General features: G+C 47.0%; 2 protein-coding genes across 4 annotated transcripts; both read right to left on the reverse strand.

Annotated features, from left to right (window-relative positions):
- Positions 1-9,952: 9,952 nt before the first annotated feature.
- Positions 9,953-36,320, reverse strand: IGSF5 (immunoglobulin superfamily member 5). 2 transcript variants are annotated; one of them, XM_050332860.1, is made up of 9 exons: positions 36,073-36,320; positions 33,735-33,922; positions 27,842-28,162; positions 26,822-27,130; positions 23,736-23,861; positions 23,186-23,210; positions 20,939-21,051; positions 19,744-19,820; positions 9,953-11,009 (listed from the first exon to the last, which is right to left on the reverse strand). In XM_050332860.1, the coding sequence occupies exons 2-9, from the start codon at positions 33,790-33,792 to the stop codon at positions 10,941-10,943; spliced, it is 1,098 nt and encodes a 365-aa protein (XP_050188817.1). In that variant the 5' UTR covers positions 33,793-33,922; positions 36,073-36,320; the 3' UTR covers positions 9,953-10,940. The 2 variants fall into 2 exon arrangements, with proteins under 2 accessions (XP_050188817.1, XP_050188818.1); XM_050332861.1 differs by having other exon boundaries at positions 36,234-36,318.
- An 8,675-nt stretch (positions 36,321-44,995) lies between these two features.
- Positions 44,996-59,351, reverse strand: B3GALT5 (beta-1,3-galactosyltransferase 5). Of its 2 annotated transcripts, none has more exons than XM_050332869.1 (3): positions 59,198-59,351; positions 49,601-49,778; positions 44,996-49,165 (listed from the first exon to the last, which is right to left on the reverse strand). In XM_050332869.1, the coding sequence occupies exons 2-3, from the start codon at positions 49,679-49,681 to the stop codon at positions 48,212-48,214; spliced, it is 1,035 nt and encodes a 344-aa protein (XP_050188826.1). In that variant the 5' UTR covers positions 49,682-49,778; positions 59,198-59,351; the 3' UTR covers positions 44,996-48,211. The 2 variants fall into 2 exon arrangements, with proteins under 2 accessions (XP_050188826.1, XP_050188827.1); XM_050332870.1 differs by lacking the exon at positions 59,198-59,351 and adding an exon at positions 58,696-59,084.
- Between the last annotated feature and the right edge of the window lie 3,702 nt (positions 59,352-63,053).

Below are 63,053 nucleotides of genomic sequence, written 5' to 3' on the forward strand. Positions count from 1 at the left end.
TGCCTCAAAACAACGGAATTCAAAATAATTCTCCGAATCAAAGAATAATTTAGGTTAAAAGGGATCTCTGGAGGCTGTCAGGTTCCCCTGCTCAGTGGAACAACCACAAAATACTGAATACAAGTAAGGAAACATAGTTCACTATAAATTTCTGGACACCATGTGCAAGGGATTCTGTCCTAGAGCCTGGAATTTTTTTGTTTGTCTGTGTGCATTAGCTTTGTCAACAACTCATTGTTATGCTGCCAGCTGGAGTGGAATTAGATGTGTGAATGTATTTTTATACAAATTTCAGGTGGGTAAAGAAGGTGTGAACTCGCTGTAGTTCCAACCTCCAGCACATTTTCTGTATTTTCAGGAATATCTCAGCATTCCTAACACACACTCTAAGGATTCCTGCTGCCATCTGGTCACGAGCTGGCCCTTAGGGGGAGAACCAGCCCATGGAGTCGGTTGTGGAGTTACATCAGGGGGAGATTGGCACACTCTCCCCTTCATGTGCCTCTTAGTGATGCATCTCCATCAGCCACGGCACTTCCCGAGCTTTGAAGCATTCCCAAGTTTTCTGGGAGGCAGAAAACCTTTGAACACAGAGCCTGAGGGAAAGGGCTGCCTGATGTTGGACCTCTCTTATCCTGGGGTGGGAGGAAAACTCTACTAATCCTGCAGCAGTCTGTGCTGGTGACTCAGGATCTGTAATGAATTCTGGAGCTTTACTTCCCAATGGGATTTGGTGCTGTTTGTTCTGGAGAGCTGGGTGTGATGAGCCCTGCCCGGGGCACACAGTGAGGAGCAGGTGAAAACACACTGTACACAACTCTTGGATGAGGCTCACCAACACCTCATTAGGCAGGATGGTTAATTACACTCTCAGCACCGCATCTATAAACAGTTTGTTACTTATCTGCTCGGGCCACATTTAAATTCGGTGTGGAAAAGCAGTGACAAACATTATCACCACCCTGTGTGCCAGAATATCAGCGGGATGGGGGATTCAGTGGGCAAAGCTTTGATGATCAGTGTAAAATTGGGTGATTGACTCTCAGGAGAGCTGCTACAGAGCAGGCCAGGATCCTGTCTCAGTCTCTCAACAGGACCTTCAGGGTGGTGTCTGTCAACAAAACAGTTTCAAATGAACGAGGTTTGGTTTACAACAGCAGAGCTGACATGAGGCTCAGCTTCTTCCTGCTGCTGAAATGTGTCTTTCACTCCCTGTCCCTGTTCTCTTTCCTCCCTCACTGCTGCAAGAAACATCCCCACTCCAGTCCATTTCCATGTTAGATGTTTCTTCCCCCTGTTCCATTGCACACATTTCTAATTCAAAGGAGGACATGACTGATGCCTAAAGAATGAAGTGACCATTTTGTCCTTTTGAGGCTCTGTGTTAGAAACTATCTTAGCCGTAAAGTGCATTAAAAATTTGCTGTTCCAGTAACTGAAGGGAGCTGACAAAGATGGAGAGAGACTATTTACAAGAGCCTGGAGTGACAGGGCAAAGGGGAAAGGCTTCAAACTGACAGAGAATAGGGTTAGATTAGATATTAGGAAGCAATTCTTGGCTGTGAGGGTGGGGAGGCCCTGGCACAGGTTGCCCAGAGAAGCTGTGGCTGCTCCTGGATCCCTGGAAGTGTCCAAGGCCAGGCTGGATGGAGCTCTGGTCTAGTGGAAGGTGTCCCTGCCCATGGCAGGGGGTTGGAACTGGATGATCTTTAATGTCCCTTCCAACCCAAAGCATCCTGTGATTCTATGGAGAATCACCACGCCCTGCACCCTGAAATGCCCATCCTAACCCAGGGGATGGAATCACTAATTGGCTAATGGAATTGAAATCATGATAATAGATTTATTACTTAAGTTGTTGATTATGCCAATTGACCGTTTGTTTAGACCTTTAAGCCTTCATAAAGTCCTTTTGCTCCCTGACAGGAAAAAAACCAAACCCAACTAACAACCCTGTGCTAGCAATTAAATTCATTTGACAACTGTGTTTGAGAAGCAGCAAACACAGCAAATGGAGCAAACTGAGTTCAGTGAACTCTTACCTATGAAAACTCCAGCATAACCATGTACCTGTAGCAGGAAAAACAGTCCCAACCTGGCATTTCCACGGAAATCACCACAATTATGGGCTATTTAGTTGACATTTGGAGCTGCCTAGTGGCTGACCCACGAGTGTGTGTCTGCAGGCAGAGCTTCCCTGGAAGCTCCCACAGAAAACCAGAGTGGCCTGCCCTGTCACTCACGTGCCCAGGGTGAACTTCTGTCATTAAAGCAGCCCCAAAGGGCACAGGGGACAAAGGGGCCTGCCTGGAAAATCTTGCTCAGTGGCAAAATGAACCAATGCAAGCAAAGGACTGATTTAAGTGTTGTTACGTGGGTAACCATAGCTGGTGGCTCTGCTTACAGTTTCCATTTCAAAGCACCACCAGCGCCTTCATAATCCTCCGACATTAATTGCAGCTACCTCTGTCCCACCAAAAGGGATTAGCACTTGAAATTAAGGAAACCAAGGCTTTGTAACTCATTAGCCACGAGCTGCTGAGTGTAGCAATAGAGCAAGAGGAAAGAAAAGAAAAGCTCCCTGTTTTGGTGGCTGATCTTCCCAATATGCATTAGGAATGTCCTCGTTAATTATTTCTGATGGGGTTCATTGAAATAATTGAATTGCGTCTGCAATGCAGGGCAAAACTTGTCAGCAGCCTGGCCAGAGAGGGAAAAGGGATATGGATTTCTCCTTCCTTCTTTCTGCAGTGCCTGTGCCTGCTCACAGAGCTTGACAGGCAGCTGAGGACTCAAGGCACCTGCTCTGAGGCATTTGGGTTCCTGATTAAACAAGGAAGGCTGTGAGACTGGACAACAAATTGAGGGCAGAGGGGGAGAAAAGAAGCATCTGCAAAGAAGGGTGAGAAAGAAAACTTTTCTGGAGGGAAAGAGGAAATAAAACATTATTGGCTGCAGTGCTGCATAGTTCAGCAGTGAGTTTATTGCAGCAACTCAGCAGGAAAGGACTTGCACTGAGAAGGTTTCTGAACACAGAAGGAATTTTCTTTAGGCACCTGCTTAGGGGCAGAACAGGGCTGAGTGACTCAGGGGGGCATTCACTTCCCTGGGCAGCCCATTCCAGTGCCTGACCAGCCCTTTCCATGAGGAAATTCTTCCTGATGTCCAACCTGAACCTCCCCTGGTGCAGTTTGAGGCTGTTTCTTCTTGTCCTGTCGCTGTTGACCGGGAGAAGAGACCAACCCCCTCCTGGCCACATCCTCCTTCCAGGGAGTTGTGGTGAGTGATGCTGTGCCTCCCTGCCTGCTGGTGGGACTGCACTTAAACCTGGAAGTAACTCTACTTTCCAGCCCTTGCACCTCCCAGTGTTCCAGCCTCTTTAGTCCATGCATCTTGTAAACACACACATCACACACTCAGCTCATCCTTAAATGTTGTGAGAAAAGTAAAATACGGAAGCCTTGGAAGGAATAAGTTGATGTATAAGTTGATACTCTGGATGGTCCTACTGAATAATAGAGTATGACAGAATCCACACATAATTCTAGGGGAAAATGGTTAATTTTGTTTTAATCTGTGTTGCAGCCACAGCTGTTCTCCAAAGCACATCGCTCCAGTCCACCCAGCACGCCGTGCCTGAGCACTCCTGGTGATCAGCAATCCCATCCCAGTCCCTGCTGCGTGTTTGTCTCCTGCTCTGGCAATGGATGAAAGGAGTAGGGGAAAGCAACTGTTCCTCTGCCAGCTCAGATGCCTCTCCAAAGAATTTTGGTGGCTCTGCACGGGCTCTGCTTCCCTCTTTGCTCTCTTTTCAGCTTTCGTTTCACAAATGGAGGCGATGAAGCAGAGGGCAGATTTAAAGTGTTTGCTGAGCTCAGGCTCACAGGCAGCATCAAAGGGCTTGCCTGATAACATCAGATCTTCAGAAAAATGCCTTTAGAGGATCAGGGACCAGCCTTGCAATCTTCCAAGATGAAGATCTCCACAAAATGGTTGCTAAATTTGCTTACATTTTGACAGAACTCTCTCTGTTTTAGAATCATGGGATCATGGAATGGTTTTGGGTTGGAAGGGACCTGGAAGATCATTTGGTTCCAAACCCCCTGCCATGGGCAGGGACACCTTCCACTAGCCCAGGTTGCTCAGAGCTCCATCCAGCCTGGCCTTGGACACTCCCAGGGATGAGGAGCTTCTCTGTTCCAGGGTTTTGCATGGCTGGAGTGTGTCTATCTGCTCTATTCCAAGGAAACACAACATAAGGCTGATTTTCAAGCAGGAATTGCTCTTCCCCAACACAATTCTGGTGTGGACCAGCAATGGTCAGGAAGATTCCTGGCTTCTGCATAGGTGCTGCAACAGGGAAAGGGAGGGGGATTCACTGTAGGGTGACATCCAAATGAAACCCAGTGCCATGGGACACCTGGGACTGCCCCAGCACCCGCCACCTCCCCTGGGAAAGAAAAATACAGCCTGTCACCACCTCTGAAAGACTCTCAGCTGTGGGGCAGAAGGTCTGAGCCACAGATCTCCCTTTGTCCTCCCACAGCAGGGCTAAAATGGGCGGTGGCAACGCTGGTGTTTGCAGCAGGGAGAGCCAGGTGAGCAGACTGAGACCACAACATCGAGTGTCTGATGGGAAGGTCACTGGGATTGAGGGAATCAACAGCCCAGATGAGCTGATCCAATGTCAGAGCAGCCCCTGGGCCTTCTGTGATGGGAGGTTAATGAGCTGGAGGAGAGCTGAGATGGATCTGGTTGACTTCTCTAACAAAAACATCTCCGTGCTGTTTTCCCTTGATTTTGGCATTCTTCCCCCAAAACAAAAACAAACAGAGTGTTTTGCTGGAACATGATTTAAAAAAACAACAACAGCAAAACAAAACAAACCCACTTAGTGTAAGGCTCATTTGAGGGAGTGATCATAGCACAGGAGAAAATAAACAATATAAATAACATCTGTGTGACACGAGCTCTGCTCTGAGAGCAAATGCCAAGTGATGCTGGGAGCTCCCAGACATCAGTTCTCTGAGCTGGAAAGGAATAGCCTATTGCAATGTTGCTCTGAGGCTGCAAATATCCCTGTTCATTTAAATAATTGTCTGTGCTAATCTAGCATAAATAATCCATGATTTCCAAGCTAATGTAAAGGAGTTGTTATCAACTTGCACTTCCCAAAGAACAGAGAGAAGGGTGAGGAATAAGGAAGAGAAAACTGGATTTAGTGGAAGTTCCTGCCCACAGCACAGGGGTTGGAACTGGATAATCTTTAACATCCCTTCCAACCCAAACTACTCTATGATTCTGCCACCTGGTCTATGAATTTCCCAGGGCAGAAGGGCAGGGATCTCACACAGGATCTCACCCGGAGCCAGGCAGGACATTCCCGTCCAATCCCACCTTCACAACACCACGGCAGAACTTTTCCACTGGCTGAGGGGGGTTTGGAGCAGACATTTAGCGCAAACCCAGTTTGGCTTCTCTTTTTTTTTCCTCCAGTTTTTCCCAACAGCAGCTCAGGAAGGTCAGCTGAGATGTTCACAGCGTCCTGCTGTAACCCCTGTGGGTGGGATGATGGGAATACACAGCCATCAGGGGGGTGTGTTATTGGATCAGCTGGTACTGCTGCAAATACCAGCTAAACTCTCAGGTATGCAAGCCCTTACTCAGGGCTGAAATAGAAGCAGCGATTTTCAGAGCTAAATACAAGCTGAGAACAAATTAATTAGGCTTGTATCAATTAGGCTTTTGTTTAAAGAAAGTGTGTTTGGGAGCTGTGGAGAAGAAAAGGGTGGGAAAGAGGGCGGAAAGTGAGAGACGGAGAAAGTTAAAGTTAAATGAAGCTGCTTGTCACCTGGGGGGGGAGGAAGAGGCAGGTAGTTTATAGCCTGGGGAACAGGAGTCAATTGTGGTGAGTGGGAGGAGAGTAATCATAAAAGTCACACTTGCTGAGAGTGTCTTCCTCCGTAGCAAGTGGCTTCATGAATTTCAATGCTCAACCTCATCTTTGGAAAAGGCTTTTGGAGGCTGTTTGGAACAAAAGTCCCCAAGATGCCACAGGTGGCTTTGGGAGCAGTGTTCTCCTGTTGGAAGCTGGGGTTCTTTGTTTTGGGATTTTTTTTTAATTATAGCTTGAAAACATGAGGCCATTTTGGCATATCCTAAATGCTTAGTTTTACTCACACAGTTACCACGAGGCCACTGGATGAATTCTGTGGCATTGCTGGGAAAGTGGGAGTGAGATTTAGGGAAATTCAGAGGGGGACAGTTGGGGGTGGGCCTCATGTCCCCATTTTAGATGGGTAAGATCTATTTGGGTGGAGAGGGAAGATGAGTTATCTGCAACACTTTGAGGAGACCATTCCCTGGTTTTCCATGAGCTCTCTGCTGGGGAAGTTTGTGGGAAGCTGTGTTTTTCCTGCCTCGTGCAGGATCCTTTTGAGGAAAGAGAGAGTGAGCCCAGCAACCAGAGAGTTGTTCCCATCTGTGTCACTGGGAGGCCCAAAACCTCAAGAATGGTGTTTTTTGGGTGAGCAGCACCACATTTTGTATATTCTACCAAATAAACCCTGAAAACTGGAGCTGTGTCCAACCAGATCAGTAAGAAACCAAATGTTTGGTCAATATTGTGAGCCTTCCTCAGTGAGAGTTCATCTGTTGATTCCACTCAGCCCACACAAACCTGAGGTGCCTTTTGTTGTAACAAGAAACCTCCACATGAAGCCAACGTTATTTTTAAGTGGCTTTGTGCTAAAGTTTTCTATGAAACATAAAACTGGTGAGAGGACCTCAGGAAACATAACTGTAGCGTGATACTGTTTATCTCCAGTGCATTTTTTTCCCCCACCTCTACAAGCGAGGAATTCAAATCAGAACATTTTGTAAAGAAGCATAGGAGGGTTTTGTGCTGTCAAACTGTGCACAGTCTGTGAGCAGTAAAAACCTGGATACTTCTAGATTACCGAAACATCCCTTAAGTCATAATTATAAATCAATATGCATGTGTACAAAAGATTGGTGTCTTCATAAAGTGCCCGAAATTCAATATTTTCAGCCTACTCTGCCTTCTGAAAGTGCCTGCATATTTTATATTCCCCGGGTGCTGCAAATCATCCTCTGTATTTTATGTATTGTTATTTGTGGAGCTCTGTTTGCAAACATAAGTAACAGCCAGTCCTGCAGATGATATACAGGCTGTACAACATGCCTGAGGAAAACAAATCTGGAAGGATATAAATGCCCCCCAGCCATAAATTTCAAGGACACCACAAGAATTTTGAACCTCATGCTAATGCCGTCAGGAGTGTTCCATAGCTGTGTGGGATGCACTCTCCTGGAGCTGGCAGGAAGGAAAATAAATCCAGACTCTGCTTAATGTGAACATTTCCATGGCTGTGGTACCTGTTTGTGCAAAAAAAAAGAAAGCTCTGTTTGTTCAGTCAGTGAGATGTTCAGTCAGTGAATGTGTAATTCCTCCTGCTGCTCTGGGAGGGCCACTGGCAGGTGGTCCCTGAGGTGAATGTGGAATGTTGGAGCACTTCCCAGCTCCCAGGCAGGATGCAGAGGGGCAGGGGGACCTGTCTGCACACCCCTGATGTCTGACTGGGATACCCTGGAGCTGCCAGCAGGGGAGGGGCTCCCACAGGGTCCCCAGATTAGGGGTCTCACACAGAATCACAGAATCACAGAATGGTTTGGGTTGGAAGGGATGCTCAAGATCATCTCATTCCAACCCCTTTCCATGGGCAGGGTCACCTTCCACTAGTCCAGGTTGCTCAGAGCCACATCAACCTGGCCTTGAACACTTCCAGGGATGGAGAATCCATTAATTTCTCTGGGCAACCTGTGCCAGGGCCTCACCACCCTCACAGGGAAGAATTGCTTCCAAATATCCAACCTAAATTCTCTTCCAGTTTGAACCCATCCCCCCTGTCCTGTCACTCCAGTTCCTGATGAAAAGTCCTTCTCCAGACTCCTTGTAGCCCCTCTTGAGACCCTGGGAAGTTTCTAGAAGACCTCCAACCATCTCTTCTCAGCTTGTCCACTCAACAGGAGTGCCAGGAGGTTCCCGTGGCATCAACACAGAAATGTTTTTGATTCATGTGGAAGGACATAGATTAAGTGGAGGAAAGGTTTTCTTCAGTTCTATTTGGCTGCTTTACTATGACACCAAATAATATCAAAGCTAAGCTTGAAATCAAGGGCTTGGAGATAACACAGTGTAGTTTGATGCCTTTGCAAAATAAATTGTAATGAATCGCCATTTTCTGCTGGGAAATTCCTGTGTCCATGCAGGTTTCAGAATTCTCTGACAAACAGCAGGTGTTGTTAATAATGGATGTGCACAGAAAGCCAGAATTCAGTGGTTTTTATCCCTGAGTCACAAGCTGGTGTTGCCCTGGGCCCATCTCTTTTTCATGCTACAGACATTCCTCTAATAAATTGGTTTTCAGTTTGTGTTTTGGTTGCATGAAGCTACAGTGGTAACTAGATGGCATATAGGAACACTTGTGTCACAGTGGGGTAGATCATAAAACCATAGAATCATGGAATCACAGGATCACAGAGTCAACCATGTTGGAAGAGACCTCCGAGATCACCAAGTCCAACCCTTGATCCAACCCTGCTGTGGTTCCCAGACCACGGCACTGGTGCCACATCCAGTGTCACCTTAAACACCTCCAGGGATGGAGAATCCACCCCCTCCCTGGGCAGCCCATTCCAATGCCTGATTACCCTCTCTGTAAAGAATTTTTTCCTAATATCCAACCTAAACCTCCCGGTAGAGCTTAAGCCCATGCCTTCTTGTCTTACTGCTGATTGCCTGGGAGAAGAGACCAAACCCAACCTGGCTCCCCCCTCCTGTCAGGGAGTTGTAGAGAGTGATGAGGTCACCCCTGAGCCTCCTCTTCTCCAGACTAAACAACCCCAGCTCCCTCAGCCTCTCCTCACAGCACTTGTGTTTGGGTCCCTTCACCAGCCTGGTTGCTCTTCTCTGGACCCGCTCCAGCACCTCCATGTCCTTCCTGAACTGAGGGGCCCAGAACTGAACACAAAACTCAAGGTGTGGCCTCCCCAGCACTGAGTACAGGGGAAGGATCACTGCCCTGCTCCTGCTGCCACACTGTTCCTGAGCCAGGCCAGGATCCCTTGGCCCTCTTGGCCCCCTGGGCACACTCTGGCTCATGTTCAGCCTCCTGTCCCTCCAAACTCCCAGCTCCCTTCCTGCCTGGCTGCTCTCCAGCCACTCTGTCCCAGCCTGTGGGGCTGCAGGGGTTGTTGTGGCCAAAGTGCAGGACCCGGCACTTGGCCTGGTTGAACCTCATCCCCTTGGAATCAGCCCATGGATCCAGCTTGTCCGGTTCCCTTCTCTCTCCACGGAGATTCTTCTCTCCATGCGTGTCCTCTTCAAGGAAAACAAGGATATTTTCAAGCAAAATGTCAACCTAAACTGCTCCTATTTTTCTCTGCATGACACAGAAATCATTCCAAAGCTCCTCCTTGGCCAAGCAAGACGTGGCAGGTCAGAATTCCCCACAGCTCTGTGTCCAGCAGCACAGGGCAGACCCTGCTCTTGCCCTGGAAATGCCACCGGCAACGCCAAATCTGCCGCGACCTCACGAGACGCCAAATGCTAAACGTGCAAAAACGGCTTCCTCTTGCCGGGATCAGGCCTGGGATTTGTCGGTGTTGCTGCACAGATTGTCCCTGGAAGTGGATCTGAGCAGTGGCTTCTCTCAGCACTCACAGAGCACCTGCATCGGGCGGTGCTGAAAACCGACACGAGACACGCTGAATAATTCAGAGTTCTTTGAGTGGGTAGGAAGACGAGCACACCGAAAATAACTTGTTTTTCTGGGAGAAGTTTGTTCTTTTCATTAAAAAAAAAAAAAAAAAATCAAGCTTGAACTTTTTATTATGAAATACAAAATTTCAGGAGAAACATTTCTGCTAGAAATCACAATTTTTTTTTTTTAATTTTTTTTTTTTTTACTTTACAAAGTCCATGGGCTGGATCCGCTCTGCTGACAAGTTGCCTTGATAAAGTGCATTTCCCGTGGTCCTTATCCACTCTATCCCTGAGGAAAAAACACTGTTCAACACGAATACCACCACTGCTGTGGCACAAGTCATTTGGTGCAAACTCAGCCCACAAGTAGAACAGAGACATAAAACATTCAAACAACAACTCTTCAGAGTCAAGAGTTTCAAATCTACATTTTCCAGCTCGAGATATTTCAATTTCAATTTAAAAAAGGATTTTTTTTTTTTTTTCGCACGTGGGTGATTGGGTTTTATTTCAGAATGGAACATTGGATTTAAGGCAAATACCTTTTAGAAAGTAACTTATTGAAAGGGAACAAATTAATTTATGAGCCTAAGATGGTTTTGTTAGAAATTCTGAAACAGTGCTCACCAAAACTCCCCTTGATTTTATTACAGAACAGGAATTGAAAAATGTTGTTGATCCATAAGATGCTCAAGCTGTACATAGAACACATTAAAAAGCAGTTGATATTGTATTAACCATTATTATTATTATTATTATTAACCAGTTCTTCTGAACTCATAAATGTCCTACAGTTCCAGTCCTTGATCTTGCTGTAACATCAGATTTTTGTCTGACAGGAGTTTTGCTGGTTTCCTTGGGACCCAAAGCACAGACTCCTCCTTTTGTCCAGTCCCATCACATTCCTTGTCTCTGTACTTCAGGCTGTCCACTTATGTCATTTATGTCCATTTATGTCATTTATGTCCATTATTTTGCTGAGATATAATGTGCTACTTTATAAAGGTTGCAATTTTATTTCATTACATGAGGCCAAAAAAAAAAAAAAAAGAAAAATAACTTATAGCTTAAACTGAGAGAAGTGCTTTTAACCTTTCTCTGTTGCAGAAATACAAAAAAAAAAAAAAAGGAAAATATCCTGGAAAAGTCCATCCTACACCAGGGTCACATTCCTGATTTTCTTGGGGCTGAGCAGGTAATCAGGACGTCTTTGGGGTCGCACCTATGGGAGAGCAAAAGCAGTTAGAGAACTCAAAGCAATCCTAGAAAAGCTGTCCCACCAGGGTTCTCAGGAGGTTCCCTGCCAAAGCCTCACCCCAAAATGAAATTTTCATCAGCAACCCACTCAGAACCTAAACACAGAGGGAGAGGATGAGCAGCAGAACGAAACAAAAGCTTCACGAGGCAGTTCTGGGAATTCATTAACTGATCTGGTGCCACCTGAGAACTTCTTGTGGCCTCTGAAGTCTGGATTCTTTAAAGGAAAACATGATTTTGGGTGTTTCTCCTTTGGCTTTCTTAAGGAAAATACCTGTTTCAAAGGAAAACCTGAAGGTTGCTTCCCAAATCCATCAGGACCTGCAGCAATGAGCCCACCAGCTTCTCACGTGCCCCAAAAATCCCTCCCCACATCTCAGTGTTTGTTCAAGGCAGGCTTTTTTTTTTAAACTTCCCACGACTGGCAGGATTGTGCTTTCCCTGACAGCAGCCTGTTTCCAGGCTGACCCCCCTTCAGCAGCTTTGCAAAGCCTGTCCTCATTTCCAGCCCTAATTACTCCTAATTTACTGCCAAAATACCGTGGCAGAGAGGAAGGACAAGGCAAAACTCATTCTCAGGTGCACCCAAGTAACACACACTCTGGGTATTTAAATGTAGCAGTGAGACCTCACATAGATAATTATGAAGCAGCTCTGAGGGATGAAAATTTATTCCAGAATTATAAAATTCCAAAATTATAAAATGGTTCCCTAAACGAACCACTGCAGCTGAATGGTTTGCTCTGTCCAGCCCTGGTGTTGGTTTAATCTGCCTCCAAGCAGGTGCTGCCTTCTGGCTGCCCTTCCCTGCAATTCCTCACCTGGTCTCAAGCCCCTTGGAAATTAATGGGAATTCCACTGTTTCCCCCAGTTTTTTATCGAGCCAAAAGTGGTTCATTAAGTACTGACCAATCTTCTTGTGGCTTTTTTTTTTTTTTTCTTTTTTTCTGGAGCATTAATCCTGTGCAGCCTGCATTGCCTTGGTATTCTTCCAGTATTAGTGTATCTTCAATAATGCATTTGGTACATATACATTATTGAAGAGGCCATGCAGGGAAAAATGTTGGATAACAAATGTGGACAACATGTCTCTGGTATTTCATGAGTCCCAGCACCTCAAGGAAAACCGTGGGATAAATATAACTATCCTAGAAACATTTCACAAGACAGCTGCCTTCTGTTTAGAACACAACTCTCTTCCTCCTCCCTCCCCATCCCTTTTGTCGCTAGAACAGGCTGCTGTTTTCTAAATTTACCCTTCTTTACTGTTTATTTTTGCAGAGAGAGCAGAGGTGCTCTGGGAAGTAACAGGACTGCCTGGCTCTGCTCAGGAGACCTTTCCCAAGATCTCTCTGCTGCTCTTGATTTCTTGCAGCTGAGCCCGGGCTGGTGCTGAGCAGAGACATCACTCTCTCATTTCCAGAGCACAGCAGAACCTCCCCGTGGTCCGGGTTACCCCTCAGGTTAATGTGTGATGAGATTTGCTCCATTTCTGGCAGAACAGGCATTTCCTGATTGTTCCACTACAGGTCTTTTTGTGACAGAGCTTTCTCACCAGGACAGAGGTTTGGAGAGAAGCTCTCTACCACTGCTCTCCCCACAAATAACAAATTTACAAATAGAATGGGGGGGGGGGAAGTCTAGAAAAAAAAAAAAAAGCTGAAGGCAAGTGTTATGTTTATAGGCAGCAAATATTCCCAGATATTGTGAACTGTGGGTATAAAGGATACTGAACCAGCAGTGTACTGAGCAACCAGAAAGTTTCAGAGGGGGACCAAGAGCAAACTGTGTCTAAAACTGCCTGAAATGGGTCATTCTTTCAATCCCATGTTTAGTAAATTAGTGGGGTGGGAATATTGCCCAGAACCTGTTGCACAAAAATACTGTATTGCACCCATATTTACTACAGGAAAAGAAGACATTAATCAGAAAGCTCCCCAAGCAGTGCTGTGGAAAGGGGAAGGAGATTTAGGGAGAGGATTCTGCCCCTCTGCCCCCTCAGGTGAGACCCCCCTGCAGAGCTGCTCCAGCCCTGGGAACAGCACAGGGAGCACAGGGAGCTGCTGGAGAGAGTCCAGAGGAGGCACCAAGAGGATCCCAGGGCTGGAGCAGCTCTGCTGGGAGGAAAGGCTGGCACAGCTGGGATTGTTCAGCTGCAGAAGAGAAGCTTTGGGGGGACCTGAGTGTGGCCTTGCAGGGCCTGAAGGGGCTCCAGGAAAGATGGAGAGAGACTATTTCCAAGGGCTGGAGGGACAGGACAAGGGGGAATGGCTTCAAAGTGACAGAAAGCAGGGTTAGATGGGATATTGGGAAGAAATTGTTGGCTATGAGGGTGGCATTGGCACTGGCACAGGTTGCCCAGAGAAGCTGTGGCTGCCCCTGGATCCCTGGAAGTGTCCAAGGCCAGGCTGGAGGGGGCTTGGAGCAACCTGGTCTAGTGGAAGGTGTCCCTGCCCATGGCAGGGGGTTGGAAGGAGATGATCTTTAATCCCTTCAAACCCAAACCATTCTGTGATTCTCTGATTTCTATTTCCATAAGATTCTGAATAGCAGAGCCAGAGGATGTTCACCAGCTGGATCTCGGCTGCTCTGTGACATCACTGGCAAAAATATAACCCCAATATGCCTCTTTTGCTTTAAAAATCTCTTTAGCAACAACGAACCTTCCAGCCCCTGCCTTGTCCTGCCACTTCTCCTCCCCAGCAGAGGGGGAACCAAGCAGTGACTTTGCTCCCGGGGTGGGGACGGTGCCTGTGACGTTTCACCTCTGCCCTGCTGCATCTTTCACAGTTATTTCCTTCAGAGCAGATGCCCTGGCTTACTTCTACTTCACTCTTACCGTGCTCTGATATCAATTAATGAATAATTTCATGAATTTCAATCGGCCCATGCTGTGTGCTGGCCCATTTTCTGCAGAGCTGTCTCTGAAGCAGCTCGCTGGATGTAACTCCCCTGAAATGGAGGCTGCTGGGCAGTGACCTAAAACTCATTTCCTGGTGCTGGGGAAGATCTCACACAACCCATTACAAATACATAAGGCAGAGGAGTAGGACCACAAACAACCCTTTCATATTTATACCCTGATCTGCTGCAGCCGCTTCAGCCTCTGCTTGGTTTCGGTTTCAACGTCTTTTCTTCTTTAGGTTAATTCCACTAGTCCTGTCAACCCCAGACTGAGAAAAAATGGCTTCATAATTCATTATATCCTAGAGATTGAAGGGAGAAAAAGCATCTCCAGTGGTTCCCTGCACAGCCCAATGTTCCAGGAGCCTCTGAGGTGTTCCCCTCTCTCAGGAAGGATGCAGCAACATCAGAATTTCTTTCACACCGTTTTAAATCTCTCTGCTCTGTCAGCCTGGCACCTGTTTAACCGTGGATATTTGACAGGCACGTGCTTCAGAGCCTGCCCTGGATGCCTTTTGATAGGGATTACTACAGAGGGATAATTATTCTGGGAAAAGCTTTGCACAGTTTGTTGGTTTGGCTGGGGAAACAGATGCCCAAATCTTTTCATCTCTTCCAGCTCTCGAGCCGGACTAAAAGAGAACCAACAACACGAGGATGAATCAGAAGGCAAACTGAGCGTGTATCAGCTGGTTTCAGGGCTGAATCCTTCAGTGATGTTTGGAACACTGCTCTCCAGCCAATGAAAGCAGGATTTCTGCTCTCACAAGCACGTTGCAGTCACTTCTGCAGCCCATGTGACACTGGTGATACGAATGATGAACACACATCTGGCACTACGGAACAGGACTCTGATCTTGACATTCATTTGGCAGATGGCAGCTCCTCACACGCTGTGAAAGTGTGTGATAAACTGAGATCTTGGTAGTAGCCATCCAAAAAAAGTCCAAGTTTAACTGCATTAGGACAAATTGCTGAAATTAATGTGGTGGGAGTATTTGCAAGTGTTCCAAAGGCATCACATGCTTGGCTGACTGCGAGAACAAAAAAATCAGGGAGGCACAGCTTTCTGTGCCCAAGGTTATTTTCCCCCTCTGCCCTCAGTTTTTAATTCCAAATTCACTTCATTTCCAGGAAAACACCCACCCAAAAGTTCTGGATACCCTTGAAATAGTTTGGATACACTATTACTTCAAACAGAAAACCAGTTACGTCCTGCCAGCTTTTGGTACACTCAGCACATTTCCCCGTCCATCAGTGGACAAACAGCCTGGAAATTCCTTCTTGTTTCTTCATGGCTTAATCCCACCCACATAACTTCACTCCTTCCCTTCTTCCACAGACATCTGGAAAAATTACACTGTAAACTGCACCTGCCATTTCTGGACCTGTGTGTCATCAATATTTATTACTCTCTTAATCAAGATCTGCTAACCAGTGGATATCACAACATGACATGTGCTCTGTAGTACATTGCATCAGTAAGGGAAAAATTATTTGCTTTCTTTGGTTTATATTTCTATTTATTGACCTTTTAATTCAATTTTGATAGCTTAATTTTTCTTTTCAAACCATCCTCGGAGTCGGAGCAGTTCTACACGGCGCAATAAATGGAGCTCCAATTCATCATTCACTTCCTTCCCAGTATAAAACCACAACCACAACTAAATAATATTTCCAGTTTATAGAGTGTCACTTGGAGTAGTTAAGAAGAAAAATGGATCCTTCCCCATTAACAGAGCCATGATTCACCCTGGACTGGAGAGGGGGAGCGTGGCTGTGGTGGGAAGTGGGAGCCTCTGAAGTCAGGGTTACACCAGGGATGGATCTGGCCCACTATAAATGAGCACTCGCTGCCTCTTACAGAATGGTCTCCTGATTCATCACTGAGACATTTATGGCAGATTAAATGGACTAATTATGAAGCTTTTCTAGGAGATTTGTCCAATCCTGCAAGTCGCTGAGTCCTTTCAGCTCCTTCCCTGGGAGCCTGAAACACGGAGCTCCTCGGAGGTGGCGCTCAGGACCTGGCAGAACTTGGCCCCTGTTGGGGCTCAGCTGTCTGTGGGACTACCCCAAAATCTGCTAAAACCGAGGCAAGGGATCCCCCTCGTTGCACTTGAGTTTTGGAAGGGGCACTGTGCAGTGGGAATGAGGGCATTGCATCCTTTGGATGGGATCTTTGGCCCTAACACCACTTGGCCTGCAGCTCAGCCCCAGTGCTGGGAGCAAGGGTCACTCAACTTGGAGAAGAGAAGGCTTAAGGATCACCTGACTGTGGCTTTCCAGTACCTGAGGGGACGCTACAGGAAAGAAAATAACAAGAACATGCAATAACAGGACAAGGGGAGTGGTTTTGAACCGAAAAATGTAGCTTGAAGTGGATGTTAGGAATAAATTCTTCCCTGTGAGGGCGGGGAGGCCTCAGCACAGGTTGCCCAGAGAGGTTGGTAATCCCCATCCCTGGAAGTGCTGAAAGCCAGGCTGGATGGAGCTCTGAGCAGCCTGGGCTAGTGGAAGGTGCCCCTGCCCGTGGCAGGGGGTTGGAACTGGATGATCTTTAAGGTCCCTTCCAACCCAAACCATTCTGTGATCTCTGACAGTACCTACATTTGCAATCAAACAGGAGCCTGCAACTCTACTCTCGATTTGACCTTTTCTCAGCTAATGTAAGCAGAGTGAAGACTTTCCAGCACCCTTGACTGATGCTCCTTGGCCTCCTCTTCCAGTGCCTGGTCATTTTTTCCCTCAGCTCAATAATCTGCTTCATTATTCATCATTTTTTAAACAACTCCTTCACCTTCTCTTTCGCTCGCTTCTTCTTTGCTGAGGTATCACTTTTCCCTAAGAGGATTTGCCAAATCTCTTGTTCATGTTGGGAATTGATCAGTGCAATTACTGGGCAACATTTATCTTCTGTGTGGACATTTTGCATTAGTTTCTGATTCAGAGGCTTTGAATGGCCAAGAGCTGACCTAAGTGATTTTCTGTTGCCACCCTTTACAGTGACACACACCGGCTATTTCAGGCTTTGTACCAGATTGGATCCACGAGAAAGGACTCCTGAGGAAAAAAACCTGTGATTTGAAGCCTCCTTTAATCTCCCAAATGGTTTAAAACTGTAATTTTTTTTACACATGGAGCATAAGGGATCAAACTGGAAGCAAATACACTCACAGAGGCAGGAACAGATAAGACTTTAGGTGTTCAGCCTGTGTGGCTCCTTCCATCAGTAGACGGACTCCCTGCTCCTCAGGGAGGACTTGGACTCTCTCTCCTTCTTCCTGACCTCCACAGAATCACTGCAAGGACATTTGCTCATTTTTCTTGATTATCCAGGGAGAGAGAAGCAATTTATTGGAGTCCACCCCTTCATGACCTCCTTCACTACGAAAAAATTCTCAGGGTAACCTCTCTCCCTCCTGTTTTTTACCCCCTATTTCTCACTAAAAACTCCTGAAGAATAAGGATGAAAAATCTTTGGGAATGTTTCCAGTGCTTAGGCAGGGATAAGCCAGCTGAGAACCACAACTTCCAGGGCTTTTAGAAGATGCAGAGGCAGGAAGGCAGGTGGTTTCTGAAGAGATTGTTTGATTCACCACTGACAGCAAACAGCTAAACGAGTTGCCACCTGATTTCTCCTGCTTGACAAGAAATATAATAAAAGAGCACTTCAATGTTTAGTAGGCAATATATTGCCATCAGTGGTGATTGAACTTTATTAGAATACACCCAGTAGCACTTTTTTTTCTTGTCAGAAAACCTCATTATGCATTTAACATGAATGTCAAAACCCCCCTGCTTTTTGTCTGGGAAATGTTTTACCATGTTTTTTTTCATTTAATGCCATAAATTTCAATCACGGCCTGCAAATCCACAATTTAAGGCAAATCTCCACCAGCTTTTCTCAGCTTCTGAGTATACAAGATGGGGCCATCACAATATACTGAGGAGCCCTGTTCAAACTCACCAATAGTTTTGTTTTCAGCAAGCCATTTTTAGATTCTAAATATTCCCTTGACATATGGGAAATGGTTATAAATAATTTTTCACCTCTAGATTGTCTCTTGGAGTTTTTCAAAACCATGTGGGCAGTTCCTGATGCAGGTGGAAGACACTGTAACAGACTTTTTACACTGCCCAGGGACAATACAGATATAATCCTGTTCACAAGCCTTTCAACCACTGTCAGAAACTGCTGCTCAGGGTTATAGATCCCCACCCAGAACCCTCAGCTGTTCTGCACGTGCTTTTCAGCTTTGCTTGGGCAATATTTTATTTGACAAGCAGTTAATGTCAAACCTCATAACTCCCAGGCACAAATACATCAGTATCAGTGCTATTTTGCTATTTTTTTTTTTTACTGTTATTATTTTGATTGTTGTTTTAATCTTTGATTGAGGACTTCCTAAACTCCTCTGTGTGCCAGAAGAACCAGACACGCTCTGCTGTGATTTATATGTGATGTCATCCCACGGCAGATTCCTGCACTGGGCATGTTGGAGCAGCTCTTCAAAAATAAATGAGCTCTCCCTGCGTTGAGGAGTGAACTCGGTACCACATCACTGCCACCTTCCCAAGAGAATATTGATATAAACCACCGTGGAGGTGCTAAAAGTATTTTAAAAATGTGTGGCATAAATCAAGATCCACATTAACACTGTGCCAGAAGGGAGCAGAGGCCTCTGAGAGTGGAACAAGGAGAGGAATAAACCCTGAGCTCAACTTTTTACATGTTAGTCATGTGGAAAAGGGGAGAAGCTCTAAGGTGGGTGTTAACTGGGTGCTTTCCTGCCCTGAGATACCAAAAATCTCCAAGATCAGTGCAAAGTTCCTGGTTGAATTGGAAAATACAGTCGAGAAATGCTCATTTATTTATTTTATCACACTGGATTTTGCTTGCAAAGGAACCTCCAACCTCACCTTCAACAGCACCCCCATGTTATATCCACATCTCCTCTATCTGTCCAGAATTACTACCAGCCCAGAGCAAAGCAAACCTCCACATTATGTTAATCATTTAATTGTTTAAGGTCACATCATAATTGTTTCAGGTATAATACACCCAGAGGTGAACTCTCAAAAGCCAAGCTGGAGTTATTCTGCCTGGAGAGGCCGAAAGAATGAATTAATTTATTAATGGCAATAAGTGGGTTTGTGGAGAGAGAGGAGGAGACCTTCTAATCCCAGGGATGACAATCAGACAACTGGCTTTACCCACGGGGAGTCTGTCCCAGCAGGAAGGCCTGGCTGGCATTTGGAGCAGGAAAAACGACGGGAAGGGAAGAGCTGACACTGCCTGAACTCTCAAGGAGAGCCTGGGGGATGGTTTTAGACACGTGGTTCGGTTTTAGGGAGGATCAGGGACTTCCAGTCAGTGACACTTACTGGCCCCTTCCAACCTGAGATATTTTTGGAGGGGAGGTCTGTGACTTCCTAACTTTAGGCAGGAAGGTGGGGTGGAAGGTGTAGCTGAGGAGAACAGATGTGGCAAAAGCTTTATTAGACATTTCTTCCAAAATCTCCTCCTCACAAGAGGCTGTTTCTCCCTCACTTCACTCCCCCCTCCCCATTCCCTGTCCCCCAAATTCAATCTAAATCTGAGGCCAACCCAGGGCACTTATCCTTATAAATCAAACATTCAGGAATGCTGAAGGGACATTCCACCTACCCAATTACAGCTGCAGTTGACTTCTAGTTGTCTCCCTCCACCCAAAATCCCTGTTTGCTTACAGCACAATACACACAGTGGGGAAAAAGAAAGAAGATATTCAAGGTATCAGCATTTCAATTACCTTTGGCACAGATCTGATGTACAAATTGTCCTCAGGGCCAGTGGACTTGGAAGACACTGAGGGAAGAGAGGCAATTCCTGTAAGGAGAATATCCAAGATCAGTGTTATTCAGGAGAGGAGCCCATGCAGGAGATTTATCTGGCAGGACCTGTGACTCTCCACAGGGCTGCCATGCTGGAACATTCCATTTCTTTACCATGGAAAAAGACCATTAATTTGCAATAAATTAAATTAATCCTCCGAAAACAGAGTCTTCTTTGCCTGTGACAGTAATTAGTGAGGGATCTCCCCCTCCTCACCTTCACCCACGAGCTTTTCCATCTTATTTTCTTCCCCTGTCCTGTTGAGAAGAGGGAGTGATAAAGCAAATTTGGTGGCCAGCCAGGGTCAACCCAGCTCCCAAATAAATATGAAAGAAGCCTATACAAGGCCTCAGTGGAATCAATTTGTCCAGGTTCACTTAGTTCCCCTTTTATTCTTTGTAACTACATTTTACAATATACCACAAGCTCTGGAAACCTTTCCACTGTACTTATTTCTTTGCCATGTATTTGTTAGAGAGAACAGGACGTGTGCCTGGCTTTCAGGCTCTGCACAATAATTTTATGTCATTAAGTGTTTGATTAAATGTTTTGACAACAATGTGGCTATAAATGTGAGTGGTGGGTGAAGATTTGGTGGAGATTTACATTTGCTTTTGAAGAGTCTTTGTGCTTAAGGACAAGAATTTATAATGCCCTAGTCATTTATCAGTAAAATAATAGTTCACCAACTGCCTTTTTTCTTGCCTTCTCTTATTTTTTTATTTTTTTGGTGGTGGTGGCAGTGGTGGATTTTCCTTTGTTTTCACAGACCAACTGCAAAATATTGCCCAAATTAATGGCTGCATGGAAATCCAGCCCTCTCACATCTGGCCCCAGAGGACATTTGGAAGAAAAAAAGGCATTTAACATACCAAACCCAGGATTAAATGCAAATATCCACTGCAAAGAACTTTATGTTTTCTCAGTAATTCTGCAGGACCTGACTCTAGAACGCCCAGGATGTTCTGAAGAGGTTCAGGGCAAACACAGATCCCTCACTGAGGATTGTGAAATGTGTGTGAAATCTCATAATTTAATTGCTCGACACGTTGTCCAAAAGGCCCACGTTGAGAAGCACTTTGACAACATGTGATTCACCAGCTCACACTCACCTGGGCTTTGATCCGTGTTCCACAGTTCCTCTGGAAGGTATCCTGGATTTTCACTGCCGTTCCTTTGCCTGCTTTCCAAATCTCCATCTTTTTTCTTCTTGGCTGAAACTTTCCTAGAAAACAAACAAACAATAAAAGGTGTGTAATGAGAAATTCAATATGATAGGAGAATTCTTGGGTGGCAGAGTGCAGGGGGAAAAAAGCCTTGCTTCCCAAAAAACAGGTGCAAAACATAATCTGGGACTTCCAAGCCGGATAATGCCCATGGAATTCTGTTTGGGAAGTTCCCACCAGCTGCTGTATCAGAAAGCAGGAAAACAACTGAGCAACCTTCAGACTCTGCACCAAATCACAGGTTTTGTAGGCAACGAATTTTGATCTTTAGCTGTGAATTGCAGGATATTCAGTGTCCCAGTAAATGGTCACTCAGCACAGCTCATCGTTTTGCTGATCTGAGCCCGTCCCCAGTTGAAAAAATGAAGAGTGTTATCTGAAATCCCCACAGTGAGCTCCCAAGTGATTCATCTCTACACTCCAAAGTTAAACTTTCACTTTGAAATTCACTTTACCGGGGAAAGGAATTCCCTTGGTTAAATTTACACATCTCTGAACGTGCAGAACGGTGACCTGCAGAGCTGCACAGTGAGACAACGCTGCTTTTTTTTTTTACCCCAAACTCTTCCTCTAGAAGAAAGGCCACTATTGATCTGCTCCTACCGTGGACCCCTCTCCAGGATAGTCCCAGGTCCACCTTTGCCAAGGTTTTCAGGTGTGGCAAGCACAGATCCACTATGAAAACTCTTGGAGCCCAACAAACTCAGTGTAGCAACCAAATAAAAAAGCAGCTACCAAAAAAAAAAAAAAAGTGTGGGAGGTATGGGAAGGTATCCAGGCAAGTTAAAAATAAATGTGGAAAATAAACCAATATATGTTTAGTCTTACCACTTCTTTGCTACTATAATGGACCAAATCTGGACAATCATCATTCTTTTTACTGCAGGTTAAAAAAACCCAACCACTGGACCTACAAAATCTGTAAGTGGCTGTTAATAATCCTGATTTCAGCGTCACTGTTTACACATGGTCAAACTTTGCAGAGCAATGTTCATGCAGAGCCTCCCAGTCCAAGCTGAGCCTCAGAAAGCCTGAATTCATCCCAGTTTTCTCAGCTTCCAAAGTGCAAGCTGCACTTGGCAAAATGGTCAATTCAGCCCCACAAACCCGTGGAAGTTTACATGGCATAATAAGCATCATTTCCTCGGGGGAAAACAGGGGGTATCTCCTTTCCTTTTTGTTCCATATTAATAAAATGCTCCATAAATGGAAATCTGTCGACAGACCTTCACAAAATTTCCCCCCCAGGAGGCTGTTAATGAAACTGGGCATTACTGATGTGCCACGCTTTGGAAACTCAGGAAGGGACAGGGGTTAAAAGCCCCCCAAATGTGGGCAGGGTATGAATTTACAGCGCTGCCTGGATATAAATAATAACACAAATAATATAAATAACCCCACTGCCACTGCTGTCACAGCCACACTGGGCCAATAAAAAGGATCTTAATGCTGAGAGCCACCAGCTACTGACTGCTAAAATTTTCCAGCTCAGTGCAATAATTTACCAGCAGCTTTGTGCCCAAGCGTGTCTGGCAACCACTTGGTGAGGGGTTGATGCCCATTATTGGGGCAGCTTTATTAATTCTTTATAGAATCATAGAATGGTTTGGGTTGGAAGGGACCTTAAAGATCATCCAGTTCCACCCCCTGCCATGGGCAGGGACACCTCCCACTATCCCAGGCTGCTCCAAGCCCCGTCCAACCCGGCCTTGGATGAGGGATGAGGAGTCCAAAACCTCTCTGGACAACCCGTGCCAGGGTCTCAATATCAATAATTTGATATTATTTCCTAATATCAAATCTAAACCTACCTTCTACACCCTCTCTTTTGCCAGCTCACCCACCCTTGAAAGAGCCGGGTAGACGGTGCGATTTCCCTGCCCATCCATCCATCCATCCATCCATCATCCCAAGCAGCTCCTCCTCTGCCGTCCCCACGCGAGTATTTGGGCAGGCAGTGACATCCTGTGGCGGCGGCGGAAAATATCGCCCGCCGGGCTCTGCTGGCCAGCCCGGAGCACCCGGAGATCCTGCCCTGCCTTCCCCGGGGGGCACAGCCAGCTCCCAGGAATTCGCTCTGCCCAGAGTCCAGTTAAAAATCTCCCCCCCCCCCCCCCCATTCATCTGACTTACCTGATTTCACTTTGATATGTAGATGCTGAGAAAGAAAATAAATAAATAAATAAATTAGGGAACGTTTTTAAAATGCCAGAAATTAAAACGTAAACTGTAAGTTCTCTTAGAGCATTCCCTGCGTTCCAGCTACCGCAGGAGCATCTCTCTCCCCCCCTGTTTACCAAATTTACAGCCCTGTAGAACAGCTTACACAGAAACTGGAATTAGGCACACAGCACTGAAGATAATCAACAAAGAACCTCAGCACAGGAACTGCAAACCTTTCAAAGTTAATGTGCTCCCAAAAAACAAACCCTCTTGTAGCTAACCTGAAGGGATGATGCTGATCGCTGTGGAGTCAGTTTAGGAGAGGAAAAGGAAAGTGAAATTAAGGAGCATCTTAAGGTCAATTTTAGGAGCGTTTTAAGTGCGTTTTAAGCAGGTCAAGGTTAAGAGCAGGGTCTGCCTGCTCACCCCTCTGCTGACAGGACTTTGCACAGCACACAACGTGGGGTTTATATCTGACCAAAGATCCTTTTTAGTGGACAGACTGGGAAGCTGCACTCACCTCTCCTCTTCAGGCAGCAGCGAACAACCACCACAATGACAGTGGTCAGGAGGACAACACCAAGAAATGAAAGCACAACTGCAAGCACAATAACCCAGGAGTTTCTGTTGTCTTCAATGTAATTTTCTGTCAAATTAAATGGAGAAACGTTGTCTAATCAGAGCCTCAAAGCACCCTTTTCAGAATATTTACCTTTTCTCTGAGATGCTTGTTGATTATTAACAGGGAGCCTGTGTTTTCCAAATGACAGACAAATGACAAATTTATGGGTGCTGCCCAAGAATTTAAAATATTTCCAAATTCGAATTCTTTAGTGCAGCTGTAACTTTTCCCACTGCTGCTTCTCCTGTAATCTTCCAACCTAACTTTATTTCTGGGTCTCCCAGCATCCTTTGGAGACATTTGGGGTTGGGAAGAGGGGTTCAGATTCAATTTAGATGTCTGTACTGCAGATATTAAACGTCTTTGCCCTGCTGCTCTGGTCAGTGGAGAGAAAATAGATATTTTGGGTTGCAATTTATTTGAGTAAATGTATGTATGTCCCTTTTGATATGCTGAACTGCTCTGATTGTCACACCCAAACTTGGCACAGCCCATTCTGTCCCACGTGTTTATGGTTGTGTTTTCCTCATTAGAGGTCCCAATTAATGATTCCAAGGCCACCCTCAGCTGACAACCTCTGGAAAAGGCACCACGGCTAGGAAGGTGACCACGAGCTTCAGTCAGGGCTATGCCATGTGGGAACAAGCTTTACCTATGGCAGGGAATAAACTAAATCCTTTCTATCCACATATTTGCCTGGGTGCGTGTTTGGAGTCTGGAGGTTTCAGACTTCAGAAATACAGGACCAGAACCTCCTGCAAAGCTTGAACCTCTGCTAGGAGTCTGCATTCTCCACAGCTCAGGTCATTGTGATCAAGCAATTTGCTCCAGTCTTCCCTAATCCTAATGCAAGGGAGGGGCACTGAGGGATTAAAGCCCCTTGAGCCCATGAGTAAATCCACAGCAGGTTACACGAGGTGTTTAGTGTGGACAAAACCACTGCCCCATTCCACAGGACCCATCCAGACCTCTGGCTCCTCCCAAAGCTGTCCAAACTTTTACCTGGACGAAGTAACTGCAGAAAAGGGGTTTTTCCCTCTCACATGTGACCAAGGAGAAAGGAGAGACTGGAAAACCCCCCCCCAAGTGGCTTCCTGGACACTTTGGAGCTTTCTGGGGAGCTTAAAAACCAAAGGAATTCCAGGCTCATGGCAGATTCTCCATCCTAATCTTCTGCAGGTTGAAGGCCACACGAATTCAACACTGAGGCCAAGGAGAGCTTGGGCCCAGCTAAGGGACAGCCATGGATCCCATTTCCCAGTAACAGCTCTGTGAATGCATCTCCTGGGATAACTCTGTGGGATTTCCCAAATTTGGGGCTCAGCCAAACCCCACAAAGTAACTCTGGAGGAGGAATGACTGACATAAAAATGCATCACCTTGTAGGGCAAGACTGACCTGGAGGTGAAGGAAGGTGGGACATTCCCTGCCCAGGAACTGTCTGGCTGAAGAGGGCTCAGATTTTTTTGGTATTTCTTGTATTGCTTGGGAGGAACATGGAGGAATTCAATCCCTCAGGCTTTTAAGTGAAGGGGGAAATCGATATTGCAGTAGTTTTTGGAAGGATTTCTTAGGTGTTTGAAGTTTTCCCAGCAACAGGTAGCTTAGGCTGAGCCTGTATATGAAAAGCCAGACAAGCTCTGAGATTTTAAGTGTGATATATATATATACATATATATATACACACATTATATATCTTTCTCTGTCATAAATGCCATGCTTTTATTTCATTCTAATCATTTAAAGGCTTCCTATTCTCCTCCCCTCACAAATGCTGAGTGGCTGCTGCTGCACAGTGGCACTTCCAAAGAGAAATGAATGATGGTCCTAGAGAGTCACAAATAATACACTGATAGGGCTCCATGACATCTGTTTTTCTCTTCTTCTGACCTACAGTGAGTAGCTATGGAAACTACTGAGGGTGGAGCCCTCACTACTTCACAAATCAGCAGGCAGGGGGATTTATTCATTTCCTCAGGATGCTCCTGTTCTGCTCAGTCAGTAATTAAGATCAATGCAACTACAAAAATTCCTATAAAGAAGGTGTAAAAATGACCTTTTCCAGCTGCATTTCCAAGCAAATTCTCCTGAAAAAGATAACAGTGACTCGCAGTGGAAATGAAAGGCACAGTCACTCAGCCTCCTCGGGTGTTTATGTGCCAGAATGTCCACACCAGCCCCCCCGTGGATCCACTGGGGGTGTGGATGTGCCACGTTCACCCCCTGCAGAAGCAGCAGCAGTTCCTCAAGGGAAGCTGTCAGCACGACTGCACCCTCAGCAAAAATGATTGGAGTTATCAAAGGTCTTGCTGAGATTTGCATGACATCCAACCTTAAATCTCCTTCAGCAATTTAATGCACTGCCCAAAAAATTCCCACATGTTGCTGCAGGACATTTTTTTTACCTTTCTCTGCGATTTGGAAGAGGCCATGCCAGGAAGAGGAAAAGCAGATCCGGCGGTTCTTTGATCTAAGGAGTCTTTGGGATAAGGTCCATGGATATTCCCCATCCCTGGGAGTGTCCAAGGCCAGGTTGGATGGGGCTCTGAGCAACCTGCTCTAGTGGAAGGTGTCCCTGTCCATGGCAGGGGGTTGGGATGAGATAATCTCTGGGCACTGCTCCTGTGTTTTCCCTTTTCCCCTGAAGTACAAGTAAAGAACTATTTAAGATCTAAATTCATTAGATGTTTTCCTGGTCAAGGAGCAAAGTCTGGTTTTCCAGTGAATCCATGGGAACCGGTGGCAGATGCTCAGCTTTGTTCACCTTGCTCAGTCCTGCTTTGTGGTTCATTACACTTGTACCAGTGTATTTAACCCTCCCTGCCCATCAGATTTTGACTACTGGCTCTTAATTCCACCCCCTCTGCACATCCCATTTTGCAAATAAGAGAACCTTTTTACAAGATTAAACAAAGCAGAACAAAACACCCAGCTCTGAGTACGGGCAGCGCAGCACAGGCAAAGTACAACAAACACTGGCTTACCTGCAGTGGAGCTGTCAAAAATAAGAGTCACAGTTGCATTCTGAGGTTCAGGGAGTGCTTCTATGTCAGCTAAACAAGTCAGAACCTCAGTGGCTGTTGGAGTCACAGTCAGGGTGCTCAGGACATTGTGGAGGCCATCAGATCCTTGGCTTTGCTGGTTAACGTAACTCGACTTGTCAATGAAAGAGTCATTTGTCATCCAGGTAATGTCTGGAGCTGGAGCCCATCCTAAGGCCTCACAAACAATTTCAACTGTTTTGTTCTCTTTTACTGTCAAGGTGCTATTTTTGATGAGTAAAGATCCATTAACTGTGGGGGAGGGAAAAGATGTTTTGTTGCTTCAGAATGTTTTGCTGCATTGCTCTCCTGCTGGAAGCTTTAAATCTTATCTTGCTACCCAGAAATAGCTATGCCTTGAGATATGGAGTGGAAACCAATCACTGTTACCACAGATATACCATATTCATGGTAGAAACATGCAGATACTGTGGACATATTGTTCATTATATCTAAAGAACAAGCCTCAGCTTTCAGTACCTTTCCAATAAAAAGCAGGAAATTGCACTTTTTAGCCACCCTGACTTGCTTCCAGCTGAAAGACAACCCAATGAAATAACAGTGTTTCCCTCTGAAGTTTTAAATATGCTCAGGTCACATCAGGAAAGGTTTATGGGTGGGTTGATGGGATGTTATCACTGCACCAAGCACCTCTTTCACAAACAGGCAGTGCCTGGTGGTCAAATCCTGCTTTCCTGGCTGAGGTCTGACAAGGAATAAGAGATGTAACAGGGAATAAGAGATGTAACAGGGAAAAACAGGGGCAGTTATCACCTTTGTCACTGGTGGTCTGAATGTGACTCTCAAAACTGCTTTGTGCCAAATGAAAGTGAGAGGGACAGGAGGCAAAAGGGTGGGAAGTGAGGACACGGACTCCTTCCCAGGGGTAATTTGAGCAATTCCTCAGGGGATTCCTTGGAGTGCAGTATCATAAAATACCTTCCTGCTGGTGGCCATACACACCTTGGACAGAGAGAAAGGCAAAGTTGTTCTCGCTGGGTTGCTGGATGCTGCACTCGATTTTCCCAGAGTCACTCGTCTGGGCGTTGTGGATGATGAGCTCCGAGGTGAACTCGTCACCGCTGGTGTAATTCTGGGAGGTGAAGCGGTCTGTGGTTTCCACGGATCCCTGGGAGCTGATGACAGTGAGGACAGGATTGCCATTGGACAGCCAGATGAGGATTTTCCATCCTGCAGACACGGTGCAGTTAAACCTGGCCTGGGAGCCAGCGAGGACTGTGGCATTAGCAGGGCCTTTTGTGATGGAGTAACAACAGCCAAGACCTGAAAGGAATTAAAAACCAGCCTGTAAATACGTGTCAAACACCACCAAAGCTGGTTACATAGCTTAAAAAAATCTTAACCAGTTCAGAGATGGAGATGTGTAATCTAATCTTTCAGCTCCAGTTTAGACTGAGTGGGTTTCTTTAAAGATGCATTTCACCTTTTGTCTCTCCTCCTCCCTCTCCAAAATCACCTTTCTCTCTTCAGTAGCTCACTGACCACCATTTTACTGAAAGAGAAGGTTGCACTTTTGAACAGGCAGTTAAATGAGTTCTCCAGACTTTGAATAATTAAAGGGGTGTGTAACTGGTCCCCTTTCCATATCTTGGATTGCCACTGATTTTTTGGAGTCCCACATATATCCTTCTATGCTCTGTTCCTCATGCCTGCCTCACATACATACTTACCCACCTCCTCAGGCTTCCTGGTAACCAGAATTGCTGTAACTCCCCAGTTTTAATTCCCTAAAAGGCAGTATGAGTTTTGGCTCCTGCTTTTCAGAACTGGAAGCTCCCTTCTAACGAAGGCATTTTGTTTTCCTTTCCTCCTCAGCGGGCCCAGGGCCCCCCACTGCCCTCAGAGGAGTGGAGGTGCAGCTGCTTCCCAGGCAGATGGAGGATTCCCTGTGTGTGGGAAGGCAGGAGCACCTGCTCCTGCTGAGCAGAAAGTGAGGGAAGGAGGAAGGATGAAGGCTGACACCTTCTTTTTTCAAAGCAGCAGCTGTGCCTTCAATCCCTGAGGTCCAACTTGGAGTCTCTCTCCGAGGATGGACCTTCCACGAGCTCCTTGCAGTCCTTGCAAGGGAGCTCCACCTTTTTCTCACTTCCTGGGAAACATTCCTGCTGAGGGCACAGCAGGACTGCCAGTGGTACCCTAATGATTCCATCTGTGCTCAGCATAACACCAGCAATCAGATATCACTGTCCACAGCAGTCTAATTAGAACCTCGTGACCTGCAAATTTGGCCTGGGAATAACTGCTCAGTTGTTGTCCAGGGGAAAGGAAGTCTGGGATGGTCATTCCTCCCCTTCCTAAGAGTGTTCAGGACAGTGAAGTGATTTTGAAAGGTTTTGCTCACCCCAGGTTTTGCACACTTTGGGTAGTTTATTCATTAGTGGATCAAATTATAAATTATTATAAATTATTGGAAAAAAAATTTTCATTCAATAAATTAGTAGAGGGAGAACGTGACGTGTTGTTTCACACAACAAAGATGTTTGAGAGTTATATAAAAGGAACCAGCCCAGTCCCAGGTGTGACACTGCAACCAGCACCCTGGCCATGGGGTCTGTAACCCCATTGTTCCAGAGCCCAGACAATGTTATAATTCCCAGCCCACATTTAACCCTGTCAAAGTACATCTCACCGGTGTATATCTACCCACTGTATATCTAATCAGATTTGGGCCAAGAATTGTTCTTTAACATAAATAGCTCCTCTCTTTCCTCCCACCCACTCCATGTGTTTACAGACCTCTTTGTTTTGCAGGGCTGTACAAACCCAGCTCCCCCTGGTTCTTTGTATGGCTGGCTCTGAGTTCTCTCATGTTTACAAAAAAAAACCCTTTCCAACATTTTTCCACCTTCCTGGGTTATGTTACCTCTGCCTTGCACCTCGGTCTCCAAAGGGTATCTGTGGGTGAGCGACAAAACATTAAATGAAAAGCAAACTTTACCTGAACTGATAGTTAATAAAGGCAGATAAGATACAGTAAAAAGTGTTTCTGACCAACTCAAATGGGTTCATTTTTTTTTTTTCCAGCAGCATTTATTCAAAGCTTCCCTCAGACTTGTAAAGCTGAACTGAAATGCCAGACTTCACAATCCTGCTCCCTGCACCCCTATAGTGTCTGTAAGATATTCATGTGTTGAGTTTGTTCATTTTTTTAGATTTTGTTTGAAGCCTCCCTGGCTGGAAGACTTCAGCTTACCATGATGACAGACACAGACACGAACACACCTCCTCTGGGGGAACACCAAAATGCATCTGGCTGCCCCTGAAACAGGAGCTGCAGCACTTCCCCACCCTGCTCCTCTTAATGCAAACTGATCCCTGTGCATTTGGAATTAATTTCCATGCCTGTGCAAACACTCTGCTTTTCAAAGGAGCCGTGATTTGCTATGGCTCTGAACAAATGATGTGGCTTTCAGGACAGTGCTGGCTGTTAATTAATCATTTGCCATGAGATCACGCCTGTGAGTTCCATTATAGCCTCGAAATTTACCCCCAAACAGGAACAATCAGTGACTATTGGCTCTAAAAATACGTGGTTTATATTGCTTTTGTTTCCTTCTGACATTCAGGACAGCATGGGCAGGTAGGTAGGAGTTATTCCTGCTTATATATGTAATATAATTATTTTTTATTAGTCTACAGATGTTGTAGAATCTACATCTTCTTCCTCCAACCACATCTGCTGGAGCAATAGATGGTCTTTCCCTGATTGCTGTCCATGAGGGAACAGGTCCATACCCTGCACAGGGATCCTCATGGGAGGCAGAAGGACTGAGGAGTGGGACACAGCTCAACCTCATTCCATTTAGATCCCAGTGAAGCCCCAGCACGGCCAACAAAGGAGTTTCATGAGCCTTCTCCACCTGCTCCCCAAACATTTGCAGTGATTTTACCTTTGCCTCTTTATCTCCTCGCTTTTATTGTTTATCCTGCACCAGCACGGGGAGCCCTGAACCAACAGAGTGTTCCATTGTCCAGCCCACACACAGACACTGATAAAGCCCCTTGTGGGAGGTCAGAGAGGACATTCATGACAGAAATGGGATCTGAACCCAATTCCCAGTGCCTCCAGCCAGGGCTGGGAGTCCTTTTGCTGGGCCGTGCCTCTTGCACCAAGGAGAGCATTTCAGTGCTGGTTTCATCGACACCCAGCTTTAAAAACGCCCTGCAGATGGTTGCTTTTAAACAAATTAAGGCCTGGGGCTTGATTTTCATCGCACTTTACAGCAATTACACGTTCAGCTCCTCGCAGCTGTTTCAGCATCTGCTTCCCCCCCACACACACATGACCAGTCAGACATCCCACCCAGGCCAACACCACCCCTGCAGCAGGGGGATGTCAGGCTGCCTGCGTGGTTATCCCAGGCTTCTGAAGACCAAAAGCTGAGTGAGGACACCTTCTCTGAGGTGGACAGAGCACTGGTGAGGATCTGCTCACACTGAGCACTCACGGTGTCCCAGTTGCTCAGCCCTTCCCGTACAGCACACGGAGTAAACACCAGCCCCTTTATGAGCTCTTTGTTCCCTCATCTGTCACACAAATTCACTGTCACATCACTGCAGGTTTTGGAGAAATGACAATGCATCTTGTTCCCTCGCTTGCCAAAGGACAGCCCTTGCCCTTCATCAACGTTGTTTTCTCCTCCACGCTTGAGCTGCCTCCAAAGGACCCCTTTTTCATGCCGAAGTTTTCAACAACAAGGGCATTGAGACGTGGCACCTTCTCCTCCTTCCCTCCTCTCCCCTGCCCACTCTGTCTTCCCTCTTTTGTGAGTGACCTATTTGGATGCAGCACAGTGAAGGACAGGATGGGCTTATCCTTTTGCCAGAATGATTCCCTTTTTTTTTTTTTTTTTCAGCCTCATTATCGTATTTCAAAATAATCTCCCCCTTTATACCCATATTGCCCTTCCACTGCCTTTTATCCTTCAGTTTTCGTGTCCAGCTTCTCTCTTCCTCCCTTCCCTCTCTGCTATTTCTGTTTGAGTTTCTACATTTTTTCCTTCCTGGGAGTTTTAAATTCCTTCTCCTTTTCACTTTTTCTTCTTGCTCCCCCCACCTGCCTCCCCTGCCTCACTGCTGGCCCACTGCTCCAGCAGCAGCTCTGTTAAACAAAATAAATGACTAAATAAATAAATAAACAGCCCAAGTTTATTCCAAAACCCAACAGCCCTGCAGCTGAGCTTTTTTGAAAACCAAAGTAGGTTAGAGCTTGTCAAAGCCTGCAGAGAAGGCCCAGCTTGTTCACTTATGTTAACAAGATTTTTAAATGCTTACAGGATGTTTCTGTCAAGTAATACCAGACTAGTGACACTCAGCAACACAGATTTCCACCCACCTGCACACAAACCTCTCCACGGCCCCCAGGAATGTCTTCCCCTCCCTTCTCTTACTCGCTGTTTGACAGCTGTCCCCGTTACAACTTCCCAGGGTCCAAAAATAAGAGATGCAGGGACTTCCTGAGCCAATAATGGAATCTGCACCCTGTGATATTTGTTTTCAGCTTTTTTTTTCCAGCCTATTTGTAACTTGGTGTCCACAATATCCACTGACCATGAGCCAGGTTGGACGGGGCTCGGAGCAACCTGGGATAGTGGAAGGTGTCCCTGCCCATGGCAGGGGGTGGAACAAAAGGATCTTTAAGGTCCTTTCCAACCCAAAACCCATCCTATTATTCCATGATTCTATACTTTTGACACCTCTGCCTCACTTCATGCATTCCTCAGATCTTATATGTCCTTTTGGAAATGAAAGGGGTGCCAACATATCCAGTATCCAGGATACAAACTTTCTGTGCACTCATGTAACGCCAGATTTCTATCTACCCTTCTGAAGACACTAAGCAGTGAATTTTGTTTCTCTTTTACAGCAATTTACTCTCCTTCCAGTATATCCACTCTTTTCCCCAACTGGACATCTCAGTTCAGTGATGTTTTGCATTGATGTCTTTGCATTATCTGTGCCTTTATTACTTCCTTGGCACCGTGACATTTTCTGGCAAATCTTCCGAGTCCCTTTTTGGATTTGGCTGCCCTAAGTAACTCTGCACCACCTGCAAAGTCTGCCACCTCACACTTCACTCCTCTTCACCAGGTTGTTTAGGAGCTTGTTGAACACCACACACCCCTGTGCAATTCCACTGGGAACAGCACTCTGTTTATAAAACTCACTGTTTATTCCTGCATTGCGTTTCCTTTCACCAATTATTGAGCCAAGGCAATACTTTCTCTCTCATCCCACTGCTCCTGTCAGAGCCTGTTAAAACCCCAGGTAGACTATAATTAAAAAAAAAAAAAATCAGCCTTGTGTTTATTATCCAAGGAGTCACTTTATATTTCCTTTGCTTTTAAAGCTCTGCACCAAGACACTTTTAATCTGAACCCACTTGGAAACTCAGGCATGTGAAATGTGACTTGGTGGTAAAGCAGCAACATGATGATTTGCACATATTTCTGGAAGCAAAGCCAGCTGCTGCTACTGAGTTTTCAACAGATGCCTCCTCCAAAGCAGCAAAAAACCAAAAAAAACAAAAAACCACCAAAAAACAAAAAACAGAAGGAAGAGGAATACAAGGAGAGGGAGGAACTGGAAGAAGGCAATGAACCCATCTCCTCCCCACCCCACACACGGCTCAGTCCTGCTCACTGAACCCCACTCTAAGTCATCAGATCACTCAGGCTTGAAATGCAAACTCAACTATTTCCCAGATTTAACACTCCCACTCAGGGACTGACTGTCCAGCCTGATCTCTCCAGGAACAGCCACTTACATGACTTTTAATTTCTCTCCCACACTTAGTCCACGGGGGCTCATTTCACGGGTTATGGACGTGCCCTACCTGGGAGCGAGGCAGTCAGGATGAGAGGAAGTAAAATGGATCTCTGGAGCCTCTCCATTGGGGCATTCTCTCCTGGTCCCTCAGGCAGAAAGCCACCAGCAGTCAGTGCATCCTTGAGGAGAAGCTGAAGGACAAGGGCTTATCAGGTCGCTGCTTTGCGTCCTGTGTTCAGTGTGACTTTGTGTGACCTGGAATGCCAACAGGGGGAAAAGATTAAATGAGGGAAGGTTTGGAAGGAGAGCAGAATCTTTGCTCAAAGTAGTTGTTTCAAAAGACAGAGAGGAACTTTTCTTCAGCAGAGAAACCTCCTCCTACAAGACCTCACATCTCTTGTGCCCTGAAGTCCCTCCTGGCTATTACAACGCTGCTGCTTCAGGACTGACTGGGTCAGTGCAGCTCCAGCTTCACCACTGATGTTAATCACGAGCAACTGGGAAAAATAACTCTCTGAGCTGCCCAAAATTGTGTGTCCTGGCAGACTAATGAACCCTGTGCTCCATCACTCACTGCCATGCAGGGCACCAGCCACTCCCTTGGGGTCGGAGGGGCACAGACCTCCATTTGGAAGGGGTTATGCCCTCTGTGCCAGGTATCCTTCAGGAGAGGAGGGATACACCCACAAACGTTGCTCCTCTGATGTGTTTCTGTGTGCTTTACTCCAAAACTGGCACTCCTAGTCATGCATTTCCAGGGACAGCTTGCTGCCATCATTGCTGTGGCAGTCCTGGCACACAGGGGCCACCCTGGACAGGAGGAACAGCTCCTGCCACTCTGGCCTCTCCATCTCACCTGCCTTGGGACAAGGATGAGAAACATGAAATCTCCTCCCATCTCCCCAGACTGAGCACTCAGAAAGGCTGGTAATGCAAAGAAGATCACCAGGCTTATTTCCCTGAACCTCAGAGTGCCCCCTTAAGCCCCAAAATAAACCACCAGCAGCTCTCCACTGCAGTCAGAGATAATACACAGAGCCTGGGTGTGAGCCACCACCCCACTTCTGCATTTTCTGCCATTCAGTGTTTGTGATTCACTTGTGAGATATTGTTCTCCTCCCTCTCAAAATATGTGAGACTTTGACTGCGCTGCTTCGTTTACAAACTTCTCCCCTGGGAAACCGAAGCTTGACCTCATGAAAGAAGCCACGGCACTCAGAGGATGTGGTTTTGTGGCCAGACCACACTTCTGGTCAGGAAAGTGTTTCTGATTCGGGGGGGTGTTCTTTGTGGCAGCACATTGTGCAAGGCATAATGACTTCTCTGCTCAGCCCAGCTGGCATCCTGATCCACGTTTTCCCTTTTTTTTTTTACAGGCTTTCAGTTTTACCTTAAAAACTTAGTGGACAGCCCTATCAACTAAGCAACAGTTTAAGCCAAACCTGTGGGTTTGTTTCTTCACCTGCTTGGGTTTACCCGGGGCATTTTGAAAGGTTTTGGCTTTTCCTCACTTCTCCCTGTCTCCTGTGTGGTGAGGGAGGGTCACTGTGCAGGGCCTGGAGGGATTTCTCCTGGCTCTGTCGCTGGGATGGCTCTTGGCACGTACACAGATCAGTCAGTGGTTACAAGAGTCACTATTACCTGTCACTCGAAGTGAAACAGCCCAGGTGAAGCAGCAGGAAACAAAAGCAAAAGCCATGTAAATCCCCAGCAGGATCTACATGACTGGAGAGAACCCCCCTGGCCAGAGCAGCCTTCATACCTTCAAATCCAGCTGCACCCATGCAATCCGAGCTGGACAAAGTGTTTGTGTTGGTTGTTTTTTTTGTGGCAAAAAAATGAACCGGAGAGAATCTGATGCCAAAATCCGGGGCAAAATCAGTAAACAGCGTGGGGTGAAGCAGAGCAGGGCGGGAGGGGGAGGTCTCTACAACGTTTTGTTTCACTTTGTTTCGAAATGGACTTTCAAAGGGCCGGGAGATATTACCTGGTCCTCGGATGAAACAGGATATTTTGGCCGAGGATTAATCAAATGCCCGGGGTTTGTACTGTGCTGTCTTTCAACCCTGCAGGTGCAGGGAGTGACTCCCATGGCAGGGGCTGCTCTGAGCTGCTCCCTCCCTCACCCGCCTCGCCCTCTCTCATCCACCACGCAGTCAAGGGGGGGATAATAACAACATTATTGCCCTAAAGGAATGGCAGCGGGATCCAGGCTGGCACACAGCAGGGCTGCGATGCTTTGGGACGCCCATCCCGAACGCCGGGGAGCGGAGCGGGAGGTGGGGACTCACAGAAAGCCTCCGTTCACCCCAGGGCAGCCTTCCCGCTGGGGCAAAGGTTTAAATCACCCTTCGTCCTCCAGCTCCTTCTGCTGGGAAGCCAATGAAATTCCTGGAGGGGGTTACCTGGATCACATCCCGGGGTGCCGAGAGGTTCTCCCACCGCCTTCCCTTGGGCCAACAGGTCCGGCTCACGCTGCCAAGCCAGGGGGTGCAGGAGGAGGAGGAGGAGGAGGAGGAGGAGGAGGCTGGAGGTGTTCAAAGCGAGGATTCCCGGGTTCCCTCACCCGTTGTTTCCAGGGGGAAGCCCCCTCAGGTGTCGGGGTGCCCGTCCCTCAGCCCTGGGGCAGCCGCCTGTCCCGCACTGTCCCCGTGGCACGACAGGGTGGCCTCTCCCCTCCCCTCCCCTCCGCCCCAACACGCCCGTCGGTCGCCCTGTTAATGTTTAACCGGTCCCACGGGAGGAAGTGAGGCACGGCCGGTGACACACACCGGGAACAAACTTCACGCCATCCCAGCCCAGCGGCTGGGTGGGTGCCAGCGCCTGGCCCTGGGCAGAGCCCGGCCGGGATGGGAGGGGGGGGCTGTTCTTCCAGGTGTTCAGCCACGCAGGGGAGATGGGAGCACCGGTTTTCCCTCTGGAATGACGTGTGGGAGTGCGGAGATTCCTGGCACCGATTTGGTTTTCCCCCCGTCACGACGACACAGGTGAGTGTGATGGTGCCTGGCACTGATTTCCCCCCCCACCCCGTTACAATGACACAGGTGAGTGCCAAGGTCCTGGCACCGGTTTTCCCTTGTTGTAATGACACAGGTGAGTGTGAAGGTGCTGGTGCCAAGGCTGGAGCTCATCCCACTGTTCCAGCGCTGCAGGACACGTGGCAGGGAGCAGAAGTGCCCGTGCCAGCCGTGCCCTCACCGCTGTCACCCACGAGGTCCATCGGCAGCCCCTGGCAGGGTGAGGGGATGGGGCAGGGCCAGGGAACAGCCAGGGGGAAGTAGTTGAAGGAGGTGGGGCAAGGGAAGGGCTGGAGACAAGGCTTTGTGGAACTTTGCATGTAAGACTTTCACGGGTAAAATTTTACATGGCGCCAAAGGGCCCCGTCCAGGGGACAAGGCCAGGGCCAGGGACACAGCAGGCTGTGGCAGAATCACAAAATCCCAGAATCACTGAGGTTGGAAAAGCCTTCCGAGATCATCAAGTCCACCCTGTGCCCCATCCCCACCTTGTCCCCCAGCCCAGAGCACTGAGTGCCACAGCCAGGCCTTCCTTGGACACCTCCAGGGATGGGCACTCCAAACCTCCCTGAGCAGCCCCTGCCAATGTCTGACCACCCTTTCCAGCAAGAAATTCCTCCTCAGAGTGTCCAGCTCTTGGAGCCTTCCTCTTCCTCCCAGGGCTGAACTGCATCCTGCACATCACATCATTGTAGGTCAGCGAGTTGAACTGATGTGACACGTCACATTTTTGTGATGACTCCATCTGCTGGGAAGCTTAAATAGGTAAAGAGGGGACAGGCAACTTTCCTGAAATGTGTTTCCTCCAAAGCACAGCAGCAGTTCTAGCAAGTAGAAATTATTGCCACAATGAACGGTTCAGTTCAACAAAGGGAAATGAAACATTCTGCTTGGGGAATTGTGACCAATTTCCGAAAAGATGTTTCAAAAACTTTGCTTTATTTAAAAAAAAAAAAAAAAAAGTCACCCTGCCTTGTTAAAAACAATAGCTATGAAACATCCAGGAAGATTTTTTTTTTCTTTAACCAGTTACAATTTTTTCTTATTGCTTTCTTGCTTTTACAGACTTCTCCTTTTTTAAGGTCTAAAATCCCACTTTCTTGTTCCACCAACAGCCCCACTTTTATAACAGTATTCTTGAAATACCTTCTGTGTAGTTATGTCTGAATAAAGCCAGAGGAAGGCAAGTGGTAACATCTAATAAGCAGATTCCATCACTGGTTGCCCAAGTGCAGAAGGTTAAAAGAGATTGACTGGATTTTTAGCTTGAACTAATGTAGATAACTCTCTGTAAAAATGCTTTGGAAAGGATAATAGCTGCTTCTAAAACTTTTACAGAGCTGCTGAGAAGAGGTTGGCTGTGTCATCTTTCTAATTGCTCTTCAGGTGGATTTGAGCTGCTGTTAGATCACCTTCACCCTCTTCCCTCTTCCAGACTAAAGCCTTGCTCCCTCAGCATCCCCACGCTGGTGCTGTGCTCTAGACCTTGGTCCACCTGATGTCCTGCCACTGGAATTCTCTGCATCCAGCTTGTGCTGAGGGGCATAAAACCACACACAGATTCCCAGATGTGCCTAGTGGAGGGAATAATAGTTTCTTTGAATTTGCTGGCAATACTTCTGGAATGTCCCCCTGGTACCTGGTTTGCAGTGAGAGTTCACTGCTGGCTGGTGTTCACACCGATGTTCATTTCATCCAGGTCTCTTCACTGAGGTTTTTGTCACCCTCTGGCACTTAGGTGGGACCACTGCAGCTCATACCTTCAGCACCTGACGTGCAGAACTTTGTGCTCCTTCTTGCTGGATGTCACAAATATTTCTGTCGGCCCAGACCCCAGGCTTGTGAAGGTCCCTTTGGATGACCTGGTAACTGCACCTGAGCTGCTGCCCCACCCACAGGGATTCATTGGAACAGAATCATTTAGCTTGGAAAAGACCTCCAAAAATCACTGGGAAAGGTTGAAGCCCACAGTGGGAACCGGGTGAGTCGTGGCCCAGAGCATTCACTGTGTTTGTATCCTGCCCTGGATCTGACCCCAGTGGGAATCAGCACCTGTCACCTCCACCCACACACCCACTGGCCTGGCTTCATCAGCCGGAGTCTTCCTGGCTGAATCTGATGCTCGGTGAACGGATTCAAATGCCCTTTGTTTTCCCTGGGGCTGCTCAGGCAACCAGCACAGGCACTCATGTTTTATTAACTATTTATTAGTGTCCTGTCAGCTCCTTCCTCGCTCTGCCTTGTCTGATGAACCATGATGCTGTGATGAATGCAGGAAGGATGTGGGGTAAAGCCACTACATGCTCAAGTGTCTGAATCCCCAGCTGCTGAGGACAACCTGCATGCCCAAAGGTCACCCCTGCCCCTGGCTGCTCGAAAGATCAGGCCCTAAGTTTGCCACTCTGATTTAAATGGAAAGTCATTTTGTGAATCATCAGCCTGCACTCCAGGCAGATTCCTGCCTCCCACTCCGGTTCCTCCAGACACTTCTCTCCATTCCTTCCTTTTTCTTCTGCCTGTAAGTAGGAGGATTTTTACTCATTTCTCGCCCCCCTCTCCAAACCCTTCCAAACTCATCTTTGTGTGGTGTGTAAACTGCTGGAGCAACCCACCCAGTTTTTGTTCTGGAGTGTGTTAGTCTGGAACATAAATCTACACAGCTTGCTGTGCTGTCCCTCACAAGAAGCTCCAAGGGAAATGGACTTCCTGGGAGCCTCCTGTCGTTGCCATTGGGGCCATGAGGGTAATTTTTTTTATCCCTCACGGGAGAACTGGACAAATTGTCACGATGGGAATGGTTTCAAACTGAAAGAGTAGGTTTAGATTAGGTAGTAGGAAAGAAATCTTTACTGTTAGGGTGGGGAGGCCCTGGCACAGGTTGCCCAGAGAAGTTGTGGCTGCCTCTGGATCTCTGAAAGTGTCCAAGGCCAGGCTGGATGAAGCTCTGAGCAACCTGGGCTAGTGGAAGGTGTCCCCACCCATGGCAGGAGGGTTGAAACAAGGTGATTTTTAAGGTCCCTTCCAACCCAGACCATTCTATGATTCCATGATGGAAAATGAACAGCATTTAAGCACCTTCATTCGTAAAATCCCCGGGCCCTACAGTTCCATGCTCTACTTTGGGTTATTTAGCTCAGTCAAAGAAAGGATAACCAGGTGATTTGGGCATTAGAACAGCAGAGAAGGGGCACTTGAAATATTAAAGCTGATTCCAGGCAAGTGCTAGAAACAGGAATAAAATTCTTCATTTCTTCATGAAAATGGGCTTGAGAAGTGGTTTGACCATTGCAAGGACTTTGAGAAATGGTTCCCTATTAAAAAAAACCCAAACATTTTCTTTTCTCTCACGAAGAGCAGGAGAACTGAAACATCTGGGAAAGACTAAGTGAGGAGACAAGCTGCCCTCGTGACTGAATGAACTGCCTTGGTGCCTACAGGATGCTGCTCTCCAGGAGCAAATGAAGGCAAAGAGATGTTAAGCCATAACTTTTCCAATTCTGCCTCTGTTTTTTTCCCCTCTCCTTCTATGCTATTACTTCTTTCTCCCACTGTTTGCCGAAATATTTGGTGCTCTGCCAGGCATGTTTCTCACTCAAAATACATTTTATCAGCATCAGCTGTAGAGATCTGAGACGCACAGACCCCTCTTTGTGTCTCATGAGTTTTGAAAACCTTTGAATTGAGCTCAGTGTGGTCTCACTTTTCCTTAATCAGAAGCCTGAGGAGAAGCTCCAGAAATAACAGGGCTGTGCCATTTCCTCTTTGTGCTTCCTGTGGGAATGTTGAGATGCATTTTCCACCCCCACCCCCACACCCCACGTTGTTCCCACCTTGCAGGGTTCGAGAGTTCTGGAGACCCTTTTCTGCTTTCAGCATCAGGAGCAGCAAACACTCAGTGCAAGTTGGGTCCTTGCCTCCTTCCCTCCTTATTTTGACTCCAGAGCTGTCTGAAAGACTGGATTAGACTGGACTTTCTGGTTTAGGTTGCCAAGGTCAGCTGGGACCAATCCCACCAACAAAAGATGCTTCCCATTGATTTGAGGAATTCTGTTTTCTCTCTTCCCCAGGAAAGCAGGTGATCTTTGTCTTGATCTAAGAATTCCTGAAGTGGTGCTGCCCTGAATGTAGGCCTGGGTAAATTCTCAAAAACCCCATAACACCAGTATAACTAATTTGGTTTTTTTTCCTTTTATTTATATTTCTTTCTCGCTGGTTATTATAAAATGATAGCTGTGTGAAGAATTGCTGTGATCCCCCTTAAAGAGGAAATTTTTGGATATACCCTCCCTCCAGACTTTCCCACACAGGAGACCACAGGATTAACCACTTTTTTTTTTTTTTTCTCTCCCTCATTACTTCCCTTGCAGTTTTTATTTGCCCTCACTAAATCTGCACAACTGGAATGTGGTTCTCCAATATTTTCCTGCCAGCACTCCTCGTGAGCCACATTCCATGTTTCCCCTCTGGCAGGTGTATTTCTCCTCTCCAGCACTGAAATCGGGGGTGAGTTGTAGCTGGTAAAACCAAAACATCCTAATTCTGGTAATGTAGATGAAGTCCAGGCAACATGAAGTAAGAGAGTTTATCACAGAATGACAGGAGGTGCAGCTTTGGTGCTGTCAGGAGGAGTGTAAATCCGAGAGGGAAATGTTTAGTGCTCTTTAATACAGCAGTTCCCCTGGCAACATTTTCTTCAGCTTTAGAAATGCTTTGTCTCCCGTCCAAACAAGCTTAATTGCTCTGATTATCTTCCAGTTTCTTCCTAAAGAACTTTTCAGTGTGCCAAGAAAATGTAAACATCATTCTCTACACTCATTACATCTTTTATTATTGCTTAAGGTCATGTTTTTAGGCTCCCTCCTGAGCCAGATTCTTCCAGGAGTTGAGGCAAAGTGCAAATGTATTCCAGAGCTCCCTCCAAACCGGTGGAGTTCAACACCTCTCTGCCAGTGCAGGGTGAGTCAGGTGAACGCTGCCTCGTCCAGGGCTCCACATCCCACAGGACTTCCCTGAGAAAGCCGGGAAAACGAGCACGGGACGACGAAATTACCCCCCTTTTCTTTCTCTCCTGATGATTTTGCAAGGCTGCCAGTTAGGAGGAACCTCTGGAACCAGAATATCAGTGACTGTTCCCCGAGTGACCTGCAGGCAGGATCCACACTGCCCCTGCAGTGATGAGGGAGAAACATGTGTGATGAGGTGACAATCGTCACCCTAACAGTGGGGGTTTTACTGGAGGAGCTGTTTCTTTTTTTTTTTTTTTGCATTTTCATGAAATGCATCCCTGTGACTGACATCTTTACTGCTCCCTTTGGGCACTGTTAAGATCACCAAGGAGAAATGGCAGGGTTGTGTTGTGTTTTGGTTTTTTTTTTTAATCAACCTCTCCTCTGCACTGTGTTTGTGATGTCAAGCCTGTGACTGAAAGCTGCCTCTTTTACAGTAAGTGAAGTCTCTGGCAGAGATGGTTTCAGATATTCATGTCTCTTTAGGTGGCAGAGGGATGGATCACTGCTGTATTTTTGCTTTCTCTTATAAAGGAGCAAGTAAACTTTATATTGACATTCAGGCTGAGAGGGTTGGGGCTGCTCAGCCTGGAGAAGAGAAATCTCCAGGGACAACTTAGAACCCCTGGCAGTGTCTAAAATGGGCCTGCAAGAAAGCTGGAAAGGGACTTTTTACAAGGGGATGCAGTGACAGGACAAGGGGGAATGGCCTTAAAATGAAGGAGTGTCGATTTAGAAAGGAAGAAGTTTTTTTTTTCAGTGAGAGGGCTGAAAAACTGCAACAGGTTGCCCAGAGAGGTGGTGGATGCCCCATCCCTGGAAACATTGAAGGCCAGGCTGGACAGGGCTCTGAGCAACCTGATAAAATTAAAAATGTCCCTGCCCATGGCAGAGGGGGTTGGATTAAATGACTTTAAGAGGTCCCTTCCAACCCAAACCGTTCTGTGATTTCGGGATTCTATTTGGTCTTTGCAACATTTGTACCTAAAATAAGATCCTATAAATTCTTGGGGAACTGGTGAGCACTGGAAGATCTCGAGAACCTCGTAAAGATTTACATGTTCATAGGGTAAAGTTTGCAGTCCTCTCTTCTTCCCTATCCCGTGCAGCACTTTCTCCAGGAGCCTCAGTTCCAGCGGCCACTGGCACCAAACCTCCCACCAGAGTTCCACCTGCAGGGCTTGGCCTCGTCCTGAGGGGCTGACATCCCAAAAATGGGCTGAGGGGAGCACAGAGGGGCATCAAACACCCTCCCCCTCAGCACTGAGCCGCTGTTCCTCCTCCTGCTCCTCGCCTCAGGAGGGGGCATCGCTCACATCACTCCCGCTCACTGCTCAGCTCTCCCTGCTTTTTAATCCCCTGGTTGAACCCTGCCCAGCAGAAACACGTGTAAAACCTGCAGGTGCCTTTATGTGCTCGAGTCAAACATTTACTTACAACTGCTGTTTCAGCCCTAATAATTAAATTAAACATGAAGGGAAGAGAGCTGCCTGCAAGACCTACAAGCTGTGGAGGTGTAAATCACACCACATCACTAATTGATGACGTTCTGTGCCCGCAGCGGTTTGTAGCTGTAATTGTGTCATTGTAGCTGTGATTTCCGAGGAATAGAGAGCTGCTTACACTCTATCCCTGCACCCAAATTCATACATTAAAAAGGGGTCAGCTCAGGTCAGTGGCTGAATGCGAGGAATGTTGTGTGCATGGTTCAGTTGGAGACATTCAAACGAGGCACTTGGATTTATATTCCCCACCACCACAAAAAAAAAAAAAAAAAAAGGCATTTCTGAATTTGTGAAACGTTGTTTCTCATCTGTTGAAATTGTCCAATTACATTTTTCCGTGAAAATGCACTTGAGTGGACTTTTTAGAAGGATAGCATCCAAGCAGGCTTTGAAAGAAAATCTCCATTTGCTCTGCCAGAACACGTGCAAATCCAAGGGTGCTTTTTTCAGGCTGCATCTCCTATGTTCTGTATGTATCTCCTAAATCCTGTGACTCAGATTCTTTCCTCTATCCACTGTGGTATTTGTAGATATTTCTAGAAATGCATTGGTGTCATAAAATAATCAATTTCTGTGCAATGAATTCCAGCAAAGGGGCACAATCCATCTGAAAGGTAAGGAAAAAAACAGAGATAAAATAAAAGATAAAGGCAATAAGGGAGAACTCTTCTGTTCATGGTTTTTAGTTCGTAACTGCTTGTGTTCAGCAGGCAATCTGATGGCCTTCAGTTATTTCCCACTCCTCTTTTTCAGTGAGAAGGGAACAGCACTGTGCTTCCTTCCAGCTCCCAGGGAACATGTCAGGCAGCCCCAGTCAAGCAGTGCTTGTGCAAGTTGTGGTGACACAGGCAAAGCCATCTCAGGCTGCATCTTGTTCTTCCAAAAGGCATCAGCTGGGCTTAAATTGAATTTCTTATCTTTGTTCGGTTCCATTGATATTCCCCAAGGCGTTTTTTTTGAGAAGGGGAGAAAATTCAGCAGTTTCAGACCCGGATTCAGCCAGGCCAAGTGCCGGGTCCTGCCCTTGGGTCACAACAAACCCCTGCAGCTCCAGGGGAAAGTGCCTGGCGGGAAAGGCCCTGGAAGTGCTGGTGACAGGGAATGGACACGAGCCCAGGGGGGCAAGAGGCCAATGGCACCTGGATCAGGAATAGCGTGGGCACAGCCCCAGGGCAGGGATTGTCCCCTGTGCTGGCACTGCTGAGGGACCCCCAGGGCTGTGTCCAGTTCTGGAACCTCCTGGAAGAGACACTGAGGGGCTGGAGCGTGTGCAGGGAAGGGAAGGGAGCTGGGAAGGGGCTGGAGCAGCAGGAGGGGCTGAGGGAGCTGGGGGGGCTCAGCCTGGAGAAAAGGAGGCTCAGGGGGGACCTTCTGGCTCTGCAATCCCTGCCAGGAGGGGGGAGCCGGGGGGGGAGTCGGGCTCTGCTCCGGGGGAACAGGGACAGGATGAAATGTCAGCAGTTTGAGCCAGGGGAGGTTTACAGTGGATATTAGAAAGAATTTCTTCTTGGGAAGGGTGGTCAAGCATCGGGACAGGCTGCCCAGGGAAAGGGTGGTGCCACCATCCCCGTAGGGATTTAAAAGCCATGTGGATGTGGCACTTGGGGATGTGGTTTAGTGGTGGCCTTGGCAGTGCTGGGTTAGTGGTTGGACTCAATGATCTTAAAGGTCCTTTTCCAACCTAAATGATCCCAACATTCTATTCATTTTAACTGGAAAAAGAGCAAACCCCTTAACCTGACCACATCCCGAAATATTAACACCTCCACAACCAGAAAGACAAGTGAAGACACAAAACCGTGATAGCAAAATAATTTATTAAAATACCACCCTTGGAACAGCTCAACATTCCCATGTTCCCATGTTCCCATGCCAACAATGCAAACATTCTCCCATGTTTTGTGGCAACATCACGGAGTCACCTGCACAAATCCACGAGGAGCAGCATCCCTGGCAGATCCAGCACAGCCCTTGAGTTCTGCTCAGCTCTGACAGAAGGTGAAAGTTTCATTACAAAAATCTACCCTGTGTTCCCAGAAGTGCCTGAGGGGGCTGGACCCCCTCAGTGAGGCTGAGCCAGAGGAGCTGAGAGGCTGAATCCTTCCTGCACATTTTGGACAGCGCTGCTCTAAACCAAGAATATGTTGGTTGATGGGAGTTGTGGGAAACAAAACAAAACAAAACAAAACCAACAAACAAACCAACCAACCATTAATTTGTCTGTATTCAAAAAATGATCTTGGGAGAAATAGGGTGTGTTGGGATGCACAATTTTAACCAACTCGGTGTCAGCTCTGTTGATCTTTTCACTCCTCCCTGTTTAAAGGAGAAGCAGTGGAGTGACTTTTAGCTGACCTTTTCATGGTTATCCATAAAAAAACTGATGCAAGGATCATCTGACCCAGAAAGCATAAAAAGGGTAGGAGAGTGCTCTGCTTTCACAAACTGCCCCCAAATTGCCTGAATTCTTTTATTAGCCTATACAAAATGTAAAAAACAAGCCTATGTACACTGCAGTATTGTCTTTACAGTTCTAGTTATATTTCTGTCCATTTTGTGATGGTATTCCATAGGAAAATATACAGAATTTGGCAAAAGGCCACTAATACTGTTTTGACTGTGTTAAAATTCATGATCTGAGGCCTAAGCTGCAAAAGCTAATTTCGTTTAGCTGAGACGTATGGAGTCACTAGCACAGTGGTTTTATTTAAATAAAGGAATTTGCCTTGCATGCAGTCATTTACTTTTCCTAAATCACCTTTTCCAGCAGGATTGATTATTATTAATTTAATGTATTCTTATTCAAAGCAGCCCAGGGAGCTGGGGGGGTGGGGGATTTACCCTGGAGAAAAGGAGGCTCACAGGGGGTTGTAGCAAGGTGGGAGTTGGTCTTTTCTCCCAGGTAACAAGTGACAAGACAAGAGGAAACAGCCTCAAGTTGCACCAGGGGAGGTTTAGGTTGGACATCAGGAAAAATTTCTTCACAGATCCTGGAGATCTTTTCCAAGCTAAACAATTCTATACTTCTGTGAATTAACAAGCATTCCTTTTGCTCACCATTTTTCCATAAATTCAAGGACTAGCCAGCCTGCACCTTGGGCACGAGGGCAGGGAATGGCAAAAGACATTTCTGCAGGTAACATGGAAAGAACGGGGATTAAAAAGCCTGACCCCATCTCACCAGCAGCAAAAGTACTCAGCAAATAGCTGAATTTTAAATAAAATTGAGATGTTTAAATATTTCCTTTGTTTTAATAAAATGTTTAAAGTTTAATAAAGAAGGTTAAAATGAAGAAGGTAATTCTTCTGCCAAATAAATAAATGAATAATTTTTTTTTCCCATCATTTAGTGGTCAAAAATCAGTGCATGGGCCCAGGTTACTCTACACCAGAAGAAAATAAATAATATATTATTACAGTTACTAAAGACTTTTCAGGATGGCACATATTCCTGCTGAAAACATTTATCCTGCTCTTCAGACACAGGCAAGTAAAAAGAGGCACCTGAACAGTCCAACTTTGATAAAAATAAAAACAAACAATAAAAATGAAGTCATAAAATCTCTTTCCCTGCTCCCTCCTGTGGGTGTGTGAGGATGAGCCTTTCCAGGTGTCAAATCCCCTCAGCTCCCAGCCCGTTTTCCCCTCGGGAACAGCTCCACTTTTACTGCTCCCTGAAAAGAAACCATTTCACACCTATTTACAGGTACTTGCTACTTCTTTGCTGATAAAACTGAGCTTTCCCGTGTGAGAAAGAAAATCAAAGAGGAGCATCAGGCAGGATTTAGGAGCTCCTTTCTCCCTCCTCACAGCTCCAAAGTACTTTTTGCAGCATCTACTATTGTAAAGGCTCAATTCTTTACCTCTGGATCCTCCAAACATCCCAGAGGTTTCACGATCTTTGCTTGGGAATGAAACAAGGAACGGGGCTCCCAGCCTGAGGGATCGCTTGAGCACATCATCCTACCTGGTCTTGTTTAAAAGAGTAGAATCCTCCCCTCTTCTCCCTCACTCATCCAGTTCCTCACAGCAAAAAAAAAAAAAAAAAAAGTCTAAATCGATGTAAGTGACTCTGGTTTAGCCTTGGGAAACCATTTACAGAGGTTTTCGGGCAATCAAAGGGAGCCACCACTATAAAAGGTGTCTCTGGGGTCTGTTTTAATTAAAAGAGCAGGACACCCTCCACTGGCTCCAACCGCAGGAGGCACATCCCAGGGAACAGATGCAGCAGCTTTACACATTAACCAGGTGACCTGCAGTCCCCAAGGCTGTCCCAAGAGCACTGCATGGGAAAATTCTTCCATCTCTGCAAAAGAAAACCTGTGGAGACTGAAGGAGGGCCGTGTGCCAGGATGCAGCTCTGCCCACACGGAGCCCGCTGCGAGGGCAGGGCTGCGGTTCCCTCTGCCAGGACAGGAGCGCCCTGACAGCTCCAAGCATCATTCCTGAAATGCCTGCACAGATTGGGGGCAGGAATCTACCAGGGGCGACCAGGAGGATGGTGCAAATTTTATTCCCTGAAAGAAAAGTGCTTTGGCTTAAGTTTAGCACTGCAGGAATGTCACCAGCCCTTTGGCAGCGGGATTTGGAGGGCAGGGCTGCAGGCCTGGATCTTCCAGGGAGAAGTAATAATTGTGGAGATTGTAGGGATGCAGTGGGGTGAATGGGAGAGAAAGGGATTTGCATGTTTTTGGGCAGAAATTCAGAATTTCTTCCTGGAAAGGGCGGTCAGGTATTGGCAGGGGCTGCCCAGGGAGGTGGGGGAGTCCCCATCCCTGGAGGTGTCCAAGGAATGACAGGACGTGGCACTCAGTGCAGTGGTTTAGTTGATAAGGTCAAAGGTTGGGCCTGATGATCTTGGAGGTCTCTTCCAACCTTAATAATCCCATGATTAAAATAACCATTTTAAAAGCCTTTAACGTGCTGGACCTGGAGTTAACTGGGAGTTTCATTGGGGTCAAGAGCAGCCCTGTAAAAGCAGAGCATTCCAGTGTGTTCATTCCAGCAGGGAAGGTGTTAGAGCACCTCTCCATGGTTTTCTGTCACCAGCTGGCTCCAGTAGCTCAGCTGCTCTGACGGTTCCACTTCGTGGCACATCACGATTTTCTTGAAGCGGGAAACGGAGAACCTGATCCTTTCTGGGAAAAATGTCTGCTCCGAGTGGAGCTCCTCCAGCCTGATTTTTAATCTGGCAAGGCACATTCCTACGAACACATCCTCCAGCTTAATGAAGGGAACACTCTCAGAAACGTTATAGATCTGACTGGCAACGTCACTGGATAAAACATATCCGGTCCCGGAACAGAAAGGCGGGTAGGTTTTTCCTGGATACTCTTCCCTGCTCACGAACCACTTGCTCCCTCTTCTCCTTATGGGGTACTCATGCAGCTTTAAAAAGCCTGTGAAGAGCCCAGTGGTCTTCCCCTTCCTCAGGAGCAGCTCAGTGAGGTAAAAAACGTTGACAAACACGTCTGTGTCGGTTTTCATCACGAAGCCGGACTGGGGACAAAACCGGTGAACCCACTCCATGCCCATCATGGTCTTCAGGGTCAGGTTGTAGTAGGTGTCTGTGAAGTTCTTCTGGATGATGTCCCCGTACTTTTGGCCCTCAGCAGCGATGCCAGCCTGCTGGCCGGGATCCAGGGCGCTTCCCAGGAGGAAAAACGTCACCAGGCGCTTCCCGGCCACCGTCCTCTCCCTGCCCCAGGTCTGCCGGATGGCCATCCTGGCATCCAGGTGCTGGCACGAGGATGCCACGAGCAGGACGAGGAAAGGAGGGTTCTTGTGGCAGTCTATGTCTGGCAGCTGGGAGAAGTTTCCTTCCGTCCTCCTGAAGGGCCCCGTGGGGAACAGGAAACCTTGGCTGTTCTCACAGAACAGGCAGAACTCGGTGAAGTTGTACAGAAACCAGAAGCTGCCAGAGCTGAGCCCGAGGAGGCAAACAAACAGCCTGAACTTTCTGAAATCCACCTGGAAGCAGCAGGAAGGAACAGCACATTAACAGACAATAACATCTAGTCCCTTTCAGTAATATCGAGCTGCTTTTGGTGCTGTGCACCAAACCCCCTGCCTAGGGAGTCAAACCCAGGGCATCTCTAATTGGAATCTGCCCAGTCCAGGGCAGTCACCCACACTCCTTTCTCCTCGTGCCACCCCCACAAGATGTTCTGCTGGCCATCAGATTCACACTCCTCTTTACTTCAGTCTTCCCCCTAAGCCAGCTGTATCCTCAGAAATCCACACGAGCACATCCAGGTTACCCCTGGCTGATGCTTCAAACCTCCTCCCCCACTTTCAGCGTCTTACAAACCACGATTTAGACCCTCCCAGCCAGAGTGGAGAAGCAGCAGATGTGTGCCCGTGTCAGGTGACAGAGAAGGACAACAAGAGGGGGTTTTTACATACCGTGGTTCTCCATCTGAGCCGGTGCCCCAGAGCCAGCAGGTGTCCAAGGGGCAGGCCCAGCCAGGTTCCTTCCATCCTCATCTTCCTTGTGTCCTGTGGGGCTCTTGCATCAACCCAGAAACTGCTCCTGATCTTTCTGCTGGAGGGGCCATGAGTCACATCTTTGAAGCTGGGTCAGCTGCTCAGAAAAAGAAAGAAGAAGAAAAAAAAAAAAAACCAGCAGTGGGTCACATTATTTGGATGGTTCAGCTTGTGCAGAGTTTAAGTGACTCACTAGGGCATGCTGAGGTGAGAAGGGGTTGTTCTGTCCCCCTCTCCTTTTTGAGAGGAAAGAGATCCAAGCAGTGACAGGAATGTTCGCTCATTTATCCTTGTAAACAGATTAATGTGCTGCACATCAGGTTACAAACCTAAACTGCCGGAGAGGGAAAAATTATCCCACCCAAAAAGGTCACGCAGTGACAAAAATATTGCCCATCTCCACAAATTAACCTGGTGAGAAGAGTTTAATGCATCAGCTACTCATCCCAGGAACCCACAGGCCCACCAACCACTGTTTCAGAGCAGCAGGATGGGGCAATGCCCACCTTCCCCCTTCTTAAAGAATTGTACCTGTCTCTGTCTTCCCATCTGAAAACACAGCAAAACAAGTTTACAATCCCTGGAGCTGTAGATTTCATGGAAATTTGATCTCTGCCTTCTGACCAGGAATGTTCTGTGTAGACTCCCCCAGATCACATTAGTGCCCTCCTTCTGCTCGAATTTCCAAGCAAGGAAAGGTTTTGCTTTGCAGGCTTTTAAGCCTATTTTAAGCAATTCACTAATGAATTTTGAAAATATTTCAGGAGTTCACATTTCTGCTGGCACTTATATTTAAATTAACTTTATCCTCAAACAGAGTATCCCTCAGATCTGGTTTTTCTCACATGTGTAGCTCACAGTAATCTCGTAATTAGCTTTAAAACTGCTTTAATTAAATTCATATGTCAAATTGTGTGTTTATATATATGCATGCAGAAATACATATATATATATGTATATACACACACACATAAACACAAAAGATTGTACAAAAATCTGCTCTGCATCTGTTCTCCTGTTCTTCAGTGGCATGGGAGGAAGCACATGAACATCCTGAAAACAGTGATTTTAGGAGAGGATGATGTTCTGAGGTTGACAACAGAGCTGCCCCAGAGCTGTCACCAGCTCTCATGAGACTCTTTGAGGGTCTGACATTCCTCTGTCACAGGAATTCCAGAATATGTACAAACCAAAGTCTTCCAAAGATAAAACTGCTATTAAAACCCATTAAAACCTTTTCACAAACACTCAAGAGCAAGAAACCCTCCCTCAAAACAATCATTTCACAGTATTTCAGCAGAATCAGACCAGTGTGATGTGACCATATTTATTTCTTGTTTCCAGGCTTGGGCCCAGGTAACAGATCTTTTAAAAAAAGCATCAAAAAGGTCCCTGTTCTGGGCAGTTGGGAGAGCAGCGTCCCAGCTTTCCCATTCTGCCTCTCCAGAGCCAGAGGGTCTTCCTTTCTCAGTCCGTGGATGAAGCATCGTATCTTATACAGATTTATAAACACACACACACATCCCTGGGCAAGGCAACTGTTTGTAAATGCATGTCAACTGTAAAACATATTGCAAATGGCCCATCTGTCCGTGGATCCTTCCACTGCAGTTCCCCCTGTAAGGACGGGTGGGTAGGCAGTGGCCTGGATAAGGAGCACAAAATTCCCAGGGCAAAGTCCCCTTTGGCTCTGACTGTGTGAGAGCTGGAAAATAACCAGCTTTTGGCACTGGGTTAATCATCGAAAAGCAAATTTGGGTTTATCTGGGGCTGGCAGGAACGGTGTCCGCTGTCCATGGGGGGCCGGGGGTGGCCCTTTGTGACACGGGCGCCTTCCAGGGCCCTTTGTGACGCGGGACATGGGGGTGCCCGGAGACCTTTGTGACATCGCAGACCCCGCCCTGCCCCGGGGGTATATAAGGGGTGCAGAGCTCAGCCCATCCCAGCTGCTCCCCTGGAGCGGCTCCTTCTCTCTCCTCTCTCTTCCCCTCTCTCTGTGTCCACAGGAGAGGACAATGGGGCTGGGCTGGGCTGGGCTGGGCTGGGCTGGGATGCGATGCAATGGGATGGGATGGGATGGGATGGGATGCGATGCAATGGGATGGGATGGGATGGGATGGGATGGGATGGGATGCGATGGGATGGGATGGGATGGGATGCGATGCGATGCGATTGGATGGATGAAGAGAAGAGGAAACCCAAGCCCCAGTGCTGGCAACACTGCCACCTGGTAATAATTTTTTTCCTCTCTCTCTCTTTTTTTCTTTTTTTCCTTTTTCTTTTTATCTTTTTTCTCTTTTTTCTTTTTTATTTTTCTTTTTTATTTTTCTTTTTCCTTTTTTCCTTTTTTCTTTTTTTCTTTTTTATTTTTCTTTTTCCTTTTTTTCCTTTTTTCTTTTTTCCTTTTTTCTTTTTTTCTTTTTGTTTTTTTTTCTTTTTTCCTTTTTTCTTTTTTCCTTTTTTCTTTTTGTTTTTTCTTTTTTCTTTTTTTCCTTTTTTCTTTTTTCTTTTGTTCTTTTTTTCTTTTTGTTTTTCTTTTTCTTTTCTTTTTTCTCTTTTTTTCTTTTTTTTTCTTTTTGTTTTTGTTTTCTTTTTTCTTTTTCTTTTTCTTTTTCTTTTTTCCTTTTTTTGTTTTTTTTTCTTTTTTCTTTTTTTTTCTTTTTGTTTTTTGTTTTTTCTTTTTTTCCTTTTTTCTTTTTTCCTTTTTTCTTTTTTTTCTTTTTGTTTTTTTTTCCTTTTTTCTTTTCTTCTTTTTTTTTTTTTCTTTTTGTTCTTTTTTCCTTTTTCTTTTTTTTCTTTTTTTTTCCTTTTTTCTTTTCTTCTTTTTTTCTTTTCTTTTTTCTTTTTTCTTTTTTCCTTTTTTCTTTTTTCCTTTTTTCTTTTTTTTCTTTTTGTTTTTCTTTTCCTTTTTTTCTTTATGTTTTTTGTTTTTTCTTTTTTTCCTTTTTTCTTTTTTCCTTTTTTCTTTTTCTTTCTTTTCTTTTCTTTTCTTTTTTCTTTTCTTCTTTTTTCTTTTTTCCTTTTTTCTTTTCTCTTTTTTTCTTTTTTCTTTTTCTTTCCTTTTCTTTCTTTCTTTTCTCTTTCTCTTTCTTTTTCTTTTAATAAATTTAATTAAATTTTATGTATTGAATATCCTAGATAAATATAGTATATATAATATATAATGTATAACAATGTTTTAAATATATGCAATACATTTATTAATATATTACTAAAATCTATTAATAAAAGTTAATACATGTTTATAAACAATTCCATTGTTTGTGGACTCTCTGACTCTCGTCGTCCTTCCCACCACAACCATTTACGACTCTCGGTGCTCCCTTTCCCTCATGGCTGGGTCGGCACAACCTGCTCAGAAAAGATGCCGAGTTTTCCAATCCTGCTCGTCTGTTCCTGGTCCCTGTCAGGAGCAGAGCGGGTGTTGGCAGCAGAAATAATCAGGGAATCACAGAATATCCCGAGGCCGGGTTGGACAGGGCTTGGAGCACCCTGTGCTGGTGGAAGGTGTCCCTGCCCATGGCAGGGGGTGGCACTGGATGATCTTTAAGGTTCCTCCCAGCCCAAACCATTCTTGTGGCTCTGTGAAGGCAGTCAAGGTCTGTGATCCGAACCAGCCAAACCGCAGCCTTCTCTACTTTGGAAGTTCCCGTTTCCATGAGTGGCACCAACCCCAGCTCTGGGGTCTCTCTGTTCACACCACTGACCCTCGTGGAGCTCCTTCACGTCTCACAGTGATAAGGCCGAGGTAGCTCCTGTGACAAAGCCTGGTTATTCCCCCCAGAATTAATCTGACACCTCCTTCAGGCCTGTTAACGAGCGTAATTATCTGAAGGGCACCGAGAGATCAAGGCTATCTGCCACATAGTTCAGGAAAAGCAATCTGGCCTGTGGCAGGGGGAGGTAAGTAGGTCTGGAGTCCCTCTGGGAAACAGATTTAAAATATCAATTAAAAGAAACACAGTTTTCCTAACTTTTCTGGGGCAAAGCTCCAATCGAGCCACTGAGTTCAGTGGAGGGTTGGCGTTGCCTTTGCACTGAGCTCACACACCAGACCAAAGTGCTTTTGGGCATCTGCAAAGAGCCCCCACTCTGTAAAGAGGCTCAAGCAGCTGTGACAGGGCAGATCCAAAAACAGAGGCACAACTGAAGTGCCTAAACTGGACTTACAACCCCAAACACTGCACAGTTGAAGTCAGCAGTTTTATTCCCCTTTTCCTTTCCTAATCATCGACAGTAACATGTGCCCTGGGTGTAAACACCAGTAATAGCTCTGCTAACTCCAGATTTCCCTTGGAATAAAGCCCCTAAATTGCTCTCTCATAAGCCCTGCAGGACACAAGGAGGGATTAAGCACACACAGAGAATAAGAAAATGTCAAGTGCAGTGGGGAACGTTTCTCTTTTCCTAACTGCAGGTGTTTCAGAGGAGCAGGGGCCAGCTTGGAGCTCTCAAAGGTGATGTCTCTGGTGAGGCAGTGGCTTCAGCAGTGCCTGGGCCACTGTTTTTACAGAAAATGCTGCTTTTCAGGGGAGGTTTTCACAGCAAAGTGTACTTACAGTGTCCTCCCCCAGATTGTCGAGGCTGGCAGGACAGGAGGGTGAAAACCCAAAAAGGGCACAGGACAAGAGAAGAGCTTTTTCTGCTGCCCTTACTGTCAGAGTAGGGAAAACCTTTTCCCCCTTCATACCTCTCACCAACACCTCCCTGCCAGCCCATCAGCAAGACACTGTTCCTCTGCTTCCATCACTTAAGCACTGAGTTGCTGAACACATTATTTACAGACACATCCTCTCCTTGGTTGGTTCCCCCCCCCCTTTTTTTTTTTTAATAATTTTTAGGGGTTTTTTTGTCCTTTTATTTTTGCAGTGCTGCTGCAGGGAGGGTTTAGCTTTCCCAGTTTCTCCCCAGGCTTGCCTTGGGAGTGGGGGGGGTGTGGAGAGAGGGGCTTTTCACACTTAAAATAAACCTCTGGCTCTCCAGAAAGTCCACAGTGTTTCATGGTCAGGGAGCTGTCACAGACCCGGAGCAGGAGTCCCCATCTCCAGACCCTGAGCCATCAATTAGACACCAAATAGAAAAGGAGAATTACTGTTATGGATTTTCAAATCCTACTGCGTTGCCTGGCTTATGTTCTGTCATTATGTTACTAATACCCATTTAGCTGATTGACCCTGTGACTCCAACAGCAGATTGAATCTTCTCTGTGGAACGTTGGCCTAGTTTTATTTACCTTTTTGGGGTTTTAATAAGGAAAGAATAAAAGATAATTACAAGAAAAAAGGTGAAGAGTAGAAACGAGTCAGGTTTTGAAAGAGCAGAAACGAGTCAAGCTTTGAATTTTCCAGAGGGGAAAAAAAATATTAGAGTGATATGTGCAATTCTAAATTATTGTTAATCCCAGTGAAATGCCATGAATATACAAATTATGAGATATATACAGATATATGCATACTGTATAGCTGTATTCTTAGCAGTATGGCCAATGCAGCCTGAACACTGGTTCAGTTATAATAAGAAGAAAAGAAACATTTTTTGCAGCAATCAAAGGAAAAACATTGTCAAAAAGAGGGACACTGTAATATAAATTGGTTAGAATTCAGTAACTGAGTAAGAGTCCCTGAAAGTTTCACCTCCATGGCCTTCCTTCATGAGACAGTTTTCAGAGGAGCCACCTGACCTGCTGTGACTCCTTAACTTTACCCCCTCGAAGGCAAATTCCCACTATTTCCTCCTGTGAATCAGGATTTCTGTGCCACAGATGGTGGTGTGCTGGTGGTTAACCACAGCCCCAGCATATTGTATAAACATAACCTCCGACAGGGCAGCTCTCCCACAGCCCAGGCACAGGCAGCAATCACCCACTAACGAGGTGCATCTTTGTTCTCACAAGGAAAGAATAAATATTTGCAGGTCCCACCCGTTCAGACACCCCAGTGTCACCTCAAGGTGTGGAGATTTCATAGAATCATAAAATCAAAGAATCAGAGGGGTTGGAAAGAACCTCTGAGGTCATCAAGTCCAACCTTTGATCCACTACCACCACAGTTACTGGACTATGGCACTGGTGCCACATCCAATCTCACCTTAAACACCTCCAGGGATGGAGAATCCACCCCCTCCCTGGGCAGCCCATTCCAAAGCCTGATTACCCTCTCTGTAAAGAATTTTGTCCTCATATCTAACCTAAACCTCCCCTGGCAGAGCTTGAGACCAAGCCCTCTTGTCTTACTGAGAGCTGCCTGGGAGAAGAGACCAAACCCACCCTGGCTACACCCTCCTGTCAGGGAGTTGTAGAGAGTGATGAGGTCACCCCTGAGCCTTCTCTTCTCCAGACTAAACAACCCCAGCTCCCTCAGCCTCTCCTCACAGCACTTGTGTTTGGGTCCCTTCACCAGCCTGGTTGCTGTTCTCTGGACCTGCTCCAGCCCCTCCATGTCCTTCCTGAGCTGAGGGGCCGAGAACTGAACACAAAACTCAAGGTGTGGCCTCACCAGTGCTGAGTCCAGGGCAAGAATCACTTCCCTGCTCCTGCTGCCACACTCTTCCTGATCCAGGCCAGGATCCACTTGCCCTCTTGGCCACCTGGGCACACTCTGGCTCATGTTCAGCTTCCTGTCAATCAGCACCCCCAGGTCCCTTTCCACCTGGCTGCTCTCCAGCCACTCTGTGCCCAGCCTGCAGCGCTGCAGGGGTTGTTGTGGCCAAAGTGCAGGACCCAGCACTTGGTCTCGTTGAACTTCATCCCATTGGAATCAGCCCAACTCTCCAGCCTATCCAGGTCCCTCTGCAGAGCCCTCCTGCCTTCCAGCAGATCGACACTCCCTCCCAGCTTGGTGTCATCTCCAAATTTGCTGATGATGGACTCAACCCCCTCATCTAAATCATCCATAAAGATGTTAAACAGGACTGGGCCCAGCACTGATCCCTGGGGACACCACTGGTGAGTGGATCCCAGCTGGATGCAGCACCATTTACCACCACCCTGTGCCAGGCCCTCCAGCCAGTTCAGACAGGACCTGCCCTTCCTAAACCTGTGCTGTCTGGCTCTGATCCCTATTCCCATTCCTATTTCCTCTGATCCCTATTCCCATTCCTATTTCCTCTGATCCCTAATTCCATTCCTAAATGGATGCAACACCACGTGGCCTCTGGGTTCTGCCTCTGAGACAACCCAGATGGCTGATGCCTAAAGGAGAGTAAAGATCATGGCAAGAGGGAAGGTTTAGTAGGCACAGGGATCTTTTGAACCAGAGGATGCATTTTCCTCTCTATTTAAAAAATCATCATTAGCTTTTAATGCACCTTGATCTCATCCACCCAACCATGGCCACTGGCTCAAAAAATTCATATGGAAAAGCTAAAAAAGTATCCTCAGACCAAAATGCAATTTTGCTTTCAAAACCAGCAAGAAGTAGTTTGGCAGGAGGTGTAGCTGCTCTGGTAATGTCACAGGAGAGAAGTGCTGCATCTGAGGAGCAAAAAAGAAATGTATTTCCAGGGACTTTAGCCAAGTCAGGAAAGCTTACTCCTATTTTAGAACATCTTTTGGCTTTCCCAAGCTGCCTGAAAAAATTCTCTGGATGAATCCTGGCCCTAAAACACCCACCCAAATGTCAGTTTGGGTAGTAGTTAGTAAGGTCAGAACCCTTTTCCAGGATGGAGAAAGATGCTACAGCGTTCAAACCATCAACGTGGAGACACAGTACAGGACAACCATTACAGCCCAGCCCCAGTTCAGGTGCTTTTTGTCCTTTTTGGGGGCATATTTGGACAGTTTTGACTTAATCCACTTCCACAGGTGATGGGCATATTGAACTTGCTTCAGAATTGCCTCATGAATCAGCAATTTTCCTCCAATTGCTATTCCACTTGCTGTATTCCAGATTCCACTTGCCCTGACTCCAGATCTCACCACGGATAAGCAATTGTCCACCAGGGGATGAATCAGAGCAACCTGACCTCGTGTAAACCCGTGTGGTTCTTTGTGCTCAACGGGAACAAAATCCCACTCACAGCCACCCTCTCATCTTTATAAAATAAAGCGATCAGAAAATTTCTCCTTTAGGCTCTTGCTGTCAATGCCAGGACTCCAAAAGCCCAGTCATTCTGAGTTAATAAAAGCAGCAGTTCTTCAAAAATTGTATGCCTGTGTCTGTGTCCCCAAAACAGGTTATTTCTTGCACCGTGGTTTACAAGTAGTGCTGCACGTTGTTTGTCTCATCTTAATGAAAAAGAGGAAAAAAAAAAATCCCTGAAAATAGTATTTCAGATAGAATGAGAATCTCACTCTTCTCCCTTGGAAACAGTCTCAAGATACATGAAGTAAGAAGTAAGAGAGCACTGCAGAGAACTGATAACTATGCAGATTGTACCAAAAAAAAAAAAAAAAAAAGAAACCTCATTCAAATGGGAAAAATTAGCAATAAAAATATTCCAATGTCACTTTTAGATCTTTGAGCGCTGCTCAGCCCCGCTGTAGGATGAGGACCTGTTAGGAACTTCCCTTTCAGATGGGTTTTTTTTCCCCCTATTTTAATCTGTGGGAGCACCTTCATGGAGCAGGTGAGCCCAGTGTTCTTCTGTGCCCTTTCGTTTCGTGCTGCCTCTTGGCACAGTCCTTTCGAGGTGTTTGGAACTTTACACTCCGCTGTCCATGTAAGAGTTGGACTAAAGCTGTGCGTTTATCTGTCTGGAAAAGAAACAGTCTGGTCCTTTCGGAGGAAAATGTTCCTGGGCATCACTCAGGGCAGAGAGAGCCTGGGACAGCCATCCAGGGTCCCCTCACTGCTCCAGCCCTGAGCCAAAGGCTGACTGGGAGGGACAGTGCCCAGCTCCTCATTTCATCAGCAGGGCTAAGGCAGAAAGCAAAGGAACACAAATCCAACTGTAGGTCCCTCCTGCTGGCAAATCCTTTCTCAATAACTCCTTGGCTTTAAAAGCGCTGATCAAACACAGCAGTGCTGGCAGGATCAGGCCCAGCGGCTGCTTTTTTTTTTTTTTGGATTCCTTACCTGTACCTCGTGGCTCTTCCTCCTTTGAAGCATTTCATCCAAGCTCTCGGCGGGACAGCGGGGACAATGTTTGCCCTGTACTTGTCCTGGCTGATCCTGGGCTTTGTGTGGGGCCGCCAAAACGTTTCCCCACGCAAAACACACATCAAATCTGGATTATTGTTGCTTATTCGTTCCTTCTTACCATCAAATCGTTCCACCCCTCGTGCCAGTCACGGCGATGCCTCTCACTGCCCGTCCTACCAGGGGATGAACTTTGCACGCCCTGCCCGGATCGGGAGGGGCACATTTCTCTATAGGCAGCTCTGGACTTGGGTCCCGGTCTTCCAAGCAGCGTGTGGCACCTGCTACCCCTTCTTATCTCTCTCCCAGCCCTTCTTATCTCTCTCCCAGCCTATCCGCGTCGGCGGGCGAGTTTTCTGAAGTGGGTGAAGCGGGATCGCCTCGCCCCGGGTCCTACCTGGAGCTGGAGTTACGGGAAGGAAAAGGGGCACCTCCTCACCTCGGGCTCCTGCAGCGCATCCTCCGGGCTCTGGCCGTGCAGCGGGAAGCTGCGGAGGGCGATGGGCTCCTCTTCCCATCGGGACCGCCGGCTACAGCCGGGGAGGTGTCCCCCGGTGCCCCATCCCGAGCGAGGGCTCCATCACCGGCGGCGCCTCCCGAGCCAGGAGCGAAGGGAGGCGGCGATGCGGTAACCTGAACTCCCCGCCTGCCTCTTCCCTCCCTCCCTCTCCCTCCCTCTCTCCCTCCTCCCTCCCTCTCTCCCGTGGGTATCAGAGCGGCGGTCCCGCTGCGGCTCCATCGGCGGGGAAGGGAAGGTCAGGAGCTCACTGCCCGCGGTTTTATTATGGATATTTGGGATGGGAGGAGGGGGAAAAGGCGGCGGCCTGGGAGGTGCGGAGCTGGAAACCGTGTGAGGGCAGCGCCAGCCCTTCCCAGCGCTGGGAAAGTTCGGCCCCGCGCTCCCAATTACCAGCGATCCAGCCTGGATTTGCACAGTGGGAGAGAAATCCCCCCCCCACCCCTCCTCCTCCTCCTCCTAGGCTAAAAAGCCGGCACTGAGGCACCCTCGTGAGTGAGGGATTTTTGCTGATGGGGAATGACAACCCCGGGAGCAAACACCGCCTCGCGTGGGGCCCCTGGGGTGACAGAACCCCTGAGTCTACACACATTCTCCTTGGATCCCCGTGTTTGCTTAACCCCTGACCCTGCGCTGTTTGGGCTCGGCCCTCAGCCCCAGGATTAGTCAAGCCTTTGCTTTAGGGGAAGTGCAGCGCTTTCACCTTTGTGGACATGGCACAAAATTGTCCCCCTCCTCCCCGTGGCTGCAACAATGACACTTTCACACGGCAGCGATTATTCCAACAATACCTTTTCTTTTCTAAGGACTGCAAGCTCCAAGCCGAAAAGACCACTTCCCAAATGAGTGTTGTGGATAAACCAGCCCATTTCACAGCGAAATACCCGCTGGCGATTCGGGGGAGTTCGAATTTCTAGCAAGGAATATTCCCTTGGATTTGTCACTGTCGTTTTTGAAACAAGTTGTTCCAGTGCAGCACCAAAAAAAAAAAAAATTAAATTAAATTGAATAAAAAGAAAGAAAACAGGAGACAAATCAATCACTGGGAGCTGCTGGCAGCTCCCTTTCTCCTCCCCCTCCACTCCAAGGCTGGGGATGGATACATGTAGTTAAGGAGACACACCAAACGCTGTTTGCTTGTTGTACTTTGCAGGAGAAACACAAATGAGAAGAGAGGTCCAGATTTGCTGCAGAGAGGACTGCTCCAAAAAGCTTGTGTGGTTGTCTATTATTGTTATTATTATTATTATTACTACTACTTAAAAAACCATGCCCAAGTAGCTTTAGTTTCCTCTAATAAAGAAGCATTAGCAAAGGCACCTCAACTTCCTGTACCTCCCTCTGGGTGCATGACTCTCTTTTGTGCTCTGAGTTCCTAAAAAAACCCTTTCCTTCAGTTTTGGGAAACTGCTAAAACTTTGTCAAAGTCTGACCTACACAGTCCAAGAGCTACTGGACACACAAAAGCTTCCGCCAAGCAAATTACTTGCCCTCCACCTGGAAAAGGGATATTTTCCCATGGAAAATGTGAAAAAAATGGAGGGCTGGGGCTCTTCCCTCTGCCCACATCACATTTCTCACTGGTTGCCATCAGAGCAGCCCTAAAATGAGAATCATACAATGGTTTGGGTGGGGAGGGACCACAAAGCCCACCCAGTGCCACCCCCTGCCATGGGCAGGGACACCTTCCACCAGCCCAGGTTGCTCCAAGCCTTGTCCAACCTGGCCTTGGACACTTCCAGGGATCCAGGGGGAGCCACAGCTTCTCTGGGCAACCTGTGCCAGGGCCTGCCCACCCTCACAGGGAAGGATTTCTCCTTCATATCTAATCTAACCCTGCCCTCCTTCAGCTTAAGGCCATTCCCCCTTGTCCTATCACTCCTGCACCTTGTCCCAAGTCCCTCTCCAGCTCTCTTGTAACCCATTCAGGTACTTGAAGGGGCTCAAAGGTCTCCCTGAAGCCTCTTTTACAGGCTGAACACCCTCAGGCTCCCTCAGGCTGCTTTCACAGGAGAGCTGCCCCATCCCTGTGATCACCTTCGTGGCCTCCTCTGGACTTACTCCCACAGCTCCACATCCTTCCAGTGCTGAGGACCCCACAGCTGGAGGCAGCACTGCAGGTGGGGTCTCACCAGAGCACAGAATCCATTGCCAATCCCTATTAAAGCCCATTTTTCCAGTCCCTTAGCCAGGCCAGGGACAGGTTCCTGCTCCCAGCTTGCTCTGTGAGTTTTAGCAGTTTGATTCTCCAGGGTTTTTTTCCCCTGCCCAGCTGTCAGCAGGGCTAGGGAGGCTGGAGGGCATTCAGTCCCTGGCAGGACCTCCCACTGCAAAGCACACACTGAGCTGGGAGATCACACAGGGCAAGGTCTGGGAGGGGCACGAGAGGGAGGAAAATAAACTCTGGGATATCTTTATGCTGAGGGAAAAAAAAAAAAAAGGCAAAACCAAGCACAATCTACTTCTCTAAGCCTCTGCTGCAGGATTGTGTTTGCTGTGTGAGTCCACCCCTACCCCAGCAAAGCGTTTAAGCAGAGTTATGTACACATGTGCCTGGATTTCATTAGCAGTAAATTTAAGCCAACATATGTCTACGTGAAGTCAGGCCTCAAGGAGTGAGTCAGGGCCTAAATCAGTGTTGTAATTGAACTAAAATAATCTAAGCCTGCTCTAAATGCACATAGCTTTAACCTGTCACATCAAATGAAAATTATATACTTAAACTGTAATCTTGCTGTTCCCTTAGTCATCAAAAGAGGCCAGATCAAATTTTCTTTTTTAAAAAAAGAGACCATGGATGCTGCTCAGCTGCTGAGGAGGAGGTGGGGCTCATGGAGCAGCATATTGACAATATCTCAGGATTCATTTAGGTTGGAAAAGAGCTCCCAGCCCATCCAGTCCCTCCTGTGCCCCATCCCCACCTTGTCCCCCAGCCCAGAGCACTGAGTGGCATGTCCAGACCTTCTCTGAAAACCTCCAGGGCTGGGCACTCCAAACCTCCCTGGGCAGCCCCTGCCAAGGCCTGGCCACCTTTTCCATGAAAAAATTCCAACCTGAGCCTCCCCTGGCACAGCTGGAGGCCGTTCCCTCTCCTCCTGTCCCTGTTCCCTGGGAGCAGAGCCCGACCCCCCCCGGCTCCCCCTTCCTGTCAGGGAGTTGCAGAGCCAGAAGGTCACCCCTGAGCCTCCTTTTCTCCAGGCTGAGTCCCCCCAGCTCCCTCAGCTCCTCATAGGACTTAAAACTCAGCTTGAACCAAGGGGTATTCCTGCCTTCCAAGCTGGACTCACCCCCAAACTCAGGCACCCCCATCCACGTCACTCCTCCCTTCTTCAAGGAGAAAACCAGCAGCTTGAAACTCTGGCTGCATTGGTGGCTCTGTTTTGTCTCTGATCCTTGGGGGCTCTGTATTGTCATCTCCTCTGGCATCTGCTTGGACTTGGCCCAGCTGAGGGACAGTTAACATTTCCACTGCCGAGTTTGTTCGAGCACGAGGCAGTCAGAGATAAGGTCAGGCTGCAAACCCCCCTCAAAGGATGCCATTGTTTGGTTGGGCTTTGGGTTTGCCGTGTTTTGTTTGGTGCCACGGTGAGAAATGTGCAGAGGAGCTCTGTCCTTGGGCTCCTCTGAACACTTGTGCTGATAAAACAGGAGGGGGAGGCAGAGAAGCTCTTGCAGCTGAAGAGGGCCAGTGATCTACAGTGCAGGTAGGGGATGTTTGAACAGCTTCGTTACCTGGCTGCAGTGGAAGTTTCAGGTTTAATGTAACATTAAATCCAAT

Source organism: Myiozetetes cayanensis, unplaced genomic scaffold, assembly GCF_022539395.1.
Source record: "Myiozetetes cayanensis isolate MyiCay16 unplaced genomic scaffold, myiCay2020 scf5-8, whole genome shotgun sequence".
In the NCBI taxonomy this organism is placed as follows: Eukaryota; Metazoa; Chordata; class Aves; order Passeriformes; family Tyrannidae; genus Myiozetetes; species Myiozetetes cayanensis.

Bases quoted from the DNA above. Each gene is read 5' to 3' on its own strand.
- IGSF5 (XM_050332860.1), bottom strand. From the start codon at position 33,792: ATGGAGAGGCTCCAGAGATCCATTTTACTTCCTCTCATCCTGACTGCC. The intron at 23,862-26,821 runs GTAAGCCAGTGT...TTAATTTGACAG, and splicing joins TTTTGACAGCTCCACTGCAG to AAAATTACATTGAAGACAAC. The intron at 11,010-19,743 runs GTAATTGAAATG...GCTCTCCCATAG, and splicing joins ACATCAGATCTGTGCCAAAG to GTGCGACCCCAAAGACGTCC.
- B3GALT5 (XM_050332869.1), bottom strand. From the start codon at position 49,681: ATGAGGATGGAAGGAACCTGGCTGGGCCTGCCCCTTGGACACCTGCTG. The intron at 49,166-49,600 runs GTATGTAAAAAC...TGCTGCTTCCAG, and splicing joins GGCTCAGATGGAGAACCACG to GTGGATTTCAGAAAGTTCAG.